The sequence below is a fragment of the Apostichopus japonicus genome, chromosome 6 (genome assembly GCF_037975245.1).
Source record: "Apostichopus japonicus isolate 1M-3 chromosome 6, ASM3797524v1, whole genome shotgun sequence".
NCBI classification, from domain to species: domain Eukaryota; kingdom Metazoa; phylum Echinodermata; class Holothuroidea; order Aspidochirotida; family Stichopodidae; genus Apostichopus; species Apostichopus japonicus.
Window position 1 is genome coordinate 11,258,813 of NC_092566.1, and position 72,089 is coordinate 11,330,901.

At 37.2% G+C, this 72,089-nt stretch overlaps 1 protein-coding gene across 1 annotated transcript; it reads right to left on the reverse strand.

Moving 5' to 3' along the window:
* Nucleotides 1–22,667: 22,667 nt before the first annotated feature.
* On the reverse strand, nucleotides 22,668–27,734 carry LOC139968984 (zinc finger protein 503-like). Its single transcript, XM_071973642.1, has 2 exons — nucleotides 27,343–27,734; nucleotides 22,668–25,374 (listed from the first exon to the last, which is right to left on the reverse strand). The coding sequence occupies exons 1-2, from the start codon at nucleotides 27,412–27,414 to the stop codon at nucleotides 23,980–23,982; spliced, it is 1,467 nt and encodes a 488-aa protein (XP_071829743.1). The 5' UTR covers nucleotides 27,415–27,734; the 3' UTR covers nucleotides 22,668–23,979.
* Nucleotides 27,735–72,089: the final 44,355 nt, after the last annotated feature.

Consider the following 72,089-nt stretch of genomic DNA (forward strand, 5'->3'; position numbering starts at 1 on the left):
TTTCGACAGACACACTTCCAAGACAATTTTGTTGTATTCTAAGCATAATGATCGAACCGGTTACGACGTGATTACGCACATGGTATGTCACTGACACATAAAACCCCGTTCTCTCCTTCTCATGTTTCAACATCGTTTTGTTGTTGTTGTTTTTTATATTGTTTTTTTTTTTGTATAACACACATTTGAGGTAACTTCATTGCACACGCGAGGAGTAAAGAAAAAGCAAGATAAATTATAGAATTACACCTCTCTATCTCTGAGCAGGTATACCGAACGATTTTAATCATCATTTAAGTTAACGTTGGAAAGTTTTACCGTCGTGTCTCCAGTAAGAACAGAAAACCTGCCGCAGATATATCATCCCTATACTTATTTCATTGCCTCATTCATCTTGTACATCTCCGCAGAGAAGGTGTGCGTGCTAGGATACTTTGTTCTTTACACTTTCGGCGATGGCTCCAATTGTGCCTGATTGATTAGCGCGTCAAGTATCGGTTCAGCGAATTCATCACCGCGGAAAAAAAGTTCGATCCGTCAGAGAAAACCACGGAAGCTTCATATCGCCATAATAAGATTTCATTCTTCTGTGTACTAATACGGTATAGTCGTCTATACTTACGTATAGGATGGCTACAGCGGTGTATTGTAATACAACCATTTTTTTATACCATCGTATTTTTACGCTGTGTATATGTATAAACGGTGACGTAAAATATATTAATATTGCTTTGAATTTGCTAACTAAAGATCCGATGAAAAGGCCACAGAAATTACAGCTATATGTATTAACACAATTTATATATTTTCACTTCTGCTATATTCATCAACCACTTACAGGGAGATTTTGGTGTAATAAAGTCTCTGCTTTCCTGTCATTTACGCACCCACACATGTAATGACATGGAATCCACTTGGAAAAGTAAAGGACCAATATGACATATACTTGAACTTGCAAGCCAATATCAAAAAACTTATATCCATCATTCCAAAAGTAATTACATGTGACATACGATAATAGTCATGTATCTACATGTATATGACAAACACGGCTTTATGTTAATTATCGTTACGTCATCCCTTACGTCAAATAGAATAGCAATAGGCACTTATATAACTATCAACTAAAAGAAAAAACAATATGAATGGTTTATCACAAAATGTTGATATGATTCAGTGGCAGGATCAGCATTTCTTGGAAGATGGGACCCGGGAGACTAGTATCGACAAATAGCCCCCCTCCTCCTCGCCCTCCCTGGACCCGTCCTTCGACTATGTAACTTGACAAGACAATAATCATATACATGTGAGTAAAGAACAACTGATAGATGGTTAATTAGGCTAAAGCTCATTATTGAAAGTCGGATAAGTGAACCGTTCATTTCATTGTGTTGAATACTTTCCATGAATTGCATAATGAGCAATATAAATAGGCCCAAACAAATGTTTCAATTCAGATATACAATTGTAAAATTACAGATGACGTCACGAACGCAAAATTGCCTAAGTGTGATGACGCATGAGACAATTCTTCATTTGAAATGGAAGGAAATATTCCTCAACAGCCGTTAGTTACTATGGGTGTCCTCTAAGTAAATCCTTCTTAGCATGATGCTAATTGCTCAAATAATTATATTCATCAAGCATAAACGAATAGCAATGTTTGATTACAGAAATAATTATGTGATTACGTGAGATTTCAAGTATAATCATCTTCTTCTTCAACTCTATCGCAGTTCCTCCACGACCAATATTAGGTAATTATTCCCATTTTTCCTGCCCTGCAGGTGATCATTCCAACCAATCAGGTTAATTACTTAGACAATATATAGTTTACACAATGAATAGGCATATATATTTGTATTTGTGTAATTACGAATGACAATAAAATAATGATTATAACTTTTCAATTATTATGTAATATATAATAGTGAGGCAAAAACTTCACACCAACAGTTAAGCTCTTATATACGTGAAATATACATCATCCACATATTCTGTTTCAAGCTTGTTGATAGGGTCACACACCACCATATGAAATGACTTTCTTTAAAATCCTATAACAATTATTTTCAAGTAAGTACGAGAAACCCCGCCACATGAATCACAATAGACTGATCAATACCACACGTAAACGTGAACTATAGAAGAACTAATATCAATAAATACCAATAATAAAATATTAATAAATAAATAAAAAATCATACATTTGATGTTTTTCGACATATATATATCGACTCTGTACTACTGAGTCACGTTATTATTCCCAATAAAACTGTCATCTTTGATGGATCACGTGCTCTTGTGATCTTTAAATGTTTAGCTTTAAATCCCGCTCCGATCAAACTGTGTTCAATTCTTGATGTAATCTCCATCCGACAAAACTGTTTGAAATAAACATAAATATAACAGACAATTGTCATCATACAATTACTCAGCAGGTTGTCTGTTTTGGAACATTTGTGTTCGATTTATTTATTCTTATTGACGTTTTTTAGTATTTTATTTTTCAAACAAAATTGATCTCTTCTTTCTGTCTTTTTCCTCTCTCCCTCTATGACTCGTATTTGTTCATGTTGAGCACGCTATGAGTCAGCAAGTTGTAATTACAACATCTGAATAATATACTATTTGCCTCATCATATATCTGTGCGCTTTGTATTCGATTTAACGCCCGCAAGAAAGAAAAAAATGATGTTTCTCTCGCGCTCTCCCTCTCTCTTTTTCTCTTCGTGACGGTGTTAAAATAATTCCCTAAAAACCATAAAAAAATAAAAAAAATTATATATAAAAAATGCGTCCATTCGTGTGTGTGTTTGTGTGTGTGATCACACAAACCATCCAAAAGATTATTAGCAACAAATAAAATTCGTATCTTTTCAAATAGTATATATGTTCTACATCTGGTTTGACAGCGATTTCTCAAACTACTAATATACATTATATAAGGAAGATCAAGCCGAGAGCGATCAAACAGCAAGAAATTTCATCGGGCTTGTAATAAACGACTTCTACTCTATGGAGGGTTCAATTCCCATGAGAGAATGGGAAATCGTTCACAGATTTTGCCGACAGGGGTATCATACATGGTAGTTTTTACATGACAGAAATTGAAGAAACATTTTGTAATGATGTTAGCAAACAAATCGTTAATTATGTGCAACAGACCAAAAACTCGCTCTATCTATCTATCTCTCTCTCACACACTCATGAAATATTTAACGGATTTGAATACGAAATTGTATGAATAAATATATCATAGTTTGCAACAGAACATAAAAAAGAATTAACGTAGCGTCTGCATCGTGTAAACCAAGATAAGATCTTTTTTCATTTTTTTTTCATTTTTTTCCCCTTTCTAATTTCGGTATGATAGCGTGTTGAGATGATTTATGCATTTTATATCAACTGTGTTTTGTTTAAATTTACATTTTCTTTATTTCATAAGTTTCTCGCGTATCCGTTTATGAATAAGAAATAGTCCCATTTTATACAGCAGCTTTTCTGTATGATCAATTTCATAATTTTGTTGATACGGTACCTTACTTTGAGGTACTATCATCGTGTTATCATGTAGGTTTGACAAGCCTCGTGTCAAACGATGTAGAAGTCAATCATTTTTATATTTGCCACATCTGTGGCATGGCATGGCATGCCATGCCATTCTATATATACATATATATATATATATATATATATATATATATATATATATATATATATATATATATATATATATATATATATATATATATATATATATATATATATATGTATATATAAATATTTGTAATTTTGTGCTATGTTTGTCGAAACGACCGTTCAAACAGCTGAGGTTCATCAGTTTAAATGACAGTACTATACAGTCCAATACACAGACCATTAGGTTAGCTACTGAAATGTAACAGAAAACTGTAAGGGGAAAAATAAGAGCTTTATGGCCCTAAATGATATATGTTTACAATGCATAACGACTTTCTCAAGGACATTGAATGATATTCAGTGTCTGCAATGGTGTTCTGTGGGATTAAACCACAATGAAGTTAAAAAGAACATGAACTTCGGTTGAGTCACTTGAGTGTACAAAACAATGGATTGACATTAGCAGGCCTATACTGAGGTAACGACATCATCAGCAGTTTAGCCTTAAAGGAGTATTCCAGAGCATATTTAGCATATTTTAAACGTGCATCTTGACAACCGAATCTTTACTGTAGAAGCTTTACTAGCACTGAAAGTTTGTGTACAAAGTGTGAATAGAGTTTTAAAAGTGGAAATTTTCAAATTTCGTTTATTATCATTATCATCATAAACTTTTTCGAAGTAAATGTGAAGGCTAATCTTTACCAAATTTTAATCACAGGCTCGTTAACCACCAGCACCACCCCCCCCCCCCTCCCCCTACCTGTTCCATGTCTCTCTAAAGTCTAAACCCATTCACACGCATCCGTTTTACTCTGATCTGATATTGACCATCCTCATTTGTGTCACAGGAATAAAATGAAAGTGCAAAAAAAAATTGAAATATTGCAGTTAATACCTCAGATCCTTCACCCTTCGTAGCGAGTAATTTGGCATTTCAGTGACATAAGTAGTTGTTACTGTTAACACCTTACAACGAATGGTATCACAAGAACCATGGGGCGCAGCCCGGGAGGGGAACTAGGCAACACTCGCTCATCCGTTTGTATGATGACTATTCCAGATATATATGGAAATGTATCGATAGCATTGATATATTTACAATCATGGTTACTTCTGCAATTCGCATACATGCGTCGTCATGTAATTTCGGGTATACCGCAAACTCTTCATGTTGCAAGTTGAAAGTTCTAAATATCAGTTCCAATTGGGCTACGGCTTTCGTGTGAACGGATCCGTAACACGACAACATATGGAAAGGTGTTTACTTTCGTTAAAATAAACAGAATGATGAAGTTTCTGTCGCAGGCTTTGTTTGTTATATTAGAAGTTTAGATTGTTACAAAGAGGCCTATACTAGGTATCGTTTGCTCCCCGGCTTTCGAAAGTTGAAACAGTACCGTATTCAACATGATTCAAAAATGCATATTCATAACCTTTGAACATCTGCCATTGCTGATTGCCCTGCAAAACTGAGGTGTTGAACGTGATTGCATTCAAGGGGACATGAATGAAAAGAAAGATAAAATGAGCATGCGCGAAGACTAAATATAAGATACATACATATGAAGACATAGAAAGACGTGCTTGCGTTAATGTCCAATTTAATTTAAGAACGAATGTGAACAGCATAGACTACATAAACCTCATTATTTATATTTTCTTCATTCTCTCTATGCCTCAACGGAGAACATCTCACTCGCGGTCTCTGAAAAGCTTGTAAATTCACACTTTTATTTTTATTAATACGCTGACGGAAGATAATCAGTTTCATAAGTTATATCGAGAATTCGCTGAAAATCTAGGCCTGAAAATTAGGACATGTTTATATTTACACAATTAATGAATAAACAGGTATGGATTGAAAAGTTGTCTGTAGCACACATCTTTTTTATCGCTTCTAAGATTGGACAAGATGTTTTCAAGAGTTGAAGACACTATATTACATTATACTTCACTCGTCTCACAAACGGTAAGCCATCAATCTTTGAAGAGGTTCATCAAAAGGAGTATTGATCATCAAAATACATTAAAAGTACATCCACTGACATTTGCCCTCCTTAAGAAACAGGCAGAGTTTTTTAATTACATAGATCAAAATTTCCCTCTTAAATTATGTTAAAAAATTTATTCGCTTATTATTTCTGGCCTTATTTATGGATATGAGTATATAAGATGGCACACTTTCACCATTGTAAGGTCAAGTGGCATAATAACTTTTTGCAACTGGCATGGGTCTTTTTTTCTTTCAAGTTTGTTATAACAAATCCCCAAATGATCTTAATCAGTTAATTGGATAACGAACCTATATACGTGAGGAAAACCAAATCAGTCGCCAATGTAATCCATGTATTACATACGATTGCGTAATCCACTCTTCCAACAAATTGGAATCAATTTCATTATTTTTTCTCCAAACAGTGAAGTTTAACCAATGTGCTTCCTCTTTGGTTTGTTGTTGTTTGTTTTTTGTCAATATTAATGTAACAATGAGTATATATAAACGACATGACAATACTCAACCAAGTTTTGAGCTATTTGATACGGTTTATCACCAATTTCTTCAGAGTAAATGTTAGGTCTGGTCCTTTTAAAATCTCGATTGGTAACTTCTTTTTTTACTGACTGTTTACTCATGCATGACGTGCCTAATCAACTTTACTTTATTTTTGGGGAGGGGGCAAACGTTCATCATCTTCCCAAAATTATAAAAAAAAAATTATATGTAATGTTTTACATTGTGGAGAGAATGAACAAATGAACGGATGAACGGACAATCGGACAGACGGAAGGACGGACAATCAATTGAAAGGCCGACCGACCGACCGACCGAAAGATTGAACGATAGAATGAACGAAAGAATGAACGAATGGACAAGATTTGAAAGCATGAACAAGAATAAATAAATTCTCAAGATTTAAATAAATGAGTGAATGAAATGAATTGATAAATGAATGAATGAATGGATAAATAGATGAAGGAATGACTGATATGATATTAATTTAAAGACAATGAATTTTGAATAACAAAATTGGGAATAAATATTAAATTAAGAGTTGTAACAAGCGTTGAAAATATGATTGAAAAAAGAGAGAAAGGTTTTTCGATTTTTTTTCTCTGTTTGTAATTAGGCCATATAGACATTAACACCATTTTGATGTTCTTTTCTGCGTTTGTTCTGCATTTTTCTTCTAAATTCTTCAAAGCTTGAACCCGTCTGATGACCTGGTTCTTTCAGATATAGTTGAATGTTGAAGTCTTCACAGAGTCACAATTTTTGTCTCTATGAGAGGAACATTCCATTTCCAACATTTGAATTAATTTATTATCGCTGATATACCCTGACATACAACTGAATTTACTGCAGTGTTATCATATTTTACCATTCAGTACCTCTAAACTAAGGTGACCAGACGCCCCCGATTTTCGGGGACAGTCCCCGATTACAGTGTGCTGTCCCCGATGAACAAGTGTCCATGAAAATGTCCCCAATTCGTCAAAATATTCAAGAATTTCGAAAATATCCCACATTATTAGTAAACTAATTGTAAAAACAAAATTTAGTCAAGTATGCAGTCGCAGAACGGAACTAACCAGTATTTCAGGTGGGCCAGTGTAAATTGGAATATGCTAGATCAATCTAGCCTATAGCACTCTTACGTAAAGTAAGTAAACTTCATCTAAGGAAAAGCTACATTTTTTAAATAAATTTGATTTAAAAAGTGCTTCTAAGTACCACCATTTTATATCTAGGCACCTTAGGCACTTGGAAATTTTCCAATGGGGAGGGGGACACCCCCTCCCCTTACACCCCTCACCCATATCAGTCACGCAATAAATGTCCCTGATTCCAGTCAGGCAAGTATAGTCACCTTACTCTAGAAACAACCATGGTCGCTCCTCCCAAGATGAATGTATATAACGTATAATAAATAGACCAACAAATGAAATTTCATTCTTGTCTATGATCTTAACCGATAGTAAAACTAAATATTATATTATGTTATTACATAAATAATACAAAAAAGGGTCATAACATAAAACGAAGAGGAAGATCCAGTATACTTGAGTAGAAAATACCGTAAAACATTTGCTTACAGCATCCTTCAATATTTCAGGAGTGAAGAAGTTATAAACTAATCTATATACCAATTGGAAACTGTGAACACCAGTTCATATCTTTAAATACCTATAAGGATATCAAGAAATAAATGGCATTCGCTATCCAATGAAGGTTTTTTTTTCTTTTCAAACTTAATGTGGAACTACCAACTCAATTCTCAGTACATGGATCTCCAAGTATTTTAACTTTTCTAACAGATCTTATTAGGTATGAGCTTAACGTTCCCCCTTCCCACCCCTTTAATCCACATATTTGATATCAAATCAAAATCAAAATTAGTGAAATAAAATGATTATTCAGTGTTTTCTCTCGCTCTACCTACCACTCCCATTTCACCTACCACTACCCGTTCCCTTATCCTCTTCCACCTACCCCTAACTTCTTTCCCCCTTCCCCCTCCTACCCTCTTCCCTCCCCCATCCTTTCCCCCTACCCTCTTCCCCATCCCCCCCTCTCCCTTCCCTCTTCACCCATCAATTTTGAATTAAGGAGTACGCTTTGAGAGTATACAAAAGCAATATTGTGCAGTGTATACCGACAGAAACTAAATTCACCGCTAAATAGCTGTGTCACTCGATATCTCTCCTCCACTCTCTCTCCTAGATTCTCTCTCCACCTCTCTCTCTCTCTCACTTTATATATACAAGCCTCGTTTATATTCGGTGCCTTTTGTAAGGCTTGTTACTTTCCTTATTGAGTACCATAATAACGTTATGAACAAAAATTGTCCCACTTTGTACGTTCTTAACAACTTGTACAAAGGCGTGAAATCCATTTTCGACGCAGTAGGCTACTCGCAAGAAATGGTTCGAATTAATGAAAGCGAGGAATTGGAAGGGTGAACTTTTGGCGTCAAGAATTGAGAGTCTCCGCTCAAACTGTTTGAATCAACACACTTTCCATCTTAAGCTGACACTTCTAGGCCGACGATAAGTCCACGGATATTATATCCCCTATAACTAAGATAGAAATATTTCTCGACGAGCGGCCACTTGAGAAATTAAATCTAGCATGACAATAATAACACTTTAAAACATCTACTTGTACTTTAAAGTAGTATAATGAGGCATTTCTTTAATCTTATTTTTTTTTAATCTTAGCCTATATTTACTTTGCTTATATCGTTTGTGTTATTATCTTACATGATAATTGCAACCGAATAAAAAAAAAAACTGCGCTTGAAAAGTCCCTATATATCACCTTGGCAACCCTGCAGTGGCGGATTCTGTGGCCTGGGGAGGGGTCTACTGAAAAGAGGATCCTCTTCCTCCTCTCCCATCCCACTTTGAGAAATGTTCATATGACCAAGATAGCTTATTTTCAAAATGATGTTATATTTTGAAATTCATATTCAAGATATGTTTCTACAAATTTCATCATTATCTCTCTTGCTCTTTTCCTCCGAATTTTTGTGGACTCCTCAAACCTTCTTTAGCAACCCCTGCTTTAAATACCATGGGTGTAGGCTATTATACTAATGTGCTAAGTTAGACCTTGCAATAATTTGTCCTATACCAGAGGTTTCTCAATGATATTTCAAGGACGGGCAGACGGCCATCACTTGGGGTGGGGGAGCAGGGGTCAGAGAGAACCAAAGTATCGGGTTAACTCCTAAAAGTGTCCTCACACCCGATAACATAGTACAAAATTGTTGGTGGGTGTTTACTCGCGATTCTTTCGAGAAACCTTTCGCGGCCAGCAGACGGCCTATTTCTTGTAATGTTATTTATAACTCTCAAAATTGATGCCAGGTGATGGTATATTAATATTTTGCATTTCTACTTGCAAACATGTTTCTGAATTCAGTTTTGGAATAGGAATCGGGAGCCATTTGGTAGTTGGTCATTGCCCCCGACATCCGAAGCGAAAAGAGATCCAAACCTCTAAATACTTTTCACAGTACCAATGAACATCGGTCTGGCTACTGTCAAACACCCCCCCCCCCCACACACACACACACCACCCCATCCCAAACTTGTCCCTATTCATGAAGTAATGGTCATCATTAATGACCAGAAATTTCCGCATCCGAAAAATTGCTACAAGATATCAAAAGTACTTTCCCAGAGACTCTGATCTTCGAAATTAGTTATTGAGGATTATTGAAGATTATTGAACAGATTATTGGAGGATTACTGGATTATTGACTATTGGATTATTTTTGGACTATTTGGACTATTTGGACTATTGGACTATTGGATTATTGAACAGATCATTAAAAATCTCAGGATGGGTTACTACGTGTTTCCAGTGGCAGTAAGATGCTGTCGAAGTTTAATCATTGCTGACCAATTATTTGCCTTGCATATTTGAAGTGAAAACTGGTCACCTCTAACAGCATAGGCTTTTCATGTTCATAAGCAGCAGCTCACTAATCCGAGAAAGTTACCCTCTCAACCGAACAGTCTTTAACAATGGTGTTGTAACAGCACTCTCTGATGGAACAAGAGTGACCTAATTTAGAAGGGCTGAGCCTATATTTATTGCCCCACAGTTCCCCCAACGGAGTAAATGTGCAGCGATGTACCAATGAACCCCACCCAATTATCCACATCTCCGACCTCAAATATCAAATAGGAAAATATTATTGTTTGTGACGGATATATGTTGATGGGAATGACGCTCTTTCGCTCATTTGAGATACAATTTCCTTCGGATAAAACCCCTTAAAATGTCTGCCTTATATATAGCTGTGATAATAAAGGTGATAAACCGCCTACATATCAACACCACAAAGACACTCATCGAAATGGTACACAAATTTTGAATCATAACCAAAAGTTGTAAAATGGTCACATTACGTGTCTTTCTTTCAAGACACTCATGCCATAAAAAAAGAAAAGAATGTAACTAGCAAACTTCACCGTAGGCCTAAATCGAACAAAATATTGGCCCCATTAGCTTGTCATAGCATGACGGCTTCTATCTAGCGTTCCTCTTTCTGCTTTTGGTCTCTTGGAGTGAAGAGTTATGGTCTCCATTTATCATGACTCAGCATAAATCACGATATATTATCATTAAGTGTAGGATATCTGTCGTGGTGTTTGACAGCTTAGTTTATCTGTTGACATCAAATGGAGACAGTAGAGGGTACCGCGAGGGAGAATCTTCCGCCAATGGAGTATCACTCCGCATCGATAACTAACACGGTTAGTTAGGAGTCAAATTGCCACAGTTTTCTCTGTCTCAAGGTCAATATGGCCAATCAAGTCGCAACAATTTTCGTTCATCACGTCGAGTGTCTTTACTTTACTGAAACTTCTTAAAGGAGACGCAAACCCAACCATCATCAATAGTCATTCTGATAGAGATTACTGCGATGAACAGCTTCCCCTAACAGATAGAAACATTCTTATTCCATTTGAGAGATATAACCGATTTAATGTTCCTTTCACACAAAGAAACATTCTTATTCCATTATGTTCCTTTCACACAAGAAACATTCTTATTCCATTTGAGAGATATAACCGATTTAATGTTCCTTTCACACAAAGAAACATTCTTATTCCATTATGTTCCTTTCACACAAGAAACATTCTTATTCCATTTGAGAGATATAACAGATTTAATGTTCCTTTCACACAAGAAACATTCTAATTCCATTTGAGAGATATAACAGATATAATGTTCCTTTCACAGAGGGAACTGAAGACTTAAGTAAATATGACATCGTTGAGCCAAATGTGCGTCATGTTTTTGTGTTTTTCGTTATTTATTAATAACAAACTTAAAATGTTTTTCAAAACTATTTGCGGTAGTATGATATCACAGAGTTACAACATTAGAGTCCCTATAAATCTTGTAAGGAAAAATATCCTAAAAAGAAAAATACAATTGTCAGTAACATAGGGAATGAATGAAAACACATCTGACACCTAGACATGACCTTTAAACCAGGCTATCTCGCTAACCGTAGCAAGAATCTTATAAGCTGAATGATCAGTGGTATCTACATGCATTGCGTTGTTTCAAAGCAACCACTCCTCTTCAGAGCATCACAACACATCACTAAAATAACACGCGGTTAGTGTGCATTTGCTTGCCAACAGATCGTCTGCATGGACCATTTGTTCATGCAAACAATGTCGTGCATGTCAGCACTCGTTTGCAACAGTTTTATAACAGGAGCAAATTTGAAACTTCCCTCTATCTACCAGAGACTTTCAATTCACAACTTTGATGGAAATCTAATTGCCACAGACCTTTTGCTCAACATTATCTGTCACTATCATTGTTAATCAATGGGAAGTTTAAACCACCTCCGCTAGAATGTCCTCGAAAACATTTAGCAACTAGCATTATTCTATAGAGTACTTCTAAGAAAAATTCTTCGAAGATAGAATAGAGCCTTGGTACAAAGAAATACCACAAAACTTGAGCACTCACTCATAACCCCAGTCCCACAACATCGTGACTGTAACCACACAACTTGAGCACTCACTCATAACCCCAGTCCCACAACATCGTTATTGTAATCACACAACTTGAGCACTCACTCATAATTCCAGTCCCACAACATCGTGACTGTAACCACACAACTTGAGCACTCACTCATAACCCCAGTCCCACAACATCGTATCTGTAATCACACAACTTGAGCACTCACTCATAACCCCAGTCCCACAACATCGTGGCTGTAATCACACAACTTGAGCACTCACTCTAACCCCAGTCCCACAACATCGTGACTGTAATCACACAACTTGAGCACTCACTCATAACCCCAGTCCCACAACATCGTTACTGTAATCACACAACTTGAGCAATGACTCATAACTCCAGTCCCACAATATCGTGACTGTAACCACACAACTTGAGCACTCACTCATAACCCCAGTCCCACAACATCGTGGCTGTAATCACACAACTTGAGCACTCACTCTAACCCCAGTCCCACAACATCGTGACTGTAATCACACAACTTGAGCACTCACTCATAACCCCAGTCCCACAACATCGTTACTGTAATCACACAACTTGAGCATTCACTCATAACCCCAGTCCCACAACATCGTGACTGTAATCACACAACTTAAGCACTCACTCATAACCCCAGTCCCACAACATCGTGACTGTAATCACACAACTTGAGCACTCACTCATAACCCCAGTCCAACAACATCGTGGCTGTAATCACACAACTTGAGCATTCACTCATAACCCCAGTCCCACAACATCGTGGCTGTAATCACACAACTTGAGCATTTACTCATAACCCCACTACCCCAGTCCCACAACATCGTGACTGTAATCACACAACTTGAGCACTCACTCCTAACCCCAGTCCCACAACATCGTTATTGTAATCACACAACTTGAGCACTCACTCATAATTCCAGTCCCACAACATCGTGACTGTAACCACACAACTTGAGCACTCACTCATAACCCCAGTCCCACAACATCGTATCTGTAATCACACAACTTGAGCACTCACTCATAACCCCAGTCCCACAACATCGTGGCTGTAATCACACAACTTGAGCACTCACTCTAACCCCAGTCCCACAACATCGTGACTGTAATCACACAACTTGAGCACTCACTCATAACCCCAGTCCCACAACATCGTTACTGTAATCACACAACTTGAGCAATGACTCATAACTCCAGTCCCACAATATCGTGACTGTAACCACACAACTTGAGCACTCACTCATAACCCCAGTCCCACAACATCGTGGCTGTAATCACACAACTTGAGCACTCACTCTAACCCCAGTCCCACAACATCGTGACTGTAATCACACAACTTGAGCACTCACTCATAACCCCAGTCCCACAACATCGTTACTGTAATCACACAACTTGAGCATTCACTCATAACCCCAGTCCCACAACATCGTGACTGTAATCACACAACTTAAGCACTCACTCATAACCCCAGTCCCACAACATCGTGACTGTAATCACACAACTTGAGCACTCACTCATAACCCCAGTCCAACAACATCGTGGCTGTAATCACACAACTTGAGCATTCACTCATAACCCCAGTCCCACAACATCGTGGCTGTAATCACACAACTTGAGCATTTACTCATAACCCCACTACCCCAGTCCCACAACATCGTGACTGTAATCACACAACTTGAGCACTCACTCCTAACCCCAGTCCCACAACATCGTGGCTGTAATCACACAACTTGAGCATTCACTCATAACCCCACTACCCCAGTCCCACAACATCGTGACTGTAATCACACAACTTGAGCACTCACTCATAACAGTATCGGGTGCATAACCCCAGTCCCACAACATCGTGGCTGTAATCACACAACTTGAGCATTCACTCATAACCCCACTACCCCAGTCCCACAACATCGTGACTGTAATCACACAACTTGAGCACTCACTCATAACAGTATCGGGTGCATAACCCCAGTCCCACAACATCGTGACTGTAATCGGTCTGGTAACGGCGAGATCATATAACGGTGTTAGAATCACAGGTCCCTTCTAAAGGGAATAGATACTGCATATTGTCCTGATTAAAGGTTGTTATAATTGTGTATAGTTCTGGGAATACTACTGAAAGTTAAAAGCATGTATACGTTTGTGGAAAGCACTCCGTCGGTGAACTATCACCACTCTCGTCGTACGAGCTAACATGATAGATCGACAGTTTATGGCCACAGTGTCTTCTTTTTGCGAGGATCACTTTGATAAGGCAATTCGACCCCTGTAGGTTTCAATCATTGCCATATATGAGGCTCGAGAAAACGTTTTAAATCTTGAAAAAAAGCTTTTTATTCTTGGAACAATCTGTTGGAAAACTGTCTCCGCTAGCCACAAAAATATCAATACGTAACTAGCACGTTCAATAGCTAACAAGATTCGCTCGGAGTCAAGTTGCTTGCCTTTTCCTACGCTGTGATCAATATCCCAAGTCAGGAGTTTCATGCTGGTTTTCAGTCATTCCTAAATGTTTGCTAGAGACGTGTTCAATCTCTTTATACGAGGATAGAATGACTCCATTCCATCTTGCCTGCATGATAGTACTCCTCCCGGTATATTTAGATGAAACTTCCATCACCAACCATACCAATGTTAACTATATCAGTATGAGTAGTAGTAGTAGTAATAGTAGTAGTAGTAGAAGTAGTAGTAGTAGTAGAAGTAGTAGTAGAAGTAGTAGTAGTAAGTAGAAGTAGTAGTAAGTAGTGGTAGTAAGTAGTAGTAGTAAGTAGTAGTAGTAGTCGTAGTAGTAGTAGTCGTAGTAGTAGTAGTCGTAGTAGTAGTCGTAGTAGTAGTCGTAGTAGTAGGAGTAGTAGTAGTCGTAGTAGTAGTCGTAGTAGTCGTAGTAGGAGTAGTAGTAGTAGTAGTAGTAGTAGTAGTAGTAGTAGTAGTAGTAGTAGTAGTAGTAGTAGTAGTAGTAGTAGTAGTAGTAGTAGTAGTAGTAGTAGTAGTAGTAGTAGTAGTAGTAGTAGTAGTAGTACGAGTACCATGGTGTGGATGCTATACATGTGTTGATGAACAGTGTTGTTTATTTAACAGTGGTGTATATTTCCATACATTTCAGGTACATGTTTTGAAACTGCAGATCTCGGTTAACATGGAAGGCAATTGATTAAATCGTCTGAAAGAAAGTCGGTAATATGTTAAAATAAGAAAGTTGTTTATGAATCTGTTATCGATGAAATTCAACTTACGGATTATCAACGACGGCAATGATCAATTTCATTATTCTTAATGGGCTTGTGAAAACTCAAGCTGCACTTGAGGCGCACAAGAGAGTAACTTATATATTAATATACACGAAGACCTTATTGGTCAATCATTTCCACAGCTTACAACGTTCCACTTGAAGGCCTGTTCAGCAAAGAGTAGGCTACCAATATAACTTGTGTATATCTAACGAACGCCAAAGACAATTCTCCTTAATTTTGTTTCTCCAGTGGAAGCTAGCGATCCGCCTTTATTGTATTGTGTTAGTGACTTATCAGTTACACCGAGGCCCCGCCCATATTGAAACAGTCAGATTTTGAATACATAGCTGACTAATATGGATAGAGAGGTCCGATCTACATGAGATGTAAAACGAGGATCGGCATGGTTAACCCTGACTATAGTCATTTTAGATCACGTTTTGACCACTTCTTTTGATTTGATCCCGAAAACGCCTACCTTACTCGCCTGTTGAGTCAGTCAACGAAACTGTATACTGGCCAAAGGTCTAACTCTTTGAATTTGTGATGCACAATTTGCAAGAACTTTAAAGCACCCAACTAGACTTTTTTTGTTGACATTTTAACAAAATTTGACAATATTTTATGTTTCAGTGCACCTGAGTGAAAACTCCTCCAGTTATGTTGTGACATTACATTGGGTTGAATGGGCATTCAAAATAGACTGGAAGAAACGCCATTTTTGTTCTATTTGTGTTTTTCTATTTATTTATTTCTTTCTTGGGAACATCTGCTGAGCAGAAAAAGACAAATAAAAGAGGCTAAAAAGAACTAAAGTTTCCTCACAATCGATAATCGTCATAATTTGAGGAAAATCACACATCGTCGTCAGCCTGTCAACTTCCTGGAGGGAGATTGTCTGACTTTTATCAATTATCGATCACGTCGAACCCACATCTTATTGTACAAGACATTGCATTTTTTAAGTGAGACACAAATCCAACCACCACCTTTATTTTATATAGCAGGGATCTTTGTGAAGGACAACTCCCTTTAAAATCTAAAAACAGAGGAGATATTCTAGTTAAAAGTCGTGTCTGGAAGTTGCCTTCTTATAAATATGTGACGTCATAGCGGGTCAGAAACCTTTACCCTTCTCTTTGTTTTTCTTGTCATATTTTTCAAGTAATTTGTTAACTGTGACGACACTGAAACGAATGTCATCATGTATATGTCATGTTAAGAGCTCTTATATTTAGATTCAGCATCTCCATCTCCAATACACAAACTAAACATTGTATTAAATGAAGCACGAGGGACTCGATGACGTCATAGTTATACTTGATCAAGTCTTCAGCCTTGCGCATGTGTGAAGAGATATAAAAGCTGTGACATCTCTTAAGTGGAACATATTATATAGCTGCTTGGGGAAGTTGTTCCTGACATTTATATCTATCTAACCTAGACCAATAACGATGATTTGGGTTTGTGTCTCCCTTAAGATTGCGTGTACATGGTTACATACTTTTACGACTGGTAAAAGTCCAGATATAGGCCTACAACAGCTAGGGTTACTTGTAAACGTCGAATAGGTATGTAGTACGCAATATACCATGTGCAAATAATGTACGTCAATTTTATTATGTTTCTTTAGGTTTTCAATGTGGATTTTGTATTAAAATATTTCGATTAAGCTCTAAAACGAATGGGTTCTTTCACTCTACAAGGGCTAAATTTGGTAGAATTCACTCTGAAATTATTCCTCTAAAGATTGATCAATATTAAAGTGCGTTGTTCCTCAGGATCGCTATGAAGGATTTTTGCTCGCACCCAAAACGTGCAATGATTTTGGTGTAACAATAACGTAGAACAGGCTTCATATGCCTGTGTTATATGCTAGTATAGTTTTCACGTTTTGAGGGTGTCGCGGATAGTGACTATAATTTAGGGGAGTAAATTTCACTCAAATTACCTGATTGCAGAGTCACTTCATGATGAATTAAACTCTTCAACCAGTGGGTGTTTTCATTCTATTAGCCATATAATTGCAAGAATTGAGAAAAATACTGTATGCCCTCCTCTCTGAATGGGTGAATTCTCACTGTTTGGAATTAAAAGTCTACGTTATGCAAATCACCAACGCCCTATAGATGTGGACCACCTATAAAGTGAGGATTTAGGACTAAGGCACATAAAATAAATCATAAGATTTTCGTCCTTTTGAACAGTACGAATTGCAATATTCAATATTTTACAAGGAATGTGCATCTGAAACAAACAGTTTCATCAAACTTTGCGTGGATCGGTGTTTCCTCCTTCTTCTTGTTCTTCACTTTTATTTTTTAGGCGTCGAAAACAAGACAAACAACCAGTGTTTTTCGCGTCAATTTATCATCAACATGTTTGCGTGTGATAAAATGTCTAAACATACTATTTTTCGGTAACCATCGGTTCATAGTTCATCTTGTGATTGAAGTCTTTTGGGGATTGACCACAATATACATCTTGCTTTATGACAAATATGCAACAATCTACGTGAATAATTGAAATATCAAAGGTACATCAATGTAGCTATAATAGTTATGGCGCTTCCTTTTCATTGCTGCACCGAAAGTCGGTTGATATAGTGAGTTTTTAATTAAATATTTTTATTGCGAATAATCATCAATCAAATCTTTAATTTATAGAACAGCCAATTTTTTCTTCAAATTCACAGTTTGTATGTGTTTATTAATTGTAGCTGTACATGGGATCCATTAATGACTCATTTATCATATATGGTATATATATATATATATATATATATATATATACATATATAGACAGATACATAGATACACAGATACACAGATATATATATATATATATATATACATATATATATATATATATATATATATATATATATATATATATATATATATATATATATATATATATATATATATATATATATGTATATGTTAATGCAATGGAGGTAAACGACAAAGGCAAATGAATATATATAAATGAAAATCGTAATGAGTTGGAAAATCAAGAACAGTGAAAAAACTTTCAGCCTCCAGGTATATATATATATATATATATATATATATATATATATATATATGTTTATATATATATATATATACATATATTTATATATATATATATATATATATATATATATTACACCGAGATAACATAGAAAGCTAGTCACATCCATGGTGCTCAATGCCTGCTGTTGTATTTATTATGTATAACCTATATATTTTACAAGATTTAGTGATACCCTTGACAAACAAATTAGCGATCTCCTCTCTCAGTGGCCTCAAAAAAGTGTGTTTTTAGGGAGATATGCCATAAAAAATAAACTCCTTACATCGCACCTCCTTTTGCTTTTCTTTTAACCTTTATTTTCTTTATTTTTTTTATCTCTGCTCCCTTAATCAGAAAGTTAATCTGTCTTTGATTTATGGTAGAATGTTGTCGGATCGCTCTCACATCAAGAATGATTAGATTTGATATAAGTCATCATAAAGTTACTTCACCTACCTTTTAAGGGTGATAACCATTCTATATTAAACTAATAAATCAGCCTCGATAGACGACAAAGTAACACAGATGATGTCGTTGGAATAATTCATCTTATGGGCAAAGACGAAGTAACTTATTCATCTCTCTTCGTTGTTTTCACGTCCAGTTAAGAGGATGATAGTTAGTTCGGGCACGATGTCGTCAGTCTCAATGAGATTGTCTTCATATGATAGTCATCATCTTTAGCTTCTATGACAGAGATAAGTGTGAAGAACATCTTCCCCAAACAGCTATATATAATGATATATATATATATATATATATATATATATATATATATATATATATATATATAAACATATATATATATATGTATATATATATATATATGTATATGTATATATATCAAGCCTGTGCCTCTCGGTGGTTCGCGACCGTTCCACAACGTTTTATTATTTTATTTCCTGGAGTTTTTTTTTTCTTTCATGTACAATTTTGATATAATAACGACCTTGTATACCACTAACAGTTCATTCCTCTCGATATGCCACCTTTGTCGACTATATCATTCGCCCTCTATTACAGTTTGACAAGATATTGTCTCCATTTCTAAATCCGGGTAAAGCGGTGGTAGAACACAGGCTCATAAATCAGACAAAATTTATTTCTTGAGCAAAGTTGCGAGCCTTTCGGCTGGTAACGACTCGCAATATACATCTGGTCGTCTGAGGGCCTGCGACAGGTCATTTATCACATAACATAGGGGGCAGTAAAAGGCAGATTAATGACGCGAATGGAGAGTGGGAGATCCATCATCGTGCATCGACAGGCCATTGGCGAAGATAAAGAAAATCTAGACGATCATGAACTACCTACAACAAACAGTCGACTTACAAGCCGATTGTATACCTTTGTCAGGTTTAGGCCCGCCGCAACCATCGAATGATATGACGGAAGTTTCATGTCTCAAATTGATTTGATAGTCAATCCCGAACGTTTGCTGTGAACGTTTGCGGAATAATGTACCAAAAATATGACATTTTTCTGTATGATTGCTAAGCCACACACAACATTGTCCAACACGGTCTTGTTATTGTTGTGTTTGTCTTTTGTTTTTGTTTTCTAAATAGAAAGAACCATGAAACCACGCAAGGATTATGAGAGGACACATAATTGTCAACTACACAATCATTAGGTGCCTGGTTGAAATGACTGTCCCAGTAACCAGACTTTGTTGACCTATGTATCCAAAATTTTGCCGCTGTACAGTGGTCATAAGCGTGGTCTTTATCTTCGAGTTAGATATCTCTGATTTGGGATGTAGGAAATGAGGCCATGTGTCTATTTGTTACCAGTTTCAAGACAGTTTTGTTCACCGTTGGTCATATAGGCTACATGTACTGCAGCTGACCCTATTTCATAAAGTGGTCATTATGCTGACTGCGGCAACCTCGATAGTCGAATGTGGAAGTTAGATAATTGTCCCAGCTGGAGCATTTGGAATTACGAGACTATAGTCGTCATTTTCTGAACATGCATAGAGGAATATAGCCATTCGGTTTTACTACACTCAAATTCACGCGTGTACGTAGGGGTATATTTGTGTAACTATAGTTGTGCAGCTAAGTCCGGCAGAAGCCACAATACTTTGAAGATCGCAACGTCAACGAACAGTTACTTAGGTACGGGTTACTTTCCCCTATACAGAATCACTAAATCATCGCGCAGAATTGTAGTCATCATCAAAAGTGGTGGTAAGTACATGGTCGCTTGGAGACATGCCTAGAGGCGGTGGAAGAGGATTCAATCTGGGGGCACAAACTTCGAGTGACAGTGGATCTTTATGACTTCAATTTGAAAGGGCAACCGAAAGGACATTTTCTAATCATTTTTATTCCAACATCATGGCAATTTTCATTACAGTATTGTATTTTAAATTTTAAATCGCAGAAATGCATTGGGGTACTTTTATTATCTCAATAGCGACACTTTTGCCAAAAGTACAACCCTCTCCCTCCCCCCCCCTCCCGCTGACCATTCACAGTCCTTCGAGAGCTAATCGGTCAATAGCACTCACATGCAAGTGTCATTGCAAGCAGTGTACAGTTGAGTACCTTAAATTTCTCCTAGTCACTGTTTTCTTCAAACGATTGGCGAAAAAGTTGAACTTTAAATACATCGTATTCTGATTATTTCAAAGCAACCTTGATCATTAAACGTCTTCCTCAAAAACAAATTGAAATAAAATTAATATATTTGTAAAGTAACAGCCACAACAGGTCAAAGCAAATGTGATACCCGAAACGCACTTCTTAATATTATTTACCTACTGCCCTCTATTCCATAGAGTTATTTGGTTGAGTTGCACAGTCCAACGTACGGTAGGTATGGTATTCAGATATATGTGGTTACGTCACATGTAAAGTAGAAAACAAGTGCAGCAACGCTGCAGAAGCTCAGCTAAACTTCTAATTTGAGAACTTATTTTTTATTGGCAATATTTCTGAGCCCCCATTGCAAAAACAAAGAACCAACAGTATATGCATTTCGTAGCTTTCATTCATGCAATGATAGGACGAAAATGTAAAAGAAGTATTCCTCTGCAAACTCTGCAAAATGTTGCTGATTTCACGTTTTAATTGTGCTGACCCAAAATTGCTCACGAAAAAATGCACCCATACAATAATAGAACGACCTGCAGCTTATTCAGAAATGAGCTCAAGTGACATCAAATTTATGAAATATGCTCGAATGTGAAAACCCAACTCCGTCTCCCTCGTTCAGAATTATTTTGTTCTTAGTAATTAGTGGGGAGGTTGTGCAAATGTTTTAAACTATAATATGTAGTGGCAAGGTGGGGATTCCATATGCTCCAATACAAGACATCTCTATTTGAAAAGTGGTTTCTTTACGATGTGTTTTTTTTTTTTTTTTTTTGCTGAGGAATATCTAATACATATATCATTCATGCCTTCAAGACGAAGGTTGCCTTGTGTTTTTTGTCTAAATTAAGAAGGTTCATCACATGACACGCAAGTGATTGTGCTTGCGTCAGATTCGTTTTCAATCACCATCACCCCCCCCCCTTCTCAACCACACCCACCCTTCAGCTTTATGAATCTTTAACTACGTCACCGCCTTGGACAAAGAAGGCTGCAGAACAAATCCTAACACACCAGTCTTCGTATTATTCTGATTTATCACAGTCTTACTTCACCAAATATTCAGGACATTTTTGGTGTAAACAAGTAACGTAGCTTTTTTCAATTATGCTTTATTCTAAGAAAAAGTCGTTAGCCTGAGTTTCGTAAAACGACATCTGTTACGACAAAACTCCTTTAGAGATCGTCTGCGTTCATTATTCACCAGTCAAAATGGTTAAAGGACATTTTGTCGCGCTCTGAAAAACAGCAAAAGTCAGCCGAGGCCTTATGGGTACATCATTTCAATCATACTCTATTTCAAATTGTTTTCTTTACTTATGAGTTTCCTACAACAATTCGATACATAAATGATCGGGGGTATTATTCTTCCAATACTTCATTAAAGGTGTTAATCATACGCTGGAAATTTTATGTAGACTGTACCCTTTATTCTATGTTTGGTTAGTAATAGGAACCATTCCACTTTTAACGGCGACGTAGAAGGAAATGGTTTTTATGTTTTCTTTGGGGAAAGAGGGGGGGGGAAGGTTGGTTGAAATGATTAAGAAATATCTCACTGTAAACAGTGTATGGTAAAAATAAAGAGACGTTATATTGATGTTCGTTTTTTATGTATTCATATATACTGGTTCTCTGTACAAAAATTAATGTACATATGAGCGTAAAATATTGAACAAGCATATTTACATTATTACACGTACATATTTACATGTAAAGAGAAATCCTTAAAAATTGAATAACATTGCACCCTTATTAACTGTAAAGAAACCATTTTCAAAGGAGGTTAAGTTTCATTCGATTTTCAACAAAAAAAAAAGGAGAGGAAAAAATTCAAATTAAAAACCTACTTGTTAAGACGTAATGCGTTTTTCTGGGGTTTTTCAATATATCAGTTTAAACCATAAACAACTATGCTGTAATTTTAAACAAGACTACTAAATTGAAAGTGTTGATAAAGACTGACAGTCCACGGTATCAGATCCGCGAGAAAAAAAAATGATTACAGCAACCACAATATGTAGCTAATAAATTACGTCAGGCAAAATTAAATATGGAGGGATCACATAACTCATATTGTTATCAACTCGAATGACTGGTTTACGATCGTTGGGAGTGGCAAGAACCCAAAGAGAGTTGTAAAATATTTGTGATTAATGTTCCCTGGACTATAATGAAGTAAATATATCAGACGTTTGCTGGCGAAGCATGTCGCACAAAACAGACGTATGAATACAGCATTTAAACTCGAATGAACCCACACATGGCAAAACGACTGGAGGAAAAAGGTTAACTCGGTTGTCGAATATATTCTAACAAAACAAATTAGATCTCCCATCCCCCCCCCCCCCCATTTCGTTTGAAATATGACTTAAAGAGTTTAAATTTGAACAAATGATAATCGAATGACTTTTGAAATAAATAGGACTCTTGGTAAATATTACGCACTGCCCTTACCAGAATTTATCTGCCGAGAAAAAAGCAACCATGGATAATGTTTTGAGGGTATTATAGTAACGCCAAAGACCATTTAATGTGACCCCACCCAATCCTACCATCAACCACCCACCCACCCCCTTAAAATACTTAAATCAGACATCATTAAACATTGAATTATCTTAACCCTAGTGTTAAGTTCTTAACAATATACTATTATGATGGCATTCATATAGATACATACTAGAATATGTCTTTTAAGATCCCCGATTTCTTTTGTCAGGGAATTCCAGATCTTCCGAGTTTTGTCAAGTCACTTTTGTGTTATGAAATAAATTTCGGTATACTTTAAGAAAACATTATTACATGGAGTGTTTTATTACTCTGATAAAAAAAAAAACTCTCCCGTTTCATATTCTGTGATTGTTCAGGCTGAATCTAAAAGTTCAACACTTAACTTTGAAAATGTTCTTTAATGTGGTAAGGCTGCGGATGCTAGCCGACTCTTCATGTCATGAAGTGCATACGGAGAGTAATAAGCAGCGGGCAGACCGGGTAGAGCGGTGAGTGCCGGAGCCGATAAGGGTGCTTTGTAAGGATAATACCTGAGTGCGGAATTGGGGCTGAGAGCTGACGGTAAAGTTGGCTTTGGAAACCCTGCGAGTGTACCTCCCTGCAGCGTCGCCGCTGTTGGGTAGTACATGTAGTAAGCACTAAGTTGAGCATTTAAAGATGCCGCTAATTCGCTCGCCGAGTAGGACGATGAATTCTCGTGGTTTTGCTGTGTATGTGTCCGTAGGTGTTGAAGGAGTTCTTCGCTGGAGGCGAACCGTTTGCCACAATTCGTGTTGCCGGACACCCAGTTGCACACATGTCCATGTTCCGTTTGAGCTGGAGCTGGCAGGGAGCTGAAGGGTGGATAAAGGTACGGCGTTAGGCCCGCTGATGGACTACTGGCTAAGCTGGTTGGTATCGGACAAGCTGGAAATGGTGCCCCTGGTAGTGGGAAGGCCAAAGGCACGGCGCCGGGTAGTGGGTAGCTATCGTGACGGCACTGGGTGCAGCCGGACGCGGCAGATGCGACTGCGTGTTGAGAAGCCTGGCAGTTGTTACAGTACGGATCCCGACAGATTGGCATGAGAGTTGTGGCTCCGTCCGCCGTTTTGACACGAGCGTATCCCGGGGCAACCAGAGGGTTCGAATCGGTCTTATTTAGCCCCGCAGAGTCCAAATGATGGTAATGACTAGACAATTGCGACGAGCATCCGCAATTGTGAGCCGAACTAAACAATGGTTGTCCAGGTTTGTAATAAGCTAGTCCTGCATGAGATGTTAGGTGTGCAGCAGGCAACATCGGCGGGGCGTGGCTAGACTGAATCGGTACTGAATGTGATTTGAGTTCTTTGCTACTATGATGAGAAAGGTCCGAATGTAAAGACGAACAGCCGAGGCTGATTCCTGTACTGTGTGACGTCACTGTGTCGGTAGCACTAACAGTTGCGCTACTACTGTTCGTGGAATGTTCGCTGCGAGATTTTGACGGTGATACCGATCGGCTCGTGAATGCGGTTGCACTGGCGATGGGCTTCGATTCGGCGGTAGACGACGGTGACGTCCGATGGGAGTCTTTCCCGATGTTAGAGAACGATTTTCCGATTGAATGTTCTTCTCGTTTAACTTTGAATAAATCGAATGGCTTCTCATCCGATGCAGCAGTCGCGCCTTTCTCTGGAGATGTCTTCCCGCATCTTGAATCGTGCGGTGTGCTCGGAGTCTTGGCGTCAGCCGTGTTGTGTGGAATATCTGGTTTACCGATACTTGAACAAGTCTGAGCCAGGAGTGCAAGTGGACTCTTTTTGGCATCCAACTGTAAAGAAGAAGAAAAATAGAAACCAAAATATTAACCATGGTATAAGAAAAAGAATATTTTATATGTATTTTACCATTTGCTAATCGTTGCAAGTTTAATCGGCAGACATTCTGCCATTGATTTTAAGCCATTTTTTTAGGGGGAGGGGGAGTTTTATCCTTACTATTTGGGGGAAGGTCTAACTATTTCACCTTAAACGTATCATGTAAATGTTGCCCAAATAGTTTTGATAAGACTAACAATCACATGCTCAGCTTCGTCCTCTGTTTAAGTTAAACTTTAATCTAACCTTTACTAATCAAAACACCGGTACGTATTTCAGTACATATAATAGATCGAAGAACCGACTAATATATTTCGAATTTATAATCAAAAAAATCATACTTATTTTGCTTGAAAAACTTCAAACCTCGTGACATAAAATATTATGGAATGAAAAGTGCAACTACATCCCATCTGTTCAGAATGACTCATTTTCGGAAATACCAAGAATTCCAAAGAAAGATATATCGAATTGTTAAAAATGTAGTCTTTGTTATTATAATGAAAATGCAAAGTAAGTGCATGGGCGTATAAGTTATACCATTGTTTAGGCGAAATAAACACATCTTGATAAATTTTGGATATTGAATTTTCAGTTGCTATATTGTGACAAAAATTACGTCATTTATTTATGTTTTCATTTATTCGATAGCTACTTGGTTTATTGGCAATAAAATCGTTAAAATATCTTGTTATATTCCAATGGAAATGCTGTTTAATTTTGATATTACTTTCATTACGAAGTAAACAGTATCAAGTTAACAATAAGCAATAAAATAACCAATTATAAAGTATTAAAATCAATTACTAAATCCAATTTCGAAGTAAAAGACTTCTAGATGGTAACTTTATAAAACAATACAATGGACCATAAACAATAGCTACTATGACGTTGTCCTTTCAGGGGAAAGGTAAATACTTATATATATATATATATATATATATATATATATATATATATATATATATATATATATATATATATATATATATATATATATATATATATATATATATATATATATATGGAAATACCATTTTGTATTTTAAAAACTGCCCGACCACAAAAATAAATTCGACAGAAAGGAGTTACAGAAAAATATTACAATTCAAATTACTTTTACTTTTATGATGTATGAGAAAAGAGGAAGTTTCTTTGCGGAAAATGTGGCAACCGTTTAGTTTATCACTATCGAAATATTAAAATGCATAAAGGATACTCCCATATGGAAAATACCTCGGTCTACAAACTCTTGGAAATATTCACTCTACGGTGTAAATTCACTTCAATGGAGGACCTACCCCAAATTCATTTATCACATTTTATCGATTTGAAAAGTTCAGGGACAAAAACAAAGTTTCCCCCGATGACCGAGTCTGAACTTAATCCCCCTCTCCCGACAAAACAAATTTTGATACATTTGAAAAGAACGCGAAAAGTACAAAAATAGTTGAAGATTAAACAAAACAAGTACAAACTTAAATGTTTATTTCCGAATGTTTACTCTGTAATTTATAACTAAGATACGATGTCGGGATCGGTACTTCAACGTATAAAGTTAAAACTTTCAACACGGAACAGGAAGTTCTTTGCGGGTTCTAAAATTCCTTGGAAAATAAATAAAATCTGATTTTGATTGTTTGTAATATACTGTGCTATTTACAACAACATTCTCTACAACATTCTTAATTTTTTTCTCACACTTCTTTTTAGCAAATTCTCGTTAAAGTCTTTGACAATTTTTAGCGAATTACTTTGACGAACAATGATTTTTAAAGCTTGTCGATTTAAATTGCTTTGACCAAAGGATCTGAATTTCGGGATAATAGAGCAGCAGACAAATAAATCAATAGTGTTCAACTTCAAAAAAAGTAAATAATAACAAGTAGGAGAATATTTTAAGACTTGAAGATTTCACTTACCGTAGTTGGAAGAGGATCCAGGGGTTGTAAATATTCCGTATGCATGATAGATTGTGTTCGAGCTGTAAGCATGACTATTTAGAAACACAAAATCTTCTCTATTATAATTGGCAAAGTTTGCCTTCCCTCTCCAGATAACATTCAAATTTTACTATTTGTAAAAGCTGTATGCGTCCTCAAAGACTAAGCGTGGAAAGAAGAAAATTGTTTCAAGTTGAGAATGAAAGCGACGAATGTGTAATTGACAGCGCGTGTTGTTAGAATCCAGTGTGGTCTTGACACGACAAATACGGCGAGTAAAATGATTACCCGGTCTTCAACACTCGTTGCGGAAAGCAATAGCATTGTACGAGGGGATTTAGATTGTAAAGGCTGCACCACACACTAAGTCTTATGAGCTTGCCGCATTGCTAGACAACACACAAAACCGCCAATTTACCGCCGACACTTTCTTGACAAACGTTCTATAACAGCTCCGCGTGAAAGGCCGCTCCATATGACCAATAGCAATCCGTCTTCTGTGACAACTCGAGCTCTCATTGGCTGTCAGTACAGAGTAGCTGTCAGTCATCAAAAGTGATTGATATGTGATGATATCATGTGATAGAAACCAGCCAATGGGATTTGAGGTTGTTAATTCGCTTTGGCGAGCGTACAGACTAGGCCTATAGACCATAATCAATCAATGAATTGTCAGACTCTTGTCAATTTCGCCTGATTTATGTCAGCAATTCAAGCTTGTTGATTTCAGAGGGCAAAAAGAAAATAAGAAAGAAAGAAAAAATTGGGAGAGAAGTATAATATACCAAGCGACGAAATTATGTCTCTTCAGAATAGGGATTTGGACGTGTGTTTAGGAGATAAAAATCCCTAGGACAGTTAACTGGCGACGGAATGAATATCGGGGAAAAATTTACAAAGGCAACGTCCGCGTTGTGTACTTTTTTTAACTCCTGTTTTTTGACTGTTGTATACAATTTAAGGTAGATTGAAGAGGGTCAGGTGTAGGTACACAAAGTAGTTTATATACCTTTAACACGTCGCGGAGTTTGTTCAACTGGGTAGTGTAAACATATATCACTGCTTAAAAATAAAAAGAGGGAACTGGTTTATCGATGTGGTGGGAAAAATTGTTTAATTATTAGTGAATATACGGTATCATATTGGGTATATTTCTCTCAAACCCGTCATACATAATAGATTTAACAACCGCATACGCTGATGTTTGTTTACGTTTGAATACATGACATTTTCACCTCATTTTCCTTCTTTATATTTCATTTTTTGGTCTTCTTCTTCTTCTTATAAACGTTTTTTTCTTTCCTTTTTTTTTGGTAGCTTGATTAATTTGGCTCTTCCGAATGGCTACTTACCTGTGCGAAGAAACTGACGGGATGTAGACACACGGGAGAGTTTAATATCCAAGTTACCCACAAACAATATATGGTGAACTTCCAAAAGACCAGAGGAAAACGAACGCCATTCCTACATCAAATTACCAATTAAATGGTGCATGCAAATATTACAGAAACAAATTGAGCTATGTTATATAGCATTACCACCGAATTAGTGCCAACGATATTGTGTTTTACCAGTGGTGTGATGTTCTGAAGTTTGTTAATCTTATCTACGGTTGGTGTGATAAGGTTGAGCATATGGGTCTCAAATCACGGACACATGGTAGTGTTCTCATATTGATCGCTATGCAGGCTGGATTATAGAGGCTGATGTACTTCTTATATGTAAGCCTAGCTTTGAAGTATATATATATGTATATATATATATATATATATATATATATATATGTGTGTGTGTGTATAAATGTGTATTATTAATATATATATATATTTATATATATATATATATATATATATATACCCATGTTACTTTTCTTTCCTTTGGGAGGATGACGTGATTCCGTTTGATGAATATGTTTTTGATTTGATAAGAAGCTACAACGGAAAATTAATAGAACCATATAAGCCCCAAAGGACTTTTCCTTAATAAGACATTAATTTATCTTACTAAACAACCCTCGGTGTTTGTGAATCATTACAAGAGTTCGAGTCCCCCGCAAAAAAAAAATCCGAAGACTTATTGCACACTGAAATATTCGGCTAATTATGAAGTCCTTTTAATCTGATGTCTTTGAGACCTCTCTACTCTTTAACGATCCTTTCCTAGTTATGTAAGATGGCTTGTTTGAAGAAATCATAGTAATAACAGAGCATTGTTATTGTATGTAAATGTCCTACGTCCTTTACTCGTACTCACTTCTTTTGTCATGGTTTTGAGTCATGGCCAATTTATGTTCCATTTCATTCTATTTTAGGCGTTAGTACGAACATGTTTTAATAAGGGTGTCCAAATTTATTAAAGCTGTGTAGATTTTGTCTTTCTTTCTTTTCTTTTCTTTTTTTTTCTTTTTCTCCTCATCTTACTTTTCGAGGGTTTAACAGTGACAGATGAAGGCCAGCTCTATGGCTCGCCAATCTTATTTTATCTTGCGAAGATCTTACGCTAACCATACACCTTACTGCTCGAGTAACTATAAGAGTGGGGGCGGTATTCTTCAAAGCGACAGGGACCTCGTTGAATTCAATCAATCATTCTACGCGACACTCCAATTCGAACTCTGATTGGTTGAAGGGCGACAGAGTTGACAAGAAAGCCAGTGAATTGACAGGACTAGCTCAGTCATATAATAGAGTATTTTGTATAGAGTTTAGCTAAGCCCTCGGTTTGAATTGTTGTGCGGCATACGCAAAGTTCGCCCTAACTCCGGTCGAGTAGGCCACTCATCGAACCCTCAATGCTTGTCATGGGGTTGATCGAAAGCTCTTTCGAGGGTTCTTGAGAAAACACAGAAGCGGATAAACAACCGGCCCTCCAGGGTAATAAATGAAGGGGGGAAAACCATGGAGACGAATAAGTGTATTCTCTTAATTGAAAAAGAATATAGGTAAAAACATAACCCATAATGGTTTGGCAAATCACTTGAATTTAATGGAAGTTTTGTTCAAATGACTTACTACAGCCATCCTGTAAGGAATGAAGAGGCGCCTGTAAACAGTTCTTAATTGGAACTATAATCAGCATTTTCACATAGCGTAATATATGTTTTGTAAAAGTAAAAATGGCAAATATGAACTTTCGATAGTGGAGATTTTTATGTAGACGTGTGTCTATGTGAACTATAGCATAAGCATATATGCCATGTACAATACGGTCCATAAAATGCATATACAGCCCCACATGAGAAACTGTGTGTTCGTTACCGTTCTTTGTTTGGGAGGGGGGGTAATCGCTATATTTATAGCCTAAACCATGCCACGCACTACCGATATGGTCTACAAGTAAATGTGGTTCCACAACTCCACGCTTGGAAAAGGCATTTATCAGTATCAAAGTATCATTGTTTCGACTAGATAAAACCGAGACAGTGTGGCAAACCGGCTCAGAACCGATGCGCCGAATTCCCCTTGGTTGCGAGATTTGCTAGTATCGTCCGAGACGCAAAATTCGACGCTTAGTTTCAAAACTACGAGTGCGCACCGGTTGGAAAACTTAGCCGGTAGCTATTTCTGTCCCAGACCATCCCTGATAGACAGTATCCAGGGCAAATAATTATGAACTATAGTACAATGAAAAGATGAATGGCATGTATATCAGGGTACATAGCCGGCAATATACAGTGTATAGATAACGTATAAAGTACTATAATCACGGTGCGTTGACATTCGTGTTGGCCTATATATAGTTCGTGGTATTAAAGTCTGTTTGTCAAACACCGGTGTTTTTTTTCTAAACTGTTAGATGTAAAGTTTAAGCAGTGAAGGGCTACAAATCTAGGTTTATCACCAACAAATTGCCATAAACAAGTTATTATCCACTACTGTAAAGGGTAGTAAATACAGTAGCGAAAATATCGTAATATGCGATTGGTGGTATAAAACATCTAGTTACGAGTTACAATTACCCCAATAAAATGTCTGTGTGGTTATATTTACCCACGCCATCGAGACACGCAATATTTTTGCTTACACGAAGACCCTTTTTATTTCTATTTACCGTGTGTCAGTGTTCCATCATTTCGAATAGAAAAAAAAAACACATATCATAACCAACATTTCAATGTGTTTTTTTTTTTTTTTTTTTTTTTTTTTGTAGTGTCCTGTGTACGAATGTAGGTATGTGTGTATATATATATATAATTGAAACCGTAATGAGCTGGAAAATCAAGAACAGTGAAAAATACTTCCAGCCTCCACCGGGATTCGAACCCGGGCCTCCCGCTTTGTATGAGGACACCCTAACCACTAGGACGCTTATATAGAGCAAAAATGTATTAACGTTGAGATCATTTTCCTATAATCAATGGTTTTTAAAGTAGGGACACCGGTGAAATGTGGCATAACAAATTATATATTCTCCTTTCTCTTAATGTATACCTTTGGGAAATGAAAACTCCAATGGGGTATCCCATATAGTAGAACAGTCTGGCTCTCGGGGTCAATGTGTACCATCCTCGTCCGCCACAGCGATATATACACTTTGGTGTTGTATAGGTATAGATAGCCCGCTATCCCCCAGTGTTAGTTCACACTATTGTTGAATGTCTCTATAGAGCTGTAAAGGTTTTGTTAAGGGAAATTACTTTGCTACAATACCTTGTCAAATCAATCCAATTTACTACATCTATAAAGCTTTTTAGTGTAATTAACATCTCTTCACGTTCCTATTCTGAAACTGCAATAGCAGAACAACACGATGTAACTAGTTTATGGTCTTAAAGGAAGATTAGAGCAGATAGCATCATGGGTAACCATTGTCCGAGATAATTTGAACCAAGCGTAAAAAAGAACCACCTCTTGTTGGCTGACAAAGGCCATTCAAATGTGTTAGTTCAAATATATAACGTATCAGTTTAGAACCAACGCTCGGCCCCGTGCGTAAGCTAGGATTAACTCATGCAAGGATGACTTTAGACCAGTGGATGACGTCATCACCTATAGTCGCAAAGCATTTCAGACTGGATATGTATGTACGTATGTATTTTAGTTCCTCCTGCAAGGAGGAACTCGCGAAGAAGCCTCATTGGCTTATCAAAGCCGCAAGCTGACCGAAGTCAGTCTCTTATACATTCATATTTAACGTCCATGATTATTAATTGTCAATTGTCAACAACTCTGTAACTGGACGACATACATTAATCTTGGAGTGACTCGAACCGGGGACCTGATGATTGGAAGGCACCGGCGTTAACCACTGAGCTAACTATATCCTAAACATATAACTATATATATTGAAAACATTAATTGGGGACCTTAAGATTCTTGTTCTCATGGCTCCTCCTGCTCAGTTGGCCTTTAATCGTTTGTTACACTGCTTCAAGGAAACTTGTCTCTTATGCACACCTATTTGTTATTTCTCCTGGTCTACCATTACCCCCCCCCCTCCCCTACCTACAGCTGAAGGAGAAATTGCTTCGTACAGTTCGAAAGGGCTTGTCATCCCCCCCCCCCCTTCTGTCTCGCAGTTTTTGATCCTAGCAGGATCTTCTTCAAAGGAGAATTGAAACAATATAGTTTTTTTTCTCCCTAAATTCAGTACCGTACAGGATATACTGAAGTAACTTGATTTTCTTTTGAGAAATAACTTTGAACCATCCATTATATAGTGTATAGCTGAACCACTATACATGTGCTGTCGTGATGTCCAAATTTCTCATGCATGTTTCCTGAGATGGATATTTTGTAACCCACCGTGCATAGACCTGTATAGAAACATGAAATACACCTACCTATGTGTGTAAAGCTTATACCCTGATATTTTGTTACGGTGTGATATTATAATATACATTATATTAAATTATATAATAGGCTACTAAAAATAAATTTAATGTCATCAACGATAAAGCGGCATATAAAAAACATGAAGGTTCGTAAACATAACTATGAGTGTTGTTAATTGTTCCTTTTTTTTTATTAGTTTATTAGTGACATGACATCCACGAAAATATCAATAAGTATATTTTGGGCATAGTCTGTTTATTTCTTACTGCAAAAACTATTAATCAGTAGCGAAAGAGCCGAGGCAAGCCCTTCCCTTCCCCCTGATTACCATGGAGCCCAAACTTTGAGCACTCGTACGATCCGTCGGTACCGGTAAATGTGATATATTGCATTATGGGAAGTTTTCAAATGACCATATCTTCAGTCAAACCCCCACATATTGACCTCACTGTGGTCCAAATCATAGTGACTATGAACTATGGTCAACTATTTGACCATTGTGAATTTAGAGTGTGCCCCAGCACTGGATTTGTCCTGTGAGATAAAGTAATAGGCCTATAGGAACTGCAAGGATTGTAGAAAATCTTCCAATGTGTGGTATGAAATCACTTTACTTTAGGTAGACTTCTGTAATTTTGTTTACGGTAAATCATCAGTCGACGACATACCACGTCGTCTCCATAGTATATTGACTACGGTTTGCTTCCTTCGTCTTAGTGCGCAGCCGTTTTTCGTTTTCGTCTATTTACGTTAACAACAGAGGGTAGGAGCCGGGGGGGAACTGGGGGGAACGTGCCCCCCCCCCGCCCACTTTTTTACACAATAGCAAATGTTCCCTACTGGCAAATCAAATGTGCCCCTTCGATGAAGAACTGTCTTTTGGATATCTTAAGCATTTGTTATTTTTAATATTTTATTTTAATTATTTATTTTTAGTCTATGTGTTATTTTTAAAATGACATCCAGTTTGATTTACATATAGTCCAAAAGGCTTTAACGTGAAATATTTGTTTATTTATGTCCAATGAACTTATAAGTTTTATATATATATATATATATATATATATATATATATATATATATATATATAAATTCGTGAAAACACGTCTTATCAGATATTTGATGCGAAATTTGTATTGATAAAAAATGACCTTTCAGGCGAGTCAATGATTGGATTGTGGCAAAGCCCCCGAACTATACTCTTTGGGGCTAAGCTGTAACATCTTTAGTTATAAAGGCATCAGAATACGGAGAGCCAAACGTTCCATAAATGTCGAAAAAGAAAGTGAAGTGTCCAAGTTAATATATATATGTCCAAATCGATATCAACATGTTACAATTCGATATCAGCATGTTACAATTCCATATGAACATGTCGAAACAAAATACAATATGCCATTGCGTCTATCAACATGTCAAATTCAACATCAGCATGTCGAAAACTTGTAACAGCATGCCATATTACTACATTGGTCATGTCAACATGCTATATTTACGTCGTGCTATAATTTTGGCACTTCGGCGCGCGCCAACGTTTCGTATATGTCGAGATTTATTTCAGTATGTCCAAAACTTGTGTCAGCATGGTGAGCGAAGAGTAGTGAAGTATTGCCATGACAACGTTGCACATGGTTCGTGTCGTTCACACGGTACTGTGGTTGAATCATGGAGCTATAAACAGAAGGAGAAAACCCACTTTGAAGTATCATTGTAACCGACAAAATTTGATCGCCATAAGTAAACATGCCTCAGGGCACAAACACGGGTAAAGCCATCATCAGCTATTACGTAATCCTGGTACAAAGGTCATTTCGTATATAGCGTCCCTCACAACATAACAACAGACACTCCGATCCTAACGTATATGTAATTGAAATAGTATACACAGTGCTCATATATGTTACGTTACGCATACCTGTAAGAATTTCGATCGGAATATATCTTTCATTTCTCACCGAATCATGCGAAGATTCGTATTTAATAATTAATTGTTTATCTCAGCATATATTTCATCGCAATATATGAACAAGTAATGGCGAAATAGGTACTTTTAGTCAAGTGTAAGGGGCTTTATTATCTTGCCCATATACTTTATACTTGTTATCTTTATTTTTGGTGGGCTTCTTGTACAAGCTACGGCTTCCAAGCCCTTCCACCATTTTCTCTCCGAAATTTCCATTATTTTTCTTTTATATGATTTATTACTTATTATTTTCTTTGCATGGTATTGTCTTCACAGTCCTATTATTATATAAACATTGTGAGGAAATGGAAAAATAAATGAAATGAAATAAAACTTTTCTTCGTTCGTTAGGCAAATAACGTTAGTGCTGTTTGTTATTGCATTGGGAACCTAGTGTTATAAAATTAACAAAATTAATTTAACACGAAACATGGCTGCCAAAAAACTTTGCATCCGCCGAGGACATTAGAAATGTTCATGCTACAGGATATAGTTGAATTTACGGTGAAGCTGATGATTGAAGAGTTTGAGAGGCTGGATGTTCCAGACGACATAAATTTGGAAGATACATTAATTGTTGAAAAACATGAGGAACAGATTCTAAGATAATTAGCAGGTTATGTGCCATTTGCCCTTAAAAAACGTTACATGAAAGTTAAGAGTACTCAGAATGCTTTAATATTTTTACAGTACTTAAACTGTATGTCTGTTGCAGGTGAAGGTCACAGTTTTTTAGATGAGTTGCGACCAATGGGATCGACTCACACACCCACCCCCGTGCCTGCCTATGCCAGTCACGGGAATACATCGATATAGCAAAATTACGTAATCAGTTCCTGTTCCTGTTTCGGATAAACATCTCTCGTTACCTCCGCGGAGCGCAACAGATGTAACCCCTGAGGGAACGAAACGTATCTCACCAAGGAAAAGTCGTAGCTTTCCGCTACAGTATATTCAACCATAGTACCGTGTGAACGACACGAACCATGTGCAACGTTGTCATGGCAATACTTCACTACTCTTCGCTCACCATGCTGACACAAGTTTTGGACATACTGAAATAAATCTCGACATATACGAAACGTTGGCGCGCGCCGAAGTGCCAAAATTATAGCACGATGTAAATATAGCATGTTGACATGACCAATGTAGTAATGGCATGCTGTTACAAGTTTTCGACATGCTGATGTTGAATTTGACATGTTGATAGACGCAATGGTATATTGTATTTTGTTTCGACATGTTCATATGGAATTGTAACATGCTGATATCGAATTGTAACATGTTGATATCGATTTGGACATATATATATTAACTTGGACACTTCACTTTCTTTTTCGACATTTATGGAACGTTTGGCTCTCCGTATCAGAAACCTGCAAAATTTTAGACATCTAGAAATAAACTAAATGTGTCCATTGTTTTACGGTTGGTTGTAGAGGCCATATATATATTTGGCTTTGAGTTGTAGCCTTTTATATAACTTTTCATCATTGAGTGACCAACAGGCCCGTGTATTATTATTCATTTATAATGAATAACCCTTTAAATTGACCAAATTTACAAAGTGCAATCTCTGGATCCAGCCGACCCTTAAAATGTGTATCAGCATGAAACCCCAATAGTTTTACAATCCGCCGTTAGATAACGTCTGTACACTTTGAAACGAAGTATACTTAATATTATCTGGTCATAGTTCCCGTATATACTAACTTTTGTGACAGTTTGTTATAGTAAAGTCACGTTTGCACTTCTATTATATAAGGTATAATGATTATGTGTGCATTCAGTTCGCTCGGCTCAACTCGCATAAATTGTTATAGACATATATCCTGCAGCTATGTTTAATTTGGCACAGGAAATTGAACAGCTAAAAGAAATTTTATGTATTGTAAACAGTGCATATTCAACTTCTGGGAAAAGCATGGTAAGACAATAAAACAACCTTTGGTTACTTACGATAGCCGTTAAAAATGCGTTACATGACAAATTCAATGTCATATAGGCCAACATACGGTATGATAACACACCACTGCTGTGTTAACACACCACTGCTGTGTTAACACACCACTGCTGTGTTAACACACCACTGCTGTGTTAACACACCACTGCTGTGTTAACACACCACTGCTGTGTTAACACACCACTGCTGTGTTGACACACCACTGATGTGTTACTGTTAACAGTGGCATAGGAAGCTATCACATAGTGAGGGGGGGGGGCAGAAAACCAATTGGACCTGGGAATTTCAAAAGAAGAAGATTTGTGTTGTAGACGCCACGGTGGGACCAGATCAGATATTGAAAGTATCGGATATTTTATACCCAAACATTTTTTGTTTCTTCTAAACTCTATGAATTTCATAACGAAGGACACTATGATGCAATGAAGAGGATACATTGACCTTTGAAGAATTTTGATGTTTATTGGTATATGACTAAAAATGAAAACAACAGACAAATAAAACTAAAATTCTCTTTATTTTTAACCTTACCGTATATATCACATCAGGACTATGATCTATTTTATGATCTATATATAGGGATGCAACCTACGAACAGTGTGAAGAATGATCTACGGTACTTAAAAATAGGGATTTTAAGAGCAACAATTCACTGTCCACTGTTCGACGTTTATTAAGTAAGGGTAATCTATCTATAGTTTATTGGTTTGAAGCAACAGATCAAATGTTCGAGTTTCTCGACATCTACAGGCGTTCATTTATGCATGTAGTCTACGTTAAAGTTAGGGGTATTTTTCTGCTGAAAGTGGCGCCTAACAAATCATTAATTTGTTTTCTGTTAGCGGGCTCTGAGAGAAAATGCTGTAGTACGTTGACTTTTACTAATGCTGGTAATGACAGTATAGCAACACTAATAATAAATCAATATAAAAGAAAACTGCGAGAAAGAAGAAGGGGCCATTTTAACACTGGGATGCTATTATATTCTTTTACTTTAACTATTTTTTGAATCAATCCTCTCAGAATTGTCACGTGATATTTTGTTGACCTCGCATAGTATGGGTAAGTTTTTAATTTTTCTGAGAGAGAGAGAGAGAGTGCAGACTCCACATTCAATTCGATTGGACAAAAAGGCTATATTCGCCCTTTGAAACGACTTGCAGCAAGTTTGTTTCTACGTGTGTGTGTGCGTGTGTATGTTGCCTCCAATGACGTGCTAACAATGCTACAGTCTAAAATGTTTGGCAAATCTTTCCCAACACTGACAGACTCCGACGTATATGAATCACATCACATAAAGTTTGAGAACGTTTGCCCCATATCAGTAAAATTACGACTATTAAATTCATGCCAAAAAGTGACGAATTTGTCACGGTTGTCTGCATTTTATATTTGTCTCTGGCAAAACTATACTCAACGTTGGTTGGATACGTATGTACGTACCTAGTACTGGGTAAAATGTCAGCCCAAAGTTTTCAGAGTGTAACTGTTTTCCAAATTACGGCGTATACATTTCTACAGATTCTGTTTCAGAAAGTTATTCCCGTGGATGTGCATTAGACAATAAAATGTCCAAATAAGGGGCCATGATATGAGTGGAGCATGCGTGGAATTATTCCCCTGTTATAACATGTTGTTAAAGGCCTATGCTGAGAGTGCGAGTAAATGCTTGTTGTTAGCATACTGAGTGTGACCATTTTTCTAATTCATAGCATATTTGACCAATGAAGGGGTATACACTGATGACCATTATAAATCTTTTGTTTGACATCAGACTGACTTGTTCAACCTTCTTGTTTTGGCAAACCGTTCACGTAAACGGGTTTTTACGCCTCAGTACGGTTTTTATATGACTCTATGAAGTTTTCTGTGCTCCAAATTCCACACTCATTACGTAATATTAAACCATGCAGCTTTTTCTTTCAGTTGACTTGACCAACAATATCGACGTCGTTTCATGATAATAATAAAAGTAATTAACTTAAAAAAGTAAGCTACGCGTCGAATCTTTCCAAAATTGTTTTCAAAGTGTGTTAAATACTGTTATGAAAAGGAAATTTTAAGGACTGGCCGAATGGAAACTAACTTAGATGACTTGCTCATTGACCTTCGATTCAGTGTAAAATATATAGGAGGTTGTCGGTGTACGGTGTGGTCAAGCGTAAACTTCCATTTAGCAAGTAAAAATCAAAATAATAATGACAATACTAAAATATTATTAATAATAATAGTATATATTAATATAATTATTTTATAATTATATATACTTGTTTGCGCTCTAAAATCGTTTAGGAAAATTTTTGGAAACATTATATTGTATCCCCTATCATTCCCACCCTCTCCTTACTCCTTCAATCCCCCCCCCACCCCTCCCTTCCCTCCGCGAAAATATCCCTAATTCAACCCTCTGCCTTAACCTACTTCCTATTCATATCATTTGCGCGAAAACAACTTAAACATGCCAGTCTTTTTTTTTCTTTCTTTTTTTGTGATAATCGTACCGCAAATTCGTCGCACGCCATAGCACGTATTGATTATATAGTTCGTTAACAAACGTGTTAATTTCAAGCGTAGGTGTTTATGTCATATTTTCTCTTTCATTTGATGTATTATACACCCATTTGTAAACTATTGCGATAGTTCAAAGGGCGCCGCATTGACGCCTGATTCCTATATTAGTGTGCACTGATTCGTAACCGTGTTGTATGGAAGAACTAGAGTTAACAATTCAAACTCACTGACATGTTCATGACAAATAGACTACGCTATTATTGGTACTCGCTTTTGAAACTGTAACAAATGATCGGTTCTTTGGTTTTACTTGATTCTATTGCTTGTCTATATTCGCTGACATGTTATTGATCTTACGACAGGCCTCATCCATTTATATTACTTGTCAAAGATTGCAAAAGCCCCCCTTAAATCAACGGTGCCTGGAATCTAGCTGGCGCCGAAAACAAAGCAATGAGGTTGATTAATAGTTGTGTACTTCTTCATCAGTTCTTTTATGGACCATATACTGCCCGACAAGTCAAAACTAAACCGATCATTCAATCTATCAGTTATTTATCAGCGAAGAACCAAAAAAAAACAACAACCGATAAAAACGGAAAACACAAAATCGTGCACGAAGAAAGACTGAAGATTATAGAAATAGCAAGAAAAGGATCTTCGTGTACTAAAATATTAAAGGTGTTCTGTGCTTCTTCGTAAATCAGAGAGGACTTTTTTATTACCCTGGTATTCGAAGGCAATTTGTTTGAGGGTTGTAGGCTTTGTAACCGAAGAAGGCTATGTAATACAGGATGTATAACATATATAGAGTTATATAAACTGATCCGTATATGACACACACGGTTTCAGGTCTAACACGACATAGAAATGAAACATCTGAAATTACTCTCGTGAGTGGTCTATATCCTATACCGTACAAACTTCTGACGTCTCGGCTGTGTCGCATTTCAAACAGTTTTCCAGTTGATTATTTGGGGAAAGTCGTAACTATTTTATATCAAAATCACAAAATAGCCAAAATTATTCTTGGATGACAACCTAACTTTTATTGGACACATGTGTTGTATACCGTTAAAAAAATTACAACACATTTAATTATTCAGAAAACTCCATTTAAACAGGATGATTCTCAACAATTAAAGTAGCTGGGCTGCTTAGTCTGTTTATAGCTCCATGGTTTAACCGATTACGGTAATACTTCGAGTCCATGGGCTAACACTCAGACTATAAGCCTATGGCAGATCCTCGGAAACACTAACAACTTGTACCTTTTTTTTTCTTGACTGGCTTTGATATATCAAGTCATCCTTGAACGGCTTCACACCTAAATGATATGTCAAAATAGTCTGTCTACTGTCCATATACAGCTAACAGCACGTGTTTTCATCGGAAAGCTACCAAAGGAGACTGAAGAAATATGAGAAAAAAATTGTAGGCCTATATATTTCGCGGAGTGACATGAGTTTTTGCATTATATATTGAACACACAGCTTAATTTAATTATATATATATTTTTTTTTTATAAAGTTACAGTTTGGGGGTGGGGGGAAGGGAGGCACTTTTCAGTATTTTGTGCAATATATTCGTTTTTGAGTCTTATTTATTGGTTTCCTAGTATTTTCCATTGAATGTGCAATTTTTCGTCTATAGGGCACCATTGGAAATGGGCCGACGTTCTGTCAGACCAATGGGTTTAGCTCCTGTTACTCTTTTTGTTCTTTTCAATTCCGTCCTTTTTGTCCATTTTGTCTTTGTAATATTTTTGTATTTTGAACAATCTGAGTGCGAATAAAATCAAATCAAATCAAATCAAACAGTATATTTATGAAGGCCTCTATGTTTCCATGCATTCCTATACTGCATACTGTGTATAAAAGTACGACAGTAAATCCAAAGACGATTCTAGCAGCAGGTTTCGTCCAAGCCAGTAATCAACGGTTATTGACAAGGCATTTTATTATGATAAAAAAATAGCAAATATTTGAGATCTTAAAGCAGCTTTCTTGTGATGAAATTGATCAACGTTTGAAATGCTATCCTGTACTATAAAACTTTGAGAAGAATTTCGCTTACTAGCTTGGTTACGCATATTACAATTCAAATGATGAAATTGTATTCTTTCCTGTCCTAACCTGCCCTGTTCTGTTTGGTTCTGTTCTGGTATATGTATGTATATTTATTTATATGTGTGTGTATCTGTGTGTGTATATCAAGCAATTATCTTATCAGACTTGCATAGAACCATTTTATCATTTAAGAATTACAGCCTTTTTATATTATTATTTTATCTTTAATTTATTAAATATTGCTCATGCAGTCAATTGCAAGAATTATAAATTAATCTAATTTTAATCAATTACATTGCATTTTCAATCTAACCAAGTTAAGAAAGTATGAAATACGTGACAGTTCTATATAGTATATAGGCTAATATGATGTTCACGGTGCATAAAACTATATGTAGGCCCTATATACATCAATCACTATTTTAAAAGGCAGGTGTAGGGTACGATGGCCTTAAATCATTTTGATTAATTAATGGGTTCAGAGAGCATAGCATATTTTGTTAAAGTTCAACTAGTTGGCAAACACGTTTGTTTCCGTTTTCTTTCCTTACCTCACCATGCAGACTCTACTCCTAAGTTTCTAAGTTCCTTAATGCGAACATTCATTACCGGTAGTCATAATTGGCCTACATTCTTCATGCATGGTACAGTCTTTATATAGGTATATAAATATAGATATATTTATATATATATATATATATATATATATATATATATATATATATATATTTATATATTTATATATATATATATATATATATATATATACACGCCTGAGTGGTGGCTTGAGGTTTTATCATGTATAATTCCATACAGGGAATGCTGTTGGTGCTTGCATACTTGTGAATAAGGCAGGTCTGTTTGCATTTTTGATAAATTGTCGGGGCCTCTAAGTGGTTTTCATATTAATTAGTCAAACAACAGATAGGTTTCAGTTATACGTCTCTACGACGGTGATTAATAAGTGTACTTTGTAAGTGATAACGGACAACTCGCGTACGAACAAAGGAAAATAAATCACCACCCTGCAGAATGAAAACAGCTACAAAAATTCAACGAAAATCTATCTGTCTTGCAACAGTGGCGTCGTCAACACCAACACAGCAAAGGCGGAAAGTTTGTGCCACAGGGAGCAGTATAGCTTGCATAGGATTTGAATTGCGTGTGTGTTGGGGGAGGGGGGGTCCCCGTACTAATTAACGTAGGACATGAACCTTTATGGAAGGGCCAGATGTGGGTGTTGGGTTTTATAGAAGAGTGGTGTGGTCCTTGGGTCATTGAAACCGACTCCAATGGAAGGGTTTTATGTCCTACCCGAACAAAAATATTGACGCTTTGACATCAAATTCAAATGGTGCATTATCAGACGTACTTAGACTGTATTTAGGTCTAAACACAATGTTGTGTTAATAAATGTGCTTGGTGGGATGTTCGAGCCAGGTGGTAACAGTGTCGCACATGAACCATACATGGGTTACAGGGGTGTCGAAAGCTATCTGGGATTGGTACGGCAGATCAGAGTGTGGACATCTATCATAATTATCGGGGGGACGTTTGGTAGGTCAAACTACGCTATGCGCCACCATGGTTGGCGCGTAGCGTAATGGAGAAAATTTTGAAAAAAATGCCTCCCAGATTGCAGGAAATGGCACTTCCCGAGCTTGAAAACAAGACCCCTGCCATGCCAGAGTATTCACATTTAGCATAATTGCCGTCATCATTATTGAAAATTATTGAAAAATATACCTCCCAGATTCATTTTGGTTCTTTATTTTTTGCCATTTTTTTTTTCTTAGTGCTACTTTTTTTTCTTCCTTTTTTTGCGCCGTGAATATTGGTCCGGCGTTCGCCGGACCGGCCGTACCGGCTCCGACGCCCCTGCGGTTATACAGAATGAAACGAGCGGGTACATTGGTGCATGGAGGGCCTACTATGGTCCCTCGGGTTGGTAACGTGAATGATGCCCTCCGTTGTCAACATGGGTGAGGAGAAACAAGTCACAGCTAACATTTATTTCTTGTTTCTTGTAATTGGTGGAACAGATTGTCATTAAGAACAAAAGTACTCACTGTTGTTGCCGAGACGAGTATACGTTAGCAGTATCATTGTCAGCAGTATAGGCTACAGTATCATTGCCAGCATGCGTTATAGGCTACAGTATAATTGCCAGTAGTATAGGCTACAGTATCATTGTCAGCAGTAGGCTACAGTATCATTGCTAGCACTAGCTTAAAGTGTCATTGCCAGGTTTGATACAGCACGACTTTCCATCAATTACATGCATTTTTATTACAAGTCCCATTCATGAACACTGAAAACTCACTAACGTTACGGTAGTAGCAGCTACATTCCACTAGCGTCTCATCCGACCCGTTGTGGCAGCGTTATACTCCCCTTCACCCCAACCCCTTCCCGAGAACTCGGAGATGTGCAGAACTCGCGTAAAGAACCTCTCGGTGAGACTTTATTTCTGGTTTGTCTGTTTCTTAATTGAGGAGAGGGGGGATTTTTAGCTTTTCTTGCATATTTCATATGACTGATGAATAGCCTTAGAACATGAAAGTGTCTGGCGACAAAATTTAATAGAAAGTAAGCGGCTATTAACAAATTAAGGCTACTCAGGTTACGAAATATTTCGTTTTATTAAACCACTATATGTGCGTATTTTTGGTTCCATCAATTGCAAATTCCTTATGTTAATTGAGTAATTGCTCGGTGGAGATTCGGGCATATTGTTTGATTGTATAGGCCAAACTCAACACAGATGGTTTGACGTTTAAAAATATAATTAAAAAAGACAAAGAAAAATTATTTTCCAGCTGAGATATCACGGCAAGCCACACATAAAAAGCTATATACACATTTATATCTGATAGGAATGTGTTGCATTCCATTTTAGTGATTAATGTGTTAATATCTGAGTCAAACGTTAATATCAAAAGAGGAGATCAACATCTGTTACGAATTAATGGTAGATGTGTTTGTATGTTTATTTACTCTTCGTTGTCGCATAGCGACGAGACAGTCACTCATATATAATATACAATTAGGTGATCAACAAGGACAAACATATTAATGATGAGACTTTCGATAAGTTAAAAACAAAGGAAACGGGAAATTAGCCAAAAGAACTTAAAAATAAAGCGAAAAGAAAACAACAAGAATCAAGCAAAGAATGGTGCACGTCTGAAAAAATCCACCCTCTCCCTCCTCCCCCCCCCCCCACAAAAAAAAAATACAATAAAAATGTCAAAAACTAAAACAATGAGGAAAGACGATTACAAGTGTAGGACATTACAATAAAGTGTTTAATAACGTGGCAAGATATACCACATGTAATCGACTCAGGCTTGGTGAGGGAAGGGGAGGGGGCAAGTGGCCCTGGTGAAATCGCCCCATGTTAGTGTGTGTGTCGTTGCTGTTCATATTGTCGCGGTAACTCCCGCCCCCTCCTACCAACGCCCGGTGACGGGTAACTACATGGAACATAATCTGAGACTAGTCTTATTCTTTGTTTGAAAGAGTTTATTTTCATTTCAAAAGGTTTGGGTTAGTGATAAAGCTAAAAATCATTAATTGACGAATTAATTCAATTTGCTTTCATGTAGTTATTATGAGACAGGAAAGTGGGTATATGTTGTAATTACATTCAGCTGTTTTGTGATGAACAATACTTCTGTGTGGCCTACAATTAATTGTTTTACAATTTGCTTAATTTATATTACTATTTCTACAGTGTTGACTTAATATTTGTTAATTATCACTGAGTTTGTTTATGGGTTTCGTATCCTTGTGCAAATGATTTACCAAGTACGTAATACTTTAGGGAATTCCTACACCCAATTTATCACATGTTATAATACCAAAATCACGAAAGGCTGTCACAAATTGTGTAATTAATTATACAGAGGCAAGGATCCAATACTACTCAAGGTATCAAGAAAACACAAATTGAAAGAAGGGAATATCCTTTCCATCCTTCCAAATGAAAACATATATGGAGCGAAAATTGGGCAAATTGAGGCAATTTGAGAGCATTTTAAGCTTTCAGTAAAGGTGATTACTGGTGCGTAAAGAATCTTGTACAATTGACGGAAAAGTCAAACTCACACAATGGCAAACAATCTTCACGGTTGGGATATATGAAAATTGAAGGTATACCATAAAATTCCAACCCATTGAGGGGTAAGGTTTAGCTATAGTAAGAACTTCTAAGGCCCTATAGAGACCACATTACTGTGACGATTTAGTGTGTAAGTCAACGTGGAAATTATATGAAATATACTTGATATAAATGAGTGCGTCCCATATGTTGCGGCCCCTAATTTTGAGGATTTTATTTAATTGTATATAGTTTCAATGGCGTTAACATTTTGTCTTTCTGTTTACAAATACGCTTAAGACTTCAAAAAGCAGTTTTTAACGTTCTAACATCTGGGGCCAATGATACCGATGATCTTATAAGCCTGTGATTAGTTTCTGACTTTTGATTTTCATTTTGATTTATATTTCATTTATTTGTATATACTTTCTTATTTATTTTCTTTAAAATGGCGACAAGAAAATTAACTGCAATATCAACAATAAAAGAATAACTTAATGTGTTTTTTAAAAATAATTTCAGACATTTTTCTGTATTGTCTTATATTCCGTTGACCTCAACTAAATTTCTTACTTCCACTTAATATATTCACATCCGTTAGACGTCTCTATAAAAGAAGCATTGCCTCGTTCCTCAAATATTAATTCACAAAATGGGACACGTTTTTGGTTATTAAAGATCTAAGGCTCCGCCTTGGCGTTATAATCTTCTTTATACAGACTGGTCGTAACAAGCATTGGTCACTAGGTAATCAGGCGAAGTTTCCACGATGTAAAAACAGACGGAGACTGAGAAGTTTGTTTGTCTAGATTATCTTTCATTTGTGCATAAATGGTGCCAAGCGTCGACTGGCAAACAGTGCCTGTTATAGATAGTGACAAACACGTATTCATTTGTTAAACTTTACTCCTCTCTGATTGTTACTATATTATTTCATATATTTAATTTGTCTTCTAATCCATAGCGTTCAATTAACTGGTAATGACCGACTGCACTTTTTTCTTTTGTGTGTGTGGGGGGTTGGCAATATCCTTTTAATGACCTTTTACCCCGTAGCAACAGTACAATGGAGTGTCAGTGTAGAGATAAAATTTATTAACATACCATATAGGCTATACGATACAATGGTATCACATATTGCATATTGTATTATATAACTGTATATGGTGTTCTGATAGTCGTTCGTGTGTACGCATGCGCAAGCTTGTTCTTACTTTTTGGAATTGCCCGTTTTTTCAGTAAGTGTGAACAAGCTAGGAGGTCATTTTCACACATAATTGATTGCCAATATATCCCAAAGATGATTTTGTAACTAGATTTTAGCAGGGAAGCTTGTGGAGGGGGGGGGGTAGGACAGGGGAAACCAACAGTTTAAGGAGGTTCACAATAGTTGTGTCAAGTAAATTTGTTGCACACATGATGAAGGCAAAACGGGGTTGTGGCACAGTATAGTCTGAATGGGGAGAGGATAGGCGGCACGGCCATCTCATAGTCCAGCCTGCAGGACTGACGCGGGCCTGTTTACCACTCCTTTGCTTGTTCCTAACGGCTGAGTTGCACAAGGCAAAATGTCTTGATACAGAATAAAAAGGGACATTTTGAACTCTAGTATGATTAGTACTAAATATGGTTCTATAGCTATCACGGTTTTTTAAAATATTGAGCATACAACATTGATTAAATTTTGGAAATACTTCGTTTATGGCTTAACTGATATATGTTTTTGTTTAACCTTCGTCAACATATCAAACTTAAGTTTGTGTCTAACTCATCATTTTAAAGCCAGTATATATCTATATTGTTCAACAAAATGCCTTGCTATAATCAACTTTATCTCATTTTCAGTTGGGGGTGGTGCACGATACCCAGAGTCATTATCAACAGGTTATATATGTAGGTTAACGGTTACGTTTCCTTCTATGGTCGGTGTTTGTGTCACAAAATAATACGTATGTGTGTGTGTGTAGTTGTTTGTGTGTTAGAGTGGAAGATGGCACGTAAATATCATGGAATTACTTGCGCCCCTGATCAATACTGTGATGATACCTTTATACGGTAATAATCCTTGTTATCGATTAAGGCTGTTTGTGTGTGTGTGTTTTTTTTACAAGCTAAATGACTCCTCTATATATAGCATATAATTATAATCTTCCAATCTAGTGAATGGAAAGCACATAGATAGATGGTTAAGATATGACAGGGAACTTCGGGTCAATATAACCAGCATACATGTAGGACATGTGTTGTTATCGTGTATATATATATATATATATATATATATATATATATATATATATATATATATATATATATATATATATATATATATATATATATTGAACTTCCAAGAAAAGGAAAGTAACCACACCTAAATGGATAAACACTCTAAAACCTTTTGCTGGTATTTGTGTCTCTGTTCAAGTATGGAGCTATAAATTTATGGATAGTACTTGACAAAACAGCCATCTGAGTGCCCGGTTGAAGCTCAAGTTCATATACCAATTTATACATGTGTAATTTTGATATGGGCCAACGTGAAAATACAGACCCAAGAAAAGAAGCTTACTGAAAAAAATATATACAAATACAAAATGGCGACACGCCACTAAACATGATCAATGATGGTTAATCTCTATAAAGCATACAGCGAGAATGATAAGCAAAGTAGTTAGTAAACAGAGAGACGCAATTAATATATTTGACTGATAGATGGGTATATGTTATTGACACAATGCCAAGTTTGACTTTTAAAGATGAGCATTAGCTCTTCAACCTGAAAGCAAATGGCGCACTTTTAATCGGTAAACGTCACTCACTTCATTCATTTATAAAGGCATATGTGTATGAGCAATGCCCAGTTATGCTTAGTCACTAAATAATGTGCGCATTATATGTTCTTGTAAAGTGACATTTGTACAGGCGACGTGTAGTGATCGACGAAAAAGTTTTACAGCTGCACAAGTATGATAGTGATATTTTACTATACTTATTACGAATGTATATGCCGCCCCTTAAATGCTAAATGTTCGATGCCACCTGCCCACCCCCCCCCCCCTCCCCCATAAACTTTGCCACAAAATAGGCACATGTCCACACATACACATACAACGCAGGATTTACCGTTTGTATTTGTGGAGGCTCTTAGCCAGCCATATTTTTTTAGGGCCTATAACTGGCCGTAACACAACCAATGCAAGCGTTATAGTATAATGCATGCTCGCACAGTTAATATGTGTATTTAGAGAGCATGCGCAGTTGGGTGCGTTATTATGGTCCCATTCATAGCTTTCGGTTGATGTGTTAATTCTTATACCATGTAACAAGGGAAATAATATGAGCGTGTGTGTAGGGGGCGGGGGAGGGACATTTATTTAAATTTTAATTCATTCAATTTTTCTAAACGGTTTTTATTTTCCTTTTTTTTTCTGTACAATTCCGGGACCTGGAAATGCTCTATAAAACCCAATGGAAGTTTCGGCCTTCACACGCGCACACGCACGCAGACACGCAGTCCCACACAACACTATAACACCAAAGACCGGTTGCCCTTTAATATCATTCTTCGTTCTTAAATTATGCTCAGTTGATAAATTATTGTCAACAATGATATGACTCCTGCAACAGATATACGATAATAAATTGATACAATGTGTCATAACGTTAACGTTTCATATTCTACTTTTCCAAAGAGGTCGAGTTCATTAATAGGTGAATGAACGAATTGTAATCATGAAAGAAAATTTAAAAAAAAGGTAGATTAATAGAAAGAAAATAGGTAGATTTATAGAAAGAAAATAACATTTGTTTAATCTGCCATGATAAGATAATAACTAGCCTAATTTAATAAATGTAATTTACGGTGGATATCATTCCAACCAAGTCAAATATTCACAAATAGCAATGGACTTCCCAATTGTAACTAAGAGGTACGGTACGTTTAGTATGCCACACTGGGGGTCAGGAAGCTGATGTTGGCAAACCCTATCCGTGTTTGATGATCGTGGATAAACACCGGTACTATACCAAGCAAGCCTTCTCTTTTGATGAGTGTGCAGAGAATTACGAGGCAGACTTGTAATTGTCGCACCCATTACTTTCCGACAGATATTCCTAGAGAAGCTCGTAGTGTGTACCCAGAGGCGTAGGAGCGTCATTTGATTTGGGGGGGGGGGGGGGGGGGCTGTAACAACTTGCCCGAAAATATAACCGTAATTTTTCGCACGCTCCGCGCGCATTCCACATGTTAATGTGCATATCATATAGACATTCTTCGGTTATTACATCACATGCCGTGTTAATTACTACCCTTCCATATTGGTTATAATTATTGGGGAAGTCGTTACAACAATAATGATAATAATAATAAGATAAGTTTAACCATTGAAAAACAAATTGCAAATTCTTCTTCTTCTTTCAGTAGGTGCCAGTGGCGGAGCTAGGGGTATTGGTCAGGGGGAGAGAATGGTCTGTAGGGGCCCTTTACGGCACTATCTAAGCGGAGCGCCACCACAGGTTGGCGCGGAGCGTACAGAAATTTTTTGAGTAAAGATGCTCCCTAGATCGCCGGAAATGATCCTTTCCGGGCCTTATTTTTCCGGGCTAATTTGCAGATAAACGACGAATAAATAGGTGTCATCGCCATTTGTCAGAAAATTGCACCAACAAAATGTGTCATATGTCAATAGGTATTTGAGAGCGCAATGAAAAAGTCAATAATCGGGAATAAGAAAAAAATGGTAAAGAGCTGAAAAGGGCGCCAGCAGTCCATTTGAGTCCGTCAGGGGGGCATCCGCCCCCTCTGACTGTATGGACGCTCCGCCACTGGTAGGTGCCCGAAAAATTCTCAGCATATTGCCCAAATTTTTACCAAAAAAATTGAAAAACACATTGCAAATTATTCTTCCTTCAGTAGGTGCTCGAAAAATTCTCAGCATATTGCCCGAATTTTCACCAAAAAATTGAAAAACACATTGCAAATTATTATTCTTTCAGTAGATGCCCGAAAAATTCTCAGCATATTGCCCGAATTTTCACCAAAAAATATGGTTGGGGGCTGCAGCCCCCCAGCCCCCCCCCCCCCCCCCGCCTCCTACGCCTATGTGTGTACCGAGAGAGCACACCTAAGCATCTGACCACTTCCTCAAATACTGAGGGACCTGAAGCGCAGCTAAGTATAGTAAACGAACTTGTATTGAACCATTGAAAGAACAGAACCAAACACCACACCACTAGTTCTAAATGAGCAACCTGCAGAAGTACGAAATTCACAGAAGACTCCGCCCAGCAACACTGAGTAGAAGTCAGTTTGAATAGATCAAGAAAATCAGGTTCCTTGCGAGGATTTGAACCAAATGATATATGGTGGTCCGACGGTTACAACACGTTTTCACCAAATGGTTGTCTGCTACGACTTCTTACCCGTACAAATCTGTAACACTTCTACTATTTCCGAGATACCCTTGTGTAACCCCAGGTTGATCGCTCCCATCCAGGGGACACTAGCCTTTAGGGAAGCGGGGCTTCTTTGGCTGTAATGGGGTCAACTACCTGCACCGAGATACTCGATTTGTCCGTAACCGCACATATCAACAATGCGCCTCGTGACGTATAAGGACCCTACCTTACTACTGCTGTAACTATTGGCTCGTCTGAGTCAACATACAAACAAACAGAATAATACAAAAGCGTATGTTTAGTTATGCGGTATATATTCATAACTAACTAAAGAAAGAGAAGAGAACAGAAAATAACAAATGGAGGTTAACAACGGTATTAAACAATTACAACTGTCACTAGTTGTCAACATAATTAAACAATAAAAGTACAATCAATCCAATTTCGGAATGGACCACTATATAGCTGGGGGCTGGGGCTCACTCCCTCTCTAGACCCGCTCGGCCGTCTTTCGAGTCCGGGGAACATCATGGCCTGGTGGGGAGGGGGCATCTTAAGACCAGGACGTTTAGACACGCCCACCCAAACCAAGGACCTGTTTAGAAATTAAAGAGTAATTTCTAATGATGATGTCTCCGACATCCTAACGACGGCTGAGGGCTGTCAAGTGAGTGGCCTAACTTACGTAAAAATTATAATCAATACAATGGGCTCAGTGCCAACTAAAATATGGGACAAATCTATAACAAGTACACTCTAATCATTAAGGCTAAATATAAATGAAATATGACTCCAGTAAATAGCATTATAAGTAATAAAGCACACATCTAGCCGACGTGGCAGTCAATGACGGACACCAATGCAGTAAGTCTCAGTCAAGTGCTAATTGCCCTAACCCAATTACTAGCATGTTCCTAATAGACAACTAAATGCATAAATACTAAAATAACATAACACAATATATACCCTACATGATAAGTCTCTCATAAACATATCATATGTACCAACAAATAGTAGCAAAACTATTTAGGGTCAACCTCTGACAAGGACTGTCACCAAGGGAGCTACAGAACATACATCAGCTAATATGGATTCCACAAAAGGGTAAAATCTAGTATACATGTAGCATATCATGTATAGGCTTAGTGTAACTTATAGGGTACACAATACAGAAATAATCATAAAGGAATAAACAACATTGGCTATATATCATTATCAATGAAACACATAGTTATACTAAATTACACAACGGATGGTAAAGTATATCAATCGATGGTATGACTTTAATTAACTTAGATAGAAAACATCTCTGTGTGCTTGGAGCCATCACAGAGTAACTGAACATTACTATTAAACTTAAGAAGCTTACTTCTGAAAAATACAAAGTGGTTCATACCTGTTTAGAAATTAAAGAGTAATTTCTAATGATGATGTCTCCGACATCCTAACGACGGCTGAGGGCTGTCAAGTGAGTGGCACAGATCGCTGGTAAACTGGCCTTCTTATAGAGCCAGGGGACAGTACCCTAAGACAATACAACTTCCTGCCCAGCCCAAATAAGGAGATAAATGAACCAGCTGATCGGCCTACTCAGTACCGGAAAACACCAACATTCCTCAAATAACCACTAAGACAACAGGTGTAAACAACTTAGTGACGTAGTCCCAGAGAACAAGTTCATACACAAACAGGTGAACAGAGGGTCACCTGTTTGCAGAAGGTCTCTCTCACTCTGGGGACAGCTTAGCTCACTAATGGGTTATGGTGGTTTTACTCTCTGGTACACTTGGGGGACAAAGCAATGTCATTCCAAGAATACAGATTTAGTCATTACAACTTCCTGCAATGAAGTGACAGGCCATTGAACTCCTAGAGCACCCGAGAATTTGTAGGGGGAACCTATCACAGGGAGGGGGAAATCTAAATTCTAGTACTTCCTAATTTACCAAAAAATTAGGGGTGCTACACACTCCCCTCACAAAATCTGGTCGTCCTCGACCAGCAACTGCTAGTCCAAAACTAAACAAAATCCAACTAAAAAACAACCTAAACCAAACAGAAGATTAAGAAAAAACAGACTTTTAAACACCAAACTCAAATACCAGTACTAGTTCAGTAAGGGCCCTGTGGATGACATGTGATCGCCTGGTGCACTAAAAATATAACTTGCCATATAAATCTGCCAACACTCATGACTCTGCAGCTTGAGCACAAGTAATTGCAAAATACCCCGCATAGGTAATGACAAAGAAACATTAGCAAAGCTCAATCGTAAAGGTGGTAAGGTGGGCCCCTACCAATGATGGAGTAATTTCACCTAGTGCAAACCCCATACCCTACCCTTATCAACTATATGGGACATCTCCCTTAGCACTTAGTGTCCTGCATATTTAACTCTCCACATACAGTTACCTCTATCTACCAGTCTTAGCCAGATTGGCGGGTAATTAATTCTGCTTGAAGAATTTAATTTTACGTCGTTACCAAGTTTCAACAAACTTAAGGTAAAGGACAACTATAACTTAGTCAGCTATAGTGACAGAACACAGTCTATTAGATTGATAGGAGGGCTAGCTTCAACTATTCAGGGTTCACTCACTGTCCGCTTGCACACTGTCCTCCGCAGTCTCCTACATAAACGCTACTAACTATAGTTCTAGGCAAGTGGGCCCAGACCACTATGTTGACCAATGTCCCGTCAGGCAGGTGCCGGCAATACCTAACCAACACAACACTGATCTCCATACCGATCTAGATTGCACCCCCGAAACTATACTTGGGATGACCCAAACAATCAACCTAGTCTGCTAAAAACTAAAAACAACAACCACTCCCAAAGGGAATACAAATAACAATCCTCTAAGTCATAATTATCTGACTTAGGGTAACAACACAACCAAAAACAATGTTATAATGCAATTACAAAATACAAACATTCCTATGTGAAGTGCCGACCACTCTGGTTCTTTTGGAAAACTTTTGGTACCTAATGATATACGATCCTTACCTTGCACTCGGTGGGAAAATAACCTGTACCACTGACCATCGACCCCAGACGCCACACATCTATACACAAAGGAGATCAACTTGCAAAACATTAAAAACAATAGTCAAACTACAAAGCATTGAAAACAATCTTCACACTTGCACAACATTAAAACAATTCTTTTATTACTATAGGGCAAAACATAATGTGTATATGTCAGCTCCATATCTAACACAAATATTAACTCAAAATCTCGAATTTGGTAGGCTCAAGCAACTCTGGCCTTGAATACAAACTTTAAGTTACCCCTTCAATAAAGCGACGAAGCGTAAGGCGATAAAAACAACAACAACAACCACAACAAAACTTCTGCATTGCTTAACGACTTAAAACTAAACAACAAAGAGTCAACAAATTCCAGTAAACCTTACAATCTGCTATTTAAAGTACAATACATACTTGTAAGGCAAAAAATCAGCAGAATAAGCATTAACACAAATCAAATTGAATCAATATACGTCACATCTACAATATCAAGGATAACTAAATATCAGTGATAAAAATTCACAAAGTTTTGGATCAAGTATCTCTGGATTCAGTAGGACCTTTTAAGGCACTTATTACCTTTCTAATAATTACAGCCCCACGTAAGGGCGCCATTTTTGTAACCCCAGGTTGATCGCTCCCATCCAGGGGACACTAGCCTTTAGGGAAGCGGGGCTTCTTTGGCTGTAATGGGGTCAACTACCTGCACCGAGATACTCGATTTGTCCGTAACCGCACATATCAACAATGCGCCTCGTGACGTATAAGGACCCTACCTTACTACTGCTGTAACTATTGGCTCGTCTGAGTCAACATACAAACAAACAGAATAATACAAAAGCGTATGTTTAGTTATGCGGTATATATTCATAACTAACTAAAGAAAGAGAAGAGAACAGAAAATAACAAATGGAGGTTAACAACGGTATTAAACAATTACAACTGTCACTAGTTGTCAACATAATTAAACAATAAAAGTACAATCAATCCAATTTCGGAATGGACCACTATATAGCTGGGGGCTGGGGCTCACTCCCTCTCTAGACCCGCTCGGCCGTCTTTCGAGTCCGGGGAACATCATGGCCTGGTGGGGAGGGGGCATCTTAAGACCAGGACGTTTAGACACGCCCACCCAAACCAAGGACCTGTTTAGAAATTAAAGAGTAATTTCTAATGATGATGTCTCCGACATCCTAACGACGGCTGAGGGCTGTCAAGTGAGTGGCCTAACTTACGTAAAAATTATAATCAATACAATGGGCTCAGTGCCAACTAAAATATGGGACAAATCTATAACAAGTACACTCTAATCATTAAGGCTAAATATAAATGAAATATGACTCCAGTAAATAGCATTATAAGTAATAAAGCACACATCTAGCCGACGTGGCAGTCAATGACGGACACCAATGCAGTAAGTCTCAGTCAAGTGCTAATTGCCCTAACCCAATTACTAGCATGTTCCTAATAGACAACTAAATGCATAAATACTAAAATAACATAACACAATATATACCCTACATGATAAGTCTCTCATAAACATATCATATGTACCAACAAATAGTAGCAAAACTATTTAGGGTCAACCTCTGACAAGGACTGTCACCAAGGGAGCTACAGAACATACATCAGCTAATATGGATTCCACGAAAGGGTAAAATCTAGTATACATGTAGCATATCATGTATAGGCTTAGTGTAACTTATAGGGTACACAATACAGAAATAATCATAAAGGAATAAACAACATTGGCTATATATCATTATCAATGAAACACATAGTTATACTAAATTACACAACGGATGGTAAAGTATATCAATCGATGGTATGACTTTAATTAACTTAGATAGAAAACATCTCTGTGTGCTTGGAGCCATCACAGAGTAACTGAACATTACTATTAAACTTAAGAAGCTTACTTCTGAAAAATACAAAGTGGTTCATACCTGTTTAGAAATTAAAGAGTAATTTCTAATGATGATGTCTCCGACATCCTAACGACGGCTGAGGGCTGTCAAGTGAGTGGCACAGATCGCTGGTAAACTGGCCTTCTTATAGAGCCAGGGGACAGTACCCTAAGACAATACAACTTCCTGCCCAGCCCAAATAAGGAGATAAATGAACCAGCTGATCGGCCTACTCAGTACCGGAAAACACCAACATTCCTCAAATAACCACTAAGACAACAGGTGTAAACAACTTAGTGACGTAGTCCCAGAGAACAAGTTCATACACAAACAGGTGAACAGAGGGTCACCTGTTTGCAGAAGGTCTCTCTCACTCTGGGGACAGCTTAGCTCACTAATGGGTTATGGTGGTTTTACTCTCTGGTACACTTGGGGGACAAAGCAATGTCATTCCAAGAATACAGATTTAGTCATTACAACTTCCTGCAATGAAGTGACAGGCCATTGAACTCCTAGAGCACCCGAGAATTTGTAGGGGGAACCTATCACAGGGAGGGGGAAATCTAAATTCTAGTACTTCCTAATTTACCAAAAAATTAGGGGTGCTACACTTGGAAAACCAGACGTTCATCACTCCAAGTGACTGGACGACCTAGTTTAGTCTTGAAAGACAAAAAAACCGTGTTAAGTATATATATATAGGCTATGTGACAACTTGAATCATTTTTTTTTGTTGAAACAATGACAAATGAATAGTAACATTTTAGCCTACGGTCATTTTTTTAAGTCGTAACCATGGCAACAGATGTGACTAGACTGCGACAAGGTGTGTATCTAGGGAGCTGTCACCGATCCATAATTTAGGTAACAATGTATAAACATACACGTACTAATGCCTATCTAATCAGTATTGTGGTGTCCTTGTTCGACAGATATGCAGACGGCACGATACTGTGTATTTCAAGTTGTTTTCGTGTATCGCTGTGTTACATGAGTATCCTAACCACAGGCCTACACATCTATTATATGGGTGACTGTACAGTAGCCTAACATTCTCAACAACGTTAGGAATTTAAGATTGGATCAGAGGCTCTGTCAACGTCAGTTTCTCTACGGGAAGTTTTATGAGGTAAAACTAAAACGACTTGTACTGAAGCTACCACGAACTGAAAAGAAAACGCCTTCTCCAGCTGCCAGGTATTGCTTTCGTATCAATTCGTTCTTATCAAAATGACTGATTGATGGAGACTATACGGCGTATGACGTGTTTACAACGTCGCTATGTCAAGTCGGTGCGTAATCATTCACAAACGATAAATCATAAATAGAACGTGATTGTCTCTGTCTATATATCTAAAAGGTGGCGTCGTTAGACTGTAAAAAAACAATATGAGTTACAGTTGTGAATTATTCGCAGTCAAGTGATGTGTATCAACAGATATAACCCACTATCGTTTATATATAATACATATCAGACTAACTTTATCGAGGGCATAAAACGTGTAGATGAATCCAACCATTAGAAAGAATGTGGTACTGACATAAACTAGCGATCAATTTGAACAGCATGGAAGTGATCGTTTCAGATTCGTCTTTTCATGGAAGTGAAGGCGGTCGTATAAATTCATTGGTAATTTAGTTATATTACAATCGTTCTTACATGCGGTCATTTGGTAGATCATTTATATTATTCAGTACTAAAAACCTTTAAAAGAGAACTTTTCCCATTATTCTGTTTATTTTTTTAATAGTATCTTAATAAGACTATTAAGTGCAATGTATCTGTAGGAGGGTACATTATATATACTGTTTGTATAGGAAAAGTTGATTTACACACAGCACAGGATTGTGTAAATGGTCAGAAAACTGCCGACTAAAGCACAAATAATTGCATTAAAATTTACACACGCACACAGGAGGCCGTGGGTCGGTGGGTCAAAATATGCTGTATGGGTCACACAAAATCTCTGTTACTTTTTAACAATCATTCAAGAATTATTTTGTGCAATTATGCAATAGTTCGTATATACAGTGAACAAAATTGTGAAGACCCATTTTACGACGTATTTTTCAATGGTCTTGGTTCGCCATGCGGAAATGGAGATAAACCCCCGAGTCTACGGCTATCCAACACTAGAATGCAGCTGAATGTACGCGATGCGAGAGTCACGCAACGCTTGGATGCGTTGCTCTGTTACCTATCTTTTTATTTTATTTAATAAACTATGGAATATTTCTTCCTGCATCACTCAGTTCCTACCATATTTTTTCTTCCTTTGTCTATATTTGTCTTTTTCGTTGATTCGATGCGTTCGTTAATCAGTTAATCAGTTTTACGCTCACGACCCAGGATCTTCAATGAGGAACGATGAATTCCTTCCGCCCCCCCCCCGAACAAACCCCAACCCCCCACTTCACACACACTCAGATTCAGAAGGGCAATGGAGTTGATGATAAAGTAGAATTGCTGAATTTGGGGCTCCGTTGACAAGGCTTCGAAACTGACGAAAAAAACTCGCAACGACTGGAATTATCCCGCGAACCACCTACAACTTTTCGCGACCCACTTTTGTATCGCATCTCACAGTTTGCGAACGGTCGATCTACAATATCATTTATATCCGACCTTGTTCTCTTTTACGTCGATGCATTTGCAACAAAGCGTCTATTTAGGCCTGACTCTTTAAGCCGATTCTTTAAGCCTATATTTTATGACATTTTCATAGTTCATATTAACTCGGGGAAAACCATCCATTGTTGGTTTCGATGAAATCGTAACCTTTGTATGCGTGAAGGGGGATGAGTGTGTGTGTGTGTGAGTGTGTGTATGCGTGGGTGTGTGCATGTGTGACGCCTTGCGTGTAAACACGATATCTCAAGAAGGGAACTGCTTGGACCAAGCTCATATTTGGTCTGTAGAAGTAACACATTGAGTAGAAGAAGCCTATTGTTTTCTGGGGACGTCAAATGTCATTTGGGGTCGTGATATCAATGAATCATCGGTAGTATGTTTGCTTCCATTGTTGAAGCTTTCCGTCGTATTTCGCAGTGCCAAATAAAAACTTCAGGTTCGGATGTAGTTACGTTGGGGAAATGGCTAGGCGCCGTTTACGAAAATTAACTTTCGCCTAGTTAGAATTTTATCAATGACCAATCTCACTGCGAGTTAACTGTGAAAAATGGTTCGCTGTCTGTATGTGCATTATGTACGGGAAGTTTTCATGTGCGGAGTTTGTTCACTGACAAACTTCATGGAGCATTTACAAACATAGCCTACAGCGAAAGCATCATTTAAAATCTAAAATAACTATTTAGATGGAACGGTTTGAGCTTAAGAAGTACGCAATGTGTTTTGAAGGCATTCATAAATATGTTTTGTTCATATATTAATTTCTCAACCAATTAAAAAAATATTAACCGTCGATATCACGACGGTTTGGTTATGCGCAGGCAACCCCTGCACAGTAGAGTATATGCAGGTAGACTACTAACAATAAATAGCCTATTGTTAAAATTGTTTCGTGTCAGAATACCAATACACTTAAGGTGGAAAAACATCTCCTAAATTATTTCTTAAGGAATTGCCTCCATGCCATCAGTCATAACTCGCAAAATATACAACAAAAATATAAATAATTTTGAGACACGTTTGTTGTTATTGCTGCTAGGATTTTTGCAAAGATTTCACTCAACACCAGTTGCGAGTGGAAGATAGATGCTCTTACAACTTTAGGTTTTCATTGCGTGAAAGATCGCTTTGATTTAGGCAGTATAATGGAGTAATAGCGATACTTTTCGCGCATCAATCTACAGCTAAAAGACAGGGTAAATAATTGGGAAAATGTACGTAGTCGCGCTAATCGACTGAGTAGCGGTTCAAAGTAGCGGTGAGGTACTGTATAGGCTTAGGACTCGCGCACACCTAGCTATTGAATAGAACATGCCTAGTAATTGAGGAGCCCTAATGTAACAGAAGCCAAGCTATTTTCGTAGTAATTGTTTGAGACACTACAATAGGCCTAGCTGCTTATTTATGATTCTGCGACATGTTTTACTTTGTTCAACACATACATTTGGTGGAAAAGTTTAAATTTCATACTGCACAGAAACATAAGTTTCCAATGTGCAATTATGTGTTGTAGATAGGCCTATGTAATACGGAGACTTGAACAGCAACGTAGTGCCGAGTGAATTTTGCGTTCTCTCGAGTACCGTATATGTTTTGGCACGGTCCCGAAATAGCGAGTACTTTTAAAAATAATGTTCGAGGCCTGATAAGTAGCCGGTTGTCTTTGGTAGAGATCAATATGTATGCTGACTACAAGAAAAGTGTCCATCTCGGTTATCAGCTGCCAAAGTGACTATTGTTTGCCATATCTCAATGCTTTTTTATGTTATACGCTACAGCCTAAAGTGTGTGGCACATCCATATACGATTATTCATGTAGCATAATCGAAACCACACTGCAGATTTGCTGTCTGGTAATACATGTTATCTTTCTTTCACTACATTCATCAATCCTTTATAAGTTATTATTTCTGTCATGATATTGTCTATATGCACACACGGCCCACACATCTATCAGTCACTCTGTGGTACATATATGAAGAACATACAATACGTTTGAACCACGCAGGATATGACGTCATATAGTCATTCTCCAAATATTATTTATGTCAATATTATATCCATGCAGTCCCATCAGTCACGTGGTTGAACTTAGGCCTGCAAACACCCCCTATTAAACTACCTTTAATAACCCTGTTCTCCTTTAGGGTTATATTTTATATATGTTGTATGGTATAAGTGAGTTATTGTCACACCCTCAAATTCCTCGAATGCGCCTTTTTGTTTGCCTCAGACAATCAAGTCACAGCGGTCAAAATGATACAAAGTTGCCGACAGCGGATCAGTGTTAATCATGTATTTATTCTTTCAACCACAGTCAATACATATTCGAAGGATAACAAATTCTGAAAATTTCAACAACAATAAATTATCATCACAGAGCCCGCGTGTGAAAAGAAACACTTTGGTCAAACTTCCATATTGATAGTTCGTTCCGTTGCTGAGATATAAACATTTGATTTTTTCTTTCTTTATTGTAGTAAGATAAATACACTGCACAATAGTGATGCCATACATGGAAAACACATCAAAGTATCCTTTGTATTTCATTATCTTGCACTGATTGAATAAGGACGCATACGTAATTGAAATCACTGTGTATATATATATATGATGATGTCACGCGGCCACACATAACAATCATTAAATAACATCCCGTCACACAATTGAGTTATTTTTCAAGGTCATATAATCATTTCAGTTTGGAAGCAAAACAAACCCAGCTGTTTGCGTTGCGTATGAATGACATCACAGAGTATCGTGCCAATGAACTCATTAAAATATAAAGTGGAATAAACTGTAATATCCTATATCTCAACAACATTACACATATTTTATTTTTATCATTTTCGGCCAACGTTATTTTGGGTTTATATATGCTATATTTCTGTTTTCTGTTCTTTAGTTGTTTTCGACTATGACTGCTGAAGAGACCATGTAGTTTTATAGACTTCATCGACCCGATCTACTCGGCTGGAGAATTCCTTGAGAAGACAGAACAGCTTTTCACATTTCTGAGGTTGACGCCCTCCCTCATTCTGTGGTAGACAGTTGTATTATTAGTCAACTTAATTTCCTGGTTTTTCGTCTTATTTTTTCTTTATTTATTTTGTATTTACTTAGGGGGCCTATTTCACTTTTGAGTGTATAACAAGCCAGATTCATGGTAACCTCTTATAAGGGACTGAGGGATAGAGGGCAGAACGAGACCTACGAATCTTACGTCGTAACGAATACAAGTCAACTGTGCAACGACAGGAAAGGCCTACTGAGTAGGTTAATTACCGACAAATGGATATATTTAAATAAAATGGTACCCGTCCGTTCATTCTATCTTTTTCTTATATTGTCGCTCTTTCGTTGTTTTTGTTTTAGTTTTGTATTTCTTTTGTATGTTTGTTTGTTTTTAGGGTTAGGTTGTGTTTTTTTTTTGTTTTTTTTTGAGAAATGACCCCTTAAACATTAGAACTTTTCAATAAATTTCGCTAAACTAGTCTTGTACGCTAATGCTTAGGTCAGTTCATCAGAATCAAAACAAAAATCCATATGTAAATATGAGACATGATATGACCTCAAATTACATGTTAACAGTGTTTTATTTGCCGGTGGTGTTGGATGTTATATGCATATAGGTGATCTGCTGTTGATATGAAAGTTCTTATCTGAAGTAGTAACATTTGTACAGCAAATCTATGTACGTCAACGGTTAGTTCCCGACTGAGCAGTCAATGTCATAGGTCATAGCTTTAAAGGAGCATTCAAAGTAAATATCTTGACAACCTAAATCATTGTAGAAATATATCCTGCATTAAAGTTTCATTTGTCGAGTTATTGAACTATTTCATATACTACTGATATATTACACTTAACGACATCCTTTAATCATATGTCCGTACCGGTGTATTAGTAAAACAGGATCATACTTCATGTCGGTTCTAAACCATGTCTCAGTCTGGTAAATGTCTCCACAGGCGCATGCGTAAGCCGGTCTCCGGATCACTGTACTCTTTCACCCCCGATCTTCCTCCAAAGACAAACCGTAATTCATTCTGTGGTGTCGCCTTCGCATGGGCGCTCCTTCCGTCCTTCTAAATTGTGTTATTCCCACCATTTTCGCCTTGGTGTAAGTTTGATGGATTGTAAATGCGGCTTGATTGTCCTATTAGACAAACAACACTACTGCCAGGATAAGTTCCCATCAACTAAGAAAACGAACAAATCCCGCCCTCGCGATCAAACACGCCGCGTTTTATGACTCCCAACTGTGTCAATTTGGATGGCTCTCTGAAAAGCTGTCAGAAGGGGATGCGTGGTTTTTTATTCGCAAATTTCCAAAACATATTTACCGAGCTATTGAAAATGCAATGCATGCATGTGGGTAGCAAGAAAATGAAAAAGCAAGGGACACAATATCTTGGAAATAAATCCAATTGAACCCCGATTTCTAGAAACATAAAATACATCACTTTACCTCAGTAGAAATGTTAATAAACCTATAGGTTATAGCACCCCATGTAAAGGATAGGTAGATAAGGTACAATATGGGTGGGTCCTTGTTCAACCATGGAGGTTTTACCTCCATGGTTCAACAAAGAACATCAAGAAGCTACATGAAGTCAACAACTTTGAATTAATAGATACACTGTACAGTAGGTAGGTGCTAACGTTACAGGTGTTTAGACTAAAGCACTGTAGATTTGTGCTGGTCACATTGTATGCATATACTTATTCCGAGAGCCTTTACTCAATAGTCAGTTAGCGGTACCGCATAAGTATCTATCGATCTATATATCTATCGATCTATCCGTTTATCCGTCTATCCGTTTATCCATCTATCCATCTATCTAGAACAGTGAAAAACACTATCTATCCAGAGCAGTGAAAAAACTTCCAGCCTCCACCGGGATTCGAACCCGGGCCTCCCGCTTTATATGCGGACACCCGAACCACTAGGCTATGGACGCTGATGGTATGTCCAGAGGTTCGAAACCGGTAAGGAAGGTCGTAATTCCACTGTAGGCGTGTGTCACCTGTATCGAACAATATATATGTATAATTATATATATATGGAGGCTGAAAGTTTTTTCACTGTTCTTGATTTTCCAACTCATTACGATTTTCATTTATATATATTCATTTGCCTTTGTCGTTTACCTCCATTGCATTGACATTAAGTCTGTTCAAAGTATCTCTTTAGGAATTAGGCTTTAGGAATCACAATGATTTCGAGTTGGTTAGCATCATGTTTGATCTCTAGAGTAAGGCAAAATATGTCACCAAAAACAGAACTAGTATTGTTCGATACAGGTGACAAACACCTACAGTGGAATTACGACCTTCCTTACCGGTTTCGAACCTCTGGACATACAATCAGCGTCCATAGCCTAGTGGTTAGGGTGTCCGCGTACAGAGCGGAAGGCTCGTGGTTCGAGTCCCGGTGGAGGCTGAAAGTTTTTTCACTGTTCTTGATTTTCCAACTCATTACGATTTTCATTTATATATATATATATATATTTATATAGCCAAAAAGTCTCAAGTATTGGCAAAACGGTTACATCTCTATGTTCCGACATCTCTATGTTCCGACGTCTCTATGTTCCGACAATTTTTTGGGACTCTAATTTTTTTTACCCAAATTTTTTCGGACTCAATTTTTTTTGGACCAAAATTTTTGACCAACATGTTTTCGGACCAACTTTTTTCGGACCAAAATTATTTTAGACCAAAATATTTTTATGACCAAATTTTTTTTGGACCAAAATTTTTGACACCAATATGTTTTCGGACCAACTTTTTTCGGACCCAATTTTGTTTGGACCAAACTGATTTTGGTACCAAAAAATTTGAGTACAAACAATTAAATTTCGGGTCACAAGCAATTTTCGGTCTCAAGCACTATTTGGGTCATAACAAAATTTGGGCCCTTTTTTTCGTGAAAAAAATTTGGTGCGTCCAAAAAATTGTGTCCCCCAAAAAAAGGTAGGTCAGGAAAAATGTTAGTCCAAAAAAATGGAGTCCCCCCAAAAAAAATTGGGTCCCAAAAAAATTGGGGGCCAAAAAATTAAGTCCCCCAAAAAATTTGGTCCGAAAAATGGGGGACCAAAGAGATTGAATCTCAAAAAAAAATTGGGTCCGAAAATTTGGGTCAAAAAAAATTAGAGTCCAAACAAATTGTCGGAACATAGAGACGTCGGAACATAGAGACGTCGGAACATAGGGATGGTCACCGGCAAAACAGTATAGTGATACCTGGCACTTTGCGATATTAAAGACCAGCTACTTTCGAGAACTAGCACAGCAATTGAGGGATATTCTCCCTCCCCTTCCTAACACGCAACCTATCGTTGGTGTGACCAGGGACCCGTGGTTCGCCATGCATGTATGGTTACTCTTAGGTCATAGTTCCTTGCTTAGATCTCCAGAAAATAGAGAATAAAACCTGAAAGAGACACGCAAGCTCAGCACATCTTCGGCAAAGATTATAGACATGAAATGACGTCATAATGATGTCATAGCATCGACCCTGAACGATACTATAGCTTTAGCACGCTGTGACCATGGAAGTGTTGCTGTGACGTTTGTAAAGGGAATCCCGTGGAGTAGGAGAATGACAGCTGATCAAACCAATAATACGAGTATATGGAATGCATCACAGCTTGATAGTGGAAGTATTACCCCGGTCGACCTGGCTTGATGGTTTAGATCATCGAAGATGTATGCCAATGATACAAAGAGGATGGAAGCAGAAACCATGCAGAAACAACACGCTGTGTTCATGGACGAAGATACGTCGACTCTTTCCATCATGTAGACCTAAAACTAGTGTGAACAACAGTCAATCTTTTTATGTGACACATTTATGTAAATTTGCCCCCGTCTTTTTGTTTTAATGTGAACACAAGTCTCCACCGAACTGGCACACTCAAAAGTATAGTACGGGTTTATATTTGACCGATGGAAGAGGAATATACTCTTAAAGGAAGACTTAATGTACAACATTAAACCTGACAAGTTATAGATCATTCAAACACACTATACTATCAACTCAGCTAGGATTTCTGTAACACTTTTAATTTATGAGAAATGACAAAGTGAAGGTCGTCAACTAAAGTGACTGGACTATTAAGTCTAATACACCGACAATCATAGTCAGTGCCTGAGATGTAACACAAAACTCAATGAGAATGCATACCGTAAGACTTTAATGATCTCAAATGACATGTTAACAATACATTACATTATTAAAAATTTATCAAAGACAAATGATGTTGAATATTCATCCAAGGGTGCGCTCTTGTTTATATGAAATTAAAAGACCATGCATGAGATTATAAAATAATGGATGAACAATAACAATTTGACCTGCAATGAGAAGCCGACGTCATCATCTCTGAAGCCTTAAAGGAGCTTTCCAGAGTTGCAAACCTCAAAAAAACTATTAGAAACATAACTACCACTATTTTTTTTCTTTTTTGAAATATAACATATAAAGACAAGATTTCTCTAAAAAATCACCCTTTGAAAGCTGTGTCTGGGAGTTGTGACGTCATAGTGACACTATAGGATATGGATATAGGATATTGTTTTCTATTGTCGTATTTTCAAGGGAGAGTGTCAACAGTGTACTAGACACTATAGAAAGTGTCAACATTAGGACATTTTAAAGAGATTCAATAATTTAAATTCAGCATTTGTGAAAAGCTCCATATCCATAAAACAGATAAATTAAGGAAAACATATACAAATTTGAAACACTTAAAGACCAAATATGGCGGCAAATTTTTCGATGACGTCATCTTTAGACTTGATCAAGTCTTCAAAGTTGTGTCTGAAGGAGTATCAAGTCTGTGATATATTCTCAATAGAATCAAACTTTTCTTAGCCAGGCTGTTTGGGGAAGTTTCATTGTTCATCACAGTTTTCTCTATGAGATAGAACAATGATGATAGTTGTGTTTATGCCTCCTTTAAATGTAGAAAATGGCCTGAACAAAATTCCTGGTGGTAAGTAACTCTGAAGTTTAGTGTAAGCAGCGGTTAGAACTGAATCTCCTTAATCATTTATATTGTATCCACTGTTCAGACCTATAAAGAAACCAGGCTCTGTTCATTATACATACAGGATGGTGACTTTGCCGTATATGGTGCAAGCCATGTTGGACCAGCCCTGCATAATATATGCGCGGTCGTCTAACGAGACTTGAAATATCCGTACTGTAAACCTATCCCGTTCTACGTGTTAAAACTTATCAAACGCGAGCTCACCAATTTATACATTTGCCTCCTTCATCCCGTATGGGACATGTATGAAGCTTATGGGAAGTACGTTATATTATTTCTAAATTCTCAGTTTACCATGGCACAAGCAAGTTGATATCGATGTGAGCTGTCATGAAGAACTGAGTTCGCAACGTACAGGATGAAGAAGCACTTTCAATTATAAAGTACGAGGAATTGATCTCGTCATTTGATCTCTAAATGGATGCCAATGACAGACATCGGCGTTCAAGTTGATCCAGCGACTATACTGCCTCGTCTTATTCATCTTCTTCGCTGTACTTCCCCCCTTACATTATATAACCAAGGCTGCTGCTACTACAAACATCAGCCGTGACATTTTATTTATAACGGCATGCCCATCTCCTCGCGTTCCCTCGTCTGATTGAAGTATACAGTTACAAAAGTAAAGTTGAGGGACCCCCGCCTGTTAAATGGACACGCTTCAACTCTTGCGTGGAAATCACTCAGAACCCTGTCAGCTCTTTTAAACGAAAACCTTACCGCTGGAGACAATTTCCGAGCTAACGGCTTTCTGTTTATCTAACATCACCCATTTATTTGTTCCTTTCGCTTCGAGCTTTCTCGACAGCTTTGAACTTGACAACTCTGTCAGTGACAAGCCATTTGATTGGTTGAAATATGTACATGATGGTCGTCTGCCCAAGGAATAAATGGGATAGGATTCGTGACTCAATCGACGGGAGATTGACAAATAGGTCTTTGCAAATAGAAAGAGGAGAACGGGGACGGGAAAACTCACACATCTAAGTCAGATGACGGTAGGTGGGTGGGATACAAGCAATGTTGTTGACTGCTGATATATACAGTACTGTGGATCGTCGTAGTAGGGAAAGAAGTACATTCTTTTGTAAATTATTGGGTAACAAAAATGGCAAATTTGGCAGGTTTCGGCCTCGAAGGTGGGATGGCACTTATTACATTACACACGCACATTTTTGACGGTAATCTACTTAAATGGCTTGTAGATATTTCTTGGAGTTAAAGGATGATTGTAGCTTTAAGAAACGATGTGTAATTATAGTAGAAAGACAACTGTGATAGATGCGACCTATTTCACTCTGTTCATTTTCTGATCACAGAGGTACATATCTGCACTGAGCAGGACTACCCTCATTAAAAATGACAATAATAAAAATATAAAAAATACATAAAAATTATATTCGCTACCCCAAAACTATAACAAATATATTGTATAGCAGGTTCTCTTTTCTTTTCTTTTCTTTTCTTTTCTTTTCTTTTCTTTTCTTTTCTTTTCTTTTCTTTTCTTTTCTTTTCTTTTCTTTTCTTTTCTTTTCTTTTCTGTTCTTTTCTTTTCTTTTCTTTTCTTTTCTTTTCTTTTCTGTTCTGTTCTTTTCTTTTCTTTTCTTTTCTTTTCTTTTCTTTTCTTTTCTTTTCTTTTCTTTTCTTTTCTTTTCTTTTCTTTTCTTTTCTTTTCTTTTCTTTTCTTTTCTTTTCTTTTCTTTTCTTTTCTTTTCTTTTCTTTTCTTTTCTTTTCTTTTCTTTTCTTTTCTTTTCTTTTCTTTTCTTTTCTTTTCTTTTCTTTTCTTTTCTTTTCTTTTCTTTTCTTTTCTTTTCTTTTCTTTTCTTTTCTTTTCTTTTCTTTTCTTTTCTTTTCTTTTCTTTTCTTTTCTTTTCTTTTCTTTTCTTTTCTTTTCTTTTCTTTTCTTTTCTTTTCTTTTCTTTTCTTTTCTTTTCTTTTCTTTTCTTTTCTTTTCTTTTCTTTTCTTTTCTTTTCTTTTCTTTTCTTTTCTTTTCTCTTCTTTTCTTTTCTCTTTTTGATAACGTTTCCGATGTCATTTGATACTGAAATCACATGACAGACTAGCTCGACGAGTCAAATTTAAGTTCTCATAAATTTGAAAATTAGACACAAATCCAACCATCAGCATTGGTCTATGTCATAGAGAGAAAAACAAACCTAACATGAAAAACTTCGACAGACAGATTAAGCCTGCAACTCATATTCCATCTCGGAGGTATCACAGATTTGCAGTTCCATCACACGTATAGGGCTGAAGATTTGATCAAGTTTAAACACAAAATATGTATGCTTCACTAATACTTTATGTTTTTTTCTTTAATTATTACAATGGTTATTTTTTGTAATGGAGTTGGACTTTACAAATGCTAACTCGAAAATATTGAACCTCTTAATATGACCTAATGATAGCATTTGCTTCAGGTTCAACACTGTTAACATTGTTTACCTTAAAACATATGGAAAGAAAACAAAGAGGAATTAAATGGTTTCAGGTACTCGTGACACTAGACATCACATATTTACAAAGTGACAGCTCGCAGAAATGAATTTAAAACTTTCTTATCTCCCAAACGGAACAAGATATGTCTTACCTGTTTGGGGTTGGGGGAGGGGAGAGGGGGTTGTCCACTAAAATATCTGTCATGTTAACCAAAGATGATGATTGGGTTTGTGCCCCTTTAAATTGAATCTATACTTACCATATAGTTTTCTACTATTCTCATTAATATGTTTATGTTTTCATTGAAAATGCGCTCTAATGATTCATCAAACATATATATATCCATAAAACATTAACGTTATTCTGTGAATGACATTAATGTTTGAACATTCCAAACTAAAACGATGACAGAGTCAACCCAATTGCCATGACGATGTCACTAACACTCTTATTTTGTCAAACGCAGTCGTAAAAAATATTCATTAAATTAATAAAAAATCAAAGTAATATCTTCACAATAAAGCTTACTATTATGATGCACTTTTTTGTTACCTATTGGTGATGGAGAAAGATATACAGGAAACTGTTAATGCAATCAACGTCTGCCACTGAAATGTCCCTTGAGAGAGAACGGATTTGATACAGATCATTAAAACTCTTTATCACCAAGATGACACAATCGATGCATTTTTTGAAAAACTATGAAGTCATTCTTACCATGGAGCTATAAACAGAGCTCCATGTTCTTACCGACCTTACAAGGGGGTCGCAGATTGCAAAGTCGGCGATGACTATAACGCGGATCGAAAAGTCGTGACATACTATTACGGTTAGATTCGTCCAACTCGGCAGCATACAGAAACGTTGTACTCAAAGCCGAAGCCTAAGTGAATTAATCATGTTACACATCCGAAGTCTATGCACGAAGTTCTTCAATACCTCCCTCATTAACATTCGGGGAAAATTTTCATACCGTAGTGCTGATTTATAATTCTTTTCAAGAAACCATCATGATGCAAAGACTCGTCATACCGGGCAGTCCATGGTGTCATTTCATGTACAGGGTGATATCCACAGTGCTGGGTGACGGAGAGGTGGTTATATACTGGCTCGTCATACCGGGCAGTCCATTGTGTCATTTCATGTACAGGGTGATATGCACAGTGCTGGGTGACGGAGAGGTGGTTATATACTGGCTCGTCATACCGGGCAGTCCATGGTGTCATTTCATGTAAAGTGTGATATGCACAGTGCTGACTGACGGAGAGATGGTTATATACTGGCTCGTCATACCGGGCAGTCCATGGTGTCATTCCATATACAGTGCGATATGCACAGTACTGGGTGACGGAGAGGTGGTTATATACTGGCTCGTCATACCGGGCAGTCCATGGTGTCATTTCATGTACAGAGTGATATGCACAGTGCTGGGTGAGGGGGAGGGGGAGGGGGAGGGGGGATGCAGTTGTTCTTGCCAGTTATCGCTCTCACATAAACCAATAATGATGATTGGGCTGTGTCTCCTATAAATTTAATTGATAATAAACTCTACGAGGGAGTCTTAGTTTGATCAATCCAATCTTAGTTTGACTAATTCTCGGCCTGGTTTGCTGAAACTGGTGATTAAACACAGAAAATTGTTCCAATGTTCAAATGGTGAGATAAGCCATTTCATATGCAGCGTATCAATATGTTTTATTTCCACCCAGGCATAAGGAGACCATGGAACGCCGGAGGCGAATGTAAAACCCCTATTTTTAGACAACGAAAAAAGTTTAGTCATCCTGTCAATTCTTTAAAAGTTTCACACCAATAAAAGTTCAATTTAAAGCTACATACTTCAATAAAAGACATTATTCCAAGTGCTATTTACCGTACTCTCGTAGAAAATTATGTGCCCATTTCTAGGTCTCAAACGATCGTATGGACATGCAGTATAGTTAGTATGGACATGCAGTATGGTAAGTATGGACATGTAGTTTGGTAAGTATGGACAAACAGTATGGTAAGTATGGAAAGACAGTAGTTTGGTAAGTATGGACATACAGTATATTAAGTATGGACATGCAGTATGGTAAGTATCGACATGCAGTTTGGTAAGTATGGACAAACTGTATGGTAAGTATGGAAAGACAGTATGGTAAGTATGGACATACAGTGTTGGAAGTATGGACATGTAGTATGGTCAATATGGGACATGAAGTATGTTAACTATGGACATACAGTATATTAGTATGGACATGCAGTATGGTAAGTATGGACATGCAGTATGGTCAGTATGGACATGCAGTATGGTAAGTATAGACATAGCTGTGCAAGTAAGACGATATCAACGCATTCACTTGATGTAATGTTTTTCTTTCTATACTCCATTCCGACTTCCGTTCTGTGCGTATGGAATTTCAGATATCTCGAAATAATTTCAGATATCTCAAATTAAATTACAGATACCTTCAATTTATTTAAGATATCTACAAATAATTGCAGATATCTTAAAATCAATTTCAGATATCTCGAAATACCAGACAATTTCAGATATCTGAAATTGAATTCGAGATATCTGAAATTGAATTCGAGATATCTGAAATTGAATTCGAGATATCTGAAATAAAATTCAAGATATCTGCAATTCTATTTCAGATATCTGAAATCGAATTTCAGATATCTCGAATTCAATTTCAGATATCTGAAATAGAATTGCAGATATCTCGAATTCAATTGCAGATATCTCGAATTCAAATTTAGATATCTGAAATATAATTTCAGATATCTCGAATTTAATTACAGATATCTCGAATTCAATTTCAGATATCTGAAATTCAATTTAAGATATCTCGCATTCATTCCACAAGTAGTTAATTATATGCATATAATGTATATTA

Coding starts and splice junctions, on each gene's coding strand:
- LOC139968984 (XM_071973642.1), bottom strand. CDS start 27,414: ATGCTTACAGCTCGAACACAATCTATCATGCATACGGAATATTTACAA. Junction 25,375..27,342: donor TGGATCCTCTTCCAACTACG/GTAAGTGAAATC, acceptor TCTTCTTTACAG/TTGGATGCCAAAAAGAGTCC.